Source organism: Pistacia vera, unplaced genomic scaffold (assembly GCF_008641045.1).
Source record: "Pistacia vera cultivar Batoury unplaced genomic scaffold, PisVer_v2 Contig509, whole genome shotgun sequence".
Taxonomy (NCBI): Eukaryota; Viridiplantae; Streptophyta; class Magnoliopsida; order Sapindales; family Anacardiaceae; genus Pistacia; species Pistacia vera.
In genome coordinates this window covers 400,483-472,571 of record NW_022196345.1, presented here as the reverse complement: position 1 = coordinate 472,571, position 72,089 = coordinate 400,483, and the positions used below count along the sequence as shown (strand labels likewise).

At 35.1% G+C, this 72,089-nt stretch overlaps 3 protein-coding genes, 1 long non-coding RNA gene and 1 pseudogene across 4 annotated transcripts; all 5 read left to right on the top strand.

The window, feature by feature from the left end:
* The first annotated feature begins 21,919 nt into the window (after positions 1 to 21,919).
* On the top strand, positions 21,920 to 42,962 carry LOC116106057 (probable apyrase 6). The gene is made up of 8 exons (XM_031392415.1): positions 21,920 to 22,511; positions 24,598 to 24,710; positions 30,964 to 31,071; positions 33,859 to 33,913; positions 37,612 to 37,767; positions 39,619 to 39,716; positions 40,585 to 40,826; positions 42,692 to 42,962. Exons 1-8 carry the CDS (start codon positions 21,971 to 21,973, stop codon positions 42,960 to 42,962), a joined length of 1,584 nt encoding a protein of 527 aa, XP_031248275.1. The 5' UTR covers positions 21,920 to 21,970.
* Positions 42,963 to 44,942: 1,980 nt separating this feature from the next.
* On the top strand, positions 44,943 to 45,832 carry LOC116106049. Its single transcript, XM_031392410.1, has 4 exons — positions 44,943 to 45,177; positions 45,253 to 45,317; positions 45,415 to 45,475; positions 45,618 to 45,832. The coding sequence occupies exons 1-4, from the start codon at positions 44,943 to 44,945 to the stop codon at positions 45,773 to 45,775; spliced, it is 519 nt and encodes a 172-aa protein (XP_031248270.1). The 3' UTR covers positions 45,776 to 45,832.
* Positions 45,833 to 51,263: 5,431 nt separating this feature from the next.
* LOC116106056 lies at positions 51,264 to 52,070 on the top strand (annotated as a pseudogene).
* Positions 52,071 to 53,371: 1,301 nt separating this feature from the next.
* LOC116106059 lies at positions 53,372 to 55,750 on the top strand. Its single transcript, XR_004124241.1, has 2 exons — positions 53,372 to 53,502; positions 55,368 to 55,750. It is a non-coding gene; the product is annotated as an uncharacterized LOC116106059 (long non-coding RNA).
* A 1,753-nt stretch (positions 55,751 to 57,503) lies between these two features.
* Positions 57,504 to 59,441, top strand: LOC116106058. Its single transcript, XM_031392416.1, has 5 exons — positions 57,504 to 57,811; positions 57,887 to 57,951; positions 58,049 to 58,109; positions 58,252 to 58,398; positions 59,145 to 59,441. The coding sequence occupies exons 1-5, from the start codon at positions 57,577 to 57,579 to the stop codon at positions 59,243 to 59,245; spliced, it is 609 nt and encodes a 202-aa protein (XP_031248276.1). The 5' UTR covers positions 57,504 to 57,576; the 3' UTR covers positions 59,246 to 59,441.
* The last annotated feature ends 12,648 nt before the right edge of the window (positions 59,442 to 72,089 follow it).

Here is a 72,089-nt window from a genome sequence, read left to right as displayed (position 1 = left end):
TATATAAAACTTTAATTTGTAACAAAATCTCCCCACCCACCCCAAGCCACTATCGATTGCCGGCCACCATTGCCAGCCATCGTCGAAATGGTGCACGACCGACCGAAAGTGGCCAAAATAGATCTAGCAGTTTCTGGTCATCAATATGGTCAGAAATGGCCATATCGACACACAGCGATGACTTCCTATGATGGTTGGCTAGCTGCCAGCAGTGGTGTCCTAAGTAGCATGCAATTTGTTTTGAATCATTTTTCAATTTTCAAATACCCAAGAATCCATATTTTCTTCAAATCATTGTTGACTAGTAGATGTTAAGTAGAAAAAAATTAAGGAATATTTTTTCTTACATCTAAGAAACAAAAATTAGATTAACAGGCAGAAGATAAGAAAAGGAATGGGAAGTCAGACTTTTCGTTACAAAGAACATGAGTAAATTTTTATTAGTGGAACACGTAGCAACCATTCAGGCGAAGCTACACGGACTGAGATTTCATTTTTTTAATTTTGATTTTTGCGGCTTCATGTAAAATTGATCTCCTGCCCTTCTTCATAATGGATATTTGACTATTCTACCATTCTTTATACAATAATACTATATTTACAAAGAAATCTTATAAAGATTTTCATACAAAGTGAGGTGGCAAAATATCAGCAACCAAAAATTACCTCTGTGGTCGCTTAAGCGATTTCTGATCGCTTAAGAGATCTTGATTCTACCTTGTGCAAGATCTCTTAAGTGATCTAAAATCGCTTAAGTGACCAAGAGTAAACTGAATGAATTACTTAAGTGATACGAAAGATCGCTTAAGCGATCTTAGATCTTGGTAGATGATTCTGCCTCACACAAGATCGCTTAAATAATCTGGAATCGCTTAAGCGACCAACAGTAAAGATGAATCGCTTAAGCGATTAAAAAGATCGCTTAAGCGATCTTAGATCTGGGCAGATAATCTGCCTCAGACAAGATCGCTTAAGCAACCAAGAGTAAAGATGAATTGCTTAAGCGATCTTAGATCTGGGCAGATGATTCTACCTCGGACAAGATCGGTTAAACGATCTGGAATCGCTTAAGCGACCATGAGTAAAAGAGATGAATTGCTTAAGCGATACAAATGATTGCTTAAGCGATCTTAGATCTAGGCAAATGTTGATTCTGCCTCAGACAAGATCGCTTAAGCGATCTGGAATCACTTAAGCGACCATGAGTAAAAGAGATGAATCGCTTAAGCGATACAAATGATCGCTTAAGCGACAGTATAGAGCAATACTCCCAAAAAAATATGTACCCTTTCTTCGCCGGCCTCCTCATCGCCTACATTCTCTCCGGCCTCCTCCTCCTCACCGAACTCCTCCTCCTCTCCTGAATTCTCACTGGCCTCCTCCTCTTCAGAACCATTTTGAGATTTTTCTCTCTATTGTTGTGCCGCCGTCGTCTCCTCTACCGGTAGATCACCTTCATTGATTGGATGATCCACCGAAGCAGCCATTGAACTGTTAGGAAACGATCCATTGAGGCAGCAAAAAACAAAAACAATAATAACAAGGATCGTTCCATAGAACCAAGATCAGGGTACAATTTTTATAGTTTATATCAAAATAAGAATCTGCAGTTTAAGAAATCATACGAATGTTTGGGCTCCTTCAAATTTGTCTCTGAATGTATTTTGCTACCGACCCAAGTATAGGGTCGAACCGATGAAGTCCACAAGAAGACAATCGCAAGGAACTAAGGAGGGATTTGCTAGATCCCCCTTTAGCCTTAAGAGCAAAGAAGAAATGGAGAGTAATGGATTTTAGGCAAAAACCCAAATCTGGCGTGAGAGTGTTTAGGGGCTGTAGCTTTTTCTCTTTTCTATGAATTGAGTTAAATGAAAAATCACACCCTTTTACAATTAAAACATTTCTTTTATAGTAATAATTTAATTGCCCTATTCCCATATGGAATAGGCTTGGGCTCCAACCCAAACACCCCTTATTTCCAAACACTCCCAATTAGGTATTTATTTTATTTCATCATTATCTCAATTAAAATCAATTAATATATATTTAATATATATATTAACATTTAACAATAATGATAATTTATTTAAATATATGCGAACACATATTTAAACGTAATTTCACTTATTTAATTTTTCTAATAAATTAAATAAAGGCTACGACCTCAGCAAATTTAATTGCATTGTAAAATTACCGAAATACCCTTTCGCCCTAAAAAGATGAAAACGCCCTTCTAACTTCTTGGCTCTTAAATTATCTTCTATGTGTGTGACCTATAGGCTACTCATCATACCGGTAGTGTATAGTATCGCGATTAACACCAATTAATCATCTCACTAATACACAAGCCAAGATTGGCCCCTAGCAAGGCATCATGGCCACTTGATAGATTCAGATTCAGATTCAGCAAAGTAGCTACCTGTCAATGATATGGTTACCGTACAATTCGATCCTTTCATCATTTGTTATCTCGACGAGACGAAGGCATAGAAATAGTGTCAACCTTCGGTTACTCTGGATATGATGTATTCAGTTACTAGACCAATGACCTGTATTATAATCTGGATAGAGCAACAACTCAATTCCATTGTGGCCACAGTTTTAGTGCCATTGCCATTTACTGAATTGTGCCATGAGATAACTTCTCCCATACCCAGGAGTGATGAATCCTCTGTTTATCCACCATAGTCTTGATACACTCCTTGATGTAGCCAATCACCACCATATTGACAGCTTTGAAAAGAACTGCGTTAGGCTAGTGTCAAACTACATCAATCGGTGCACAAGGTGCTTTGATGATCTCAAGTCTAAGGATCACATGCACCACCATTCGTTAGAGGATTTGTTCCATAGACACTACGGTTACCATCCATTTGGAATCCTCTGGTGAGTTGATAAGTTGCATAATTTGAGTGTTTTTAGGGTTGTTTTGATGTTAGTTTAGTTAACTTCTCATTTGTTTCCTTTGTTTTTATGTTTGTTTTTGTTAAGTTTGAGATATGAATGGTTACCAATTGATTTGGATAACTTTTATGTTTTTTTAGGCTTTGATTGAGTATATTGGAGTATTGGAATGAAATTGGGACTTAAAGCTTGAAGAAGTTGAGATTACCCTTCAGTCTTGAAGACCACGACCATGTCTTGGTAGCTCACCATGGCCATGGTGATGGAACAAAGAGAAAACAAAGAGACCAGGAAGCACCACGGCCTAGGTTGTGGTGACTTAAATTTGACCACGGCTAGGGTTGTGGCGGAAACTATTAGCGCGTTTTTATCAGTTTTTCTTTCCTTTTTCACTTAGGACTCTTTTGGGTATTTAAGTATAATTGAGATCAGTTGTTAGAGGACGAATTTTGCATATTTTTGAGAGGAGAAGACGCATTCTTGGGGCTTGAAGACTGAAGATCAGATTTAAGAGTTTGATTTTTATTTATTTTCAAGTCTGATTATGTTTTCTTTCTTCTCTATTTATTTCTTTGTTCTTAGGATGGAGTAAATCTCTTTTGCTAGGGGAGGATGAAACCCCAATTATGTTTTGAACAATTTTTATTCTTAATACCAGATTTATGTTTATGAATTTGTGCAAGAGTTTAGGTTTAATGCTTTATGAATGTTGGATTGATTCAATTACCTTGATGATGTTTCGAATAGAGAAGTTAGGGTTTATTGCTTAATTCATATTCATAATTGTTCTATGGGAATAACATTGCACAACATATTAAAACTAGAAGTAATCGAATAGAGATTCTAGGATTAATTTGTGGTCCATCTAATTCATAACCGAATAGGGCGAATTAGTCGTAAGGGATTGATGAATTTATGCTTCTTAATTTCAGAGTAACCGAATAGGGATCTGTATTAAGTTGAATATTATGCCTGAATAAGGATAATTGGCCTTAGAAGAATCCTACCAATTCATAGCACAAACAGGTATTAAGAGTGGTTGTCAAGCATAATTAGGGGGAAATATGTGCCCTAACTTCATTAATATTGCAAAGTTCATCATATTATTTATTTGTTTAATTTAGTTATTTTTAATCTGTTACTTTTACACTCTAAGATTTCGTTTTCTCAAATAACGTGTAAGTAGTTTTAGGTAATTACAAATATTCGCTTTGATCTTTGTGGGACGATACTCAAACTCATCACTTTATTACTTGAACACGACTAGTGCACTTGCTAAAGTTGATTTAGTCGCATCAAGTTTTTGGCTCCGTTGCCAGGGATCATCAGATTGTTTGTATAAGTGTTTCTGCTAGAGTATGACCAGAGCCTCTGGAAAGATTTTACTAGCATTTGATCCTGAGATAGAGCGCACTTTTCACGTAAGAAAGAGAGCAATCAAAAGGGAGATCATGGGTGATCACGATAACCAAAATGATGGAACACCACCAGCAACTTGTACATTGAATGAGTACTCTACCCCATCTCTAAATGGAGCAACATCGAGCATTCAACGACCAGTGATCAATGCCAACACCTTTGAGATAAAGCCAATAATCATCCAGATGATTCAGTAGTTAATGCAGTTTGGTGGTTTGGCAGATGAAGATCCCAACTTACATATTGCAAATTTCCTAGAGATTTGTGATACTTTTAAGCACAATGGAGTTTCTAACAAAGCTATAAGACTAAGATTGTTCCCATTTTCATTAAGAGACAAAGCTAAGAGTTGGTTGACCTCATTACCAGCAGGCTCAATTACAACCTGAGAGCAAATGACACAAAAATTCCCGAGTAGGTATTTTCCTCCTACAAAGACTGCACAATTGTGTAATGATAATACTATGTTTGTGCAGGTGGATACAGAGTCACTATACGAAGCATAGGAAAGGTTCAAGGACATGCTCTGGAGATGTCCCCACCATGAATTACCGGTTTGGCTGCAAGTCCATACGTTCTATAATTGTCTTAATAGTGAAGTTCGAAATATGATCAATGCTGCTGCGGGTGGTACTTTAGGTAAGAAGACACCAGAACAAGCTTATGAATTTCTGGAGGAAATGACTTCAAACTCTTATCTATGGCCGATAGAGAGGTTGCCTGTGAGAAGAATGTCAGGTGTTCATAACATAGATACTACCACAGCTTTGGCAGCACAAATGCAAGCATTAAATAAGAAGATTGATGGACTTCAAATGCAAAAACCTGCAATAGTTGCTTCTATGTGTGATTTTTGTGGCGAAGATCACCCTAACCATGAGTGTCAATCAGGTAACATGTTTGCTGTTAATTCTATGCCTGATCAAGCTAACTATGTTTCAAATTTTTGCAGGCCTAATAATAATCCATACAGTGAAAACATATAATCCGGGGTGGAGGAATCACCCAAATTTCGCTTGGAGTAACAACAATCAAGTGAAACCTCCACTGCCAGGTTTTCAATCTCAAAAGAAGAAATCAAATTTAGAGAAGATGATGGCGAAGTTCTTGAGTACTACAGAGACAAGAATTCAGAATCAAAAGGCTTCCATCAAGAATTTAGAAGCTCAAATTGGCCAGTTGGCCAATATCATTTCAGGTAGACAGCAAGGGCATTTACTGAGTGACACGGAAAGGAACCCAAAGGAGCAATGTAGGGCCATAACCTTGAGGAATGGAAAGGTGATTGGTGAAGAAGAATCACAAAAGAAGGCGGAAAGTGAAGTAGAGTTACCGATCTCTATTGAGGAAAAGAAAGCGAATTCAGAAAAAGAGATAGAGACTAAGGTAAAGGAAATTCCAAGAGGTAAAGGAAAAGGTACGTCAAATTATGATTTAATTGTTGTTGAAAAAGATGTATCTAAATTTCCTTATCCTGATAGAATTAGAAAGGATAAACTGGATCAACAATTTTCAAAGTTTTTAGAGGTCTTTAAGAAATTGCAAATAAATATTCCATTTGCTGAAGCTTTAGCACAGATGCCTAGTTATGCAAAGTTCTTAAAAGACATCCTTTCTAACAAGCGGAAGATCGAGGAGCATGGAACAGTTATGCTCATTGAAGAATGCAGTGCTATACTGCAAAATAAATTACCTCCTAAACTGAGAGATCTAGGGAGTTTTACTATACCTTGTGCATTAGGAGATTCATTCTTTGATAAGCATTGTGTGATTTAGGTGCTAGTATTAATTTAATGCCTTTATCAATTTTCAGGAAGCCAGGACTTGGAGAAGTGAAAGAGACAAACATGTCGCTCCAGCTTGCTGATAGATCAATCAAACGACCTAAAGGCATTGTTAAAGACATTTTGTTAAAGGTCGACAAATTTATATTTCTGGTGGACTTCGTAGTTCTTGATATGGAGGAGGACCGGGAGGTGCCTCTAATTTTGGGACGTCCATTTTTAGCGATAGCTCATGCTGTGATAGACGTGCAACAAAAAAAATTAATTCTAAGACTAAATGATGAAGAAATAGTGTTTGATGTCTATAAAGCGATGAAAAATCCTACTGTATTTTATATTGAATCTTGTTTTCACTCTGACAGTTTTGGTGGGATTGTAGGTGATCACAGAGAAGAAGTTTTGCAGAAGGACTCTTTGGAGAGATGTCTAATGGAGTCAAGCATAATAGAAGATGAAGACCCGTGCTTGAGAGAAGAAGATGAAGCGTTAGAGAAAGAATCTCTAACTGATAATAATATGGAGCTAAAGGAGGATTTGCATAAAACCCCTAATGAGGCTCCTAAAATATGCTTTTCTAGATAAAGATGCTTATCCTGTGATTATTTCTGCATGTTTGATAGATTTGGAGGAGAAGTCACTACTAGACATTTTGAGGAAGCACAAGAAGGCTATGGGATGGACAGTTGCTGATATCAAGGGAATAAGCCCTTCCATCTGCATGCATAAGATCCTCATGGAAGAGAATTTCAAGCCAACAATACAATCGCAAAGGAGATTAAATCTTGCCATGCAAGAAGTGGTACGAAAGGAAGTGGTAAAATTACTCGATGTAGGTATTATTTATCCTATCTCTGGTAGTAATTGGGTTAATCCTGTGCAAGTAGTGCCTAAGAAAGGGGGAATGACTATAGTGAAGAATGAAAATAATGAGCTTATCCCCAATAGGATGGTCACTAGATGGCATGTGTGTATAGACTATAGAAGATTAAATTCTACCACTCGAAAAGACCATTTCCCATTGCCATTTATTGATCAGATGTTAGAGAGATTAGCGGGTAATAAATTTTACTATTTTCTTGATGGCTATTCTTTTTATTATCAAATTCCTATTGCTCCAGAGGACCAAGAGAAAACAACATTTATTTGTCCTTATGGCACGTTCGCTTATCGACGTATGCCATTTGGTTTATGTAATGCGCCAGCTACTTTCCAACGTTGCATGATGGCAATTTTCTCTAACATGACTGAAAAATTTCTAGAAATTTTCATGGATGATTTTACGTTGTATGGACTAACCTTTGAATCATCTTTGCAAAATCTTGCGTTAGTTTTACAGCGTTGTGAGGATCAAATCTTGTGCTGAATTGGGAAAAGTGCCATTTTATGGTACGAGAAGGTATCATGCTTGGACACAATATCTCTGAGCGAGGGATTGAGGTTGATAAAGCAAAAGTGGAAGTGATTGAAAAATTACCTCCTCCGACGACGGTTCGAGCAGTCAGAAGTTTCCTTGGCCATGCAGGATTTTATAGAAGATTTATTAAAGATTTCTCAAAAATTGCAAAACCCCTTTCTAATCTTCTTGCCAAGGATATAAAATTTAACTTTGATTCTTAATGTTTGCAGGCCTTTAATTTGCTGAAGGAGAAGCTAGTGACAGCACCAATAGTGGTCGCACCAGATTGGAACAACCCCTTTGAAATCATGTGTGATGCGAGTGACTATGCCATCGGTGTTGCTCTCGGTCAAAGGAAAGACAAAATGTTTCAGGTCATATCCTATGCCAATCATACCTTAAATGGTCCGCAACTGAACTACACAACAACCGAGAAAGAATTACTAACAGTGGTCTTCGCATTTGAGAAGTTTAGATCCTACCTCATAGGCTGGAAATCCATAGTCTACATAGATCACGCAGCTCTACGACATCTCTTTGCTAAGAAGGATGCCAAACCACACCTTATCAGATGGGTCCTTCTACTTCAAGAGTTTGATTTGGAGATTAAAGATCGAAATGGGACAGACAATCAAGTTGCTGATCATTTGTCCCGACTAGATAATTCAATCCTTGAAGAGGGAGTTATTAGTGCAGAATTTCCTGATGAGCGAATTCTATCTCTTAACTCTTCTTTTTCTAAATCTCCATGGTTTGCTGATTTTGCTAATTTTCTTGCAGGAGGCTGGATTCCAAAGCATTTTACATTCCAACAAAGGAAGAAATTTTTGGCTGATGTCAAATATTATTTATGGGAAGACCCTTACTTGTACAAACTATGTACAAATCAAGTTGTTCGAAAACGTGTGTCGAAAGAAGAGATTGGAGCTATTTTGAGTCATTGCCATGATAGAGAAACCGGAGGGCATTTCGGGGCGAATCGCACAGTGGCAAAGGTGTTGCAATCAGGTTTTTATTAGCCCACTGTGTTTCGGGATGCTCAAAGGTATGTATCCTCTTGTGATCGTTGCCAAAGAACAGGTAATATTTCTAGGAAAGATGAGATGCGTTTAAATAATATATTGGTATGTGAAATTTTTGATATTTGGGGTATTGATTTCATGGGACCGTTTCCGTCATCGTATGGAAACACTTTTATACTTATGGCAGTAGATTACGTTTCTAAATGGGTGGAGGCAATTGCCACCAAAACTAATGATTCTAAAACAGTACTCAAATTCCTTAGGCGGAATATTTTCGCTAGATATGGAACTTCTAGGGTAATTATTAGTGATGGTGGGAAGCATTTTTGTAATCACCAATTTAATGCACTCTTAAAGAAATATGGAGTCACACACAAGGTAGCCACTCCCTACCATGCCCAAACTAGTGGTCAAGTAAAGGCCTCTAATAGAGAGCTAAAACGAATTTTAGAAAAGACCGTTAGTGCCTCTAGAAAAGATTGGGCGACAAAGTTAGATGATGCTTTATGGGCATATAGGACAGCCTTTAAAACGCCTATAGGTATGATCTTTATAGGTTAGTATTTGGAAAAGCATGTCACCTGCCGGTAGAATTAGAGCACAAAGCTTATTGGGCTATTAAATTGTTGAATTTTGATGTGCAAAGTGCAGGTGCTAAACGTCTTTTGCAGGTGAGTAAGCTAGATGAATTTCGTCATTGGGCATACGAGAGTGCTAGTTTGTACAAGGAGAAGACAAAGAGATGGCATGATAGGCACATTGTGAAAAAAGGAGTTCAAGCCGGGATAACAAGCTCTTCTTTACAATAGTCGTCTTCGTCTTTTCCCAGGAAAGCTGAAATCAAGATGGACGGGTCCATATGAGGTAATTCAGGTAACACCTTTTGGAGCAATTGAGATCTACCATGGAAAGACAGGTGAAACGTTTAAAGTTAATAGACACTGTTTGAAGCACTATGTTGGAGGACGTTTCGATCCAAACACCGCGTCCGTCCAGTTTCTTGAATGACGAAAGTGGAGAAAGTCAAGCTAACGACTCTAAATTAGAACTATAATTTTTTTCTTTCTTTTCTCTCTTCTACAATTATTTTATTTTTGTTTTGTTATCGTTGGAACAAAGAACAAGTTTGGGGGAAGCTTAAGTGATAGAAGAAGAAGACAATTTTGAGCAGAATAAAACATGGGCTACCCTGTGTTATTTTACAAGCCCATGGCCATGTTAAAAGATAAAAAGCTTGCAGATTCCAGCCTTCACCACGGGGTACCCTGTGTCATTTTACACAACCGTGGCCATGTGCAAAAAAAAAAAAAAAAAAAAAAAAAATTCTTTTTTTTAGGGAAGTTTCTATCTTTTATTTTCCATATTTTCTATTTGGTTTTTGTTTTCATGCATGAGGACATTGCATTCTTTAAGTTTGGGGGAGTGGCAGTTTGATTTGTGTTGCATTTGTTTGGTTTGTGTTGCATTGTTGATAGTCTGTTTTTTTTGTTTGGTGGTTTGTTTTTAGGAAGTGTTATTTTATTTGTGTGTTTTTGGTTGTATTTTTTATTTGTTGCATGGTGGTTATTATGCTTGTGCTTTTGATACAATCCCGAACAAAACTTTGTGATCCCCAAGAAAAAAAAAATTTGCTTTTTGTGAGAACTTTGTAATCATTTGGAGTAGTGGTTGTATCAAGTCATTGAAAGGATTCAAACATGCTCATATCTTTGGAATGCTGAAGAGTATGCAATTCTAGATGGTTGTGTAAATCTGGTTTATTACTTGACTTGTTGTGTACTAGCTGAGCCTTGTCTTCACTCCCTACACCAAAAAAAAAAAAAAAAAGTTGTATATATAGTCTTGAATAAATTAACTATGTTATTTGTTTGTTTTGAATGAACTACTCCGCTGTTTCGAGCTGCTTAGAACCAAGAGTATTCATGAGCCCCAAGTTTACTTTTGCATCAAACCGTGGCTTGAAGTATGAGTATGCAAAGCACTTTATGTGTTGTGACATGTGGAGTAACTGGGGCAGTCATCACAAATAGTGCATTCGCATAAAAAGGATGTGACAATATGAGGAAGCAATTGAAAAACAAAAAAACAAAAAAAACAAAAAAAAAAGGAAAAGAAAATTAGTTGGGGTTGAGTATAAAGTCTTGGTGAGGCATAATTAGGTTGAGGAAAGATTAGAGTTGCACGATTAGCTGGGTTGTGTGTTGGTAGCATGAATATTATTTAAAGCATGTTTGATTCTTTTCCTTGATTTTGGAATGCTGCGAATCCTTGATGATTGTTGGTTTATTTTTTCTGATTTTTTTTCCGGGGACGAGCAAAGGATTAAGTTTGGGGGAATTGATAAGTTGCATAATTTGAGTGTTTTTAGGGTTGTTTGATGTAGTTTAGTTAACTTCTCATTGTTTCCTTTGTTTTATGTTTGTTTTTGTTAAGTTTGAGATATGAATGGTACCTATTGATGGAAACTTTTATGTTTTTTAGGCTTTGATTAAGTAGATTGGAGTATTGGAATGAAATTGGGACTTAAAGCTTGAAGAAGTTGAGATTACCCTTTAGTCTTGAATACCACGGCCATGCCTTGGTAGCTCCCCATGGCCATGGTGATGGAACAAGAGAAACAAAGAGACCAGGAAGCCCCACGGCCTAGGGCGTGTGGGACTTAAATTTGACCACGGCTAGGGTTGTGGCGGAAAACTATTAGCGCGTTTTATCAGTTTTTCTTTCCTTTTTCACTTAGGACTCTTCGGGTATTTAAGTATAATTGAGATCAGTTGTCAGGGGATGAATTTTGCATATTTTTGAGAGGAGAAGACACATTCTTGGGGCTTGAAGACTAAAGATCAGATTAAGAGTTTGATTTTTATTTATTTTCAAGTCTGATTATGTTTTATTTTCTCTATTTATTTCTTTGGTCTTAGGATGGAGTAAATCCTTTTGCTGGGGAGGATGAAACCCAATTATGTTTTTGAACAATTTTTATTCTTAATACCATATTATGTTTATGAATTTGTGCAAGAGTTTAGGTTTAATGCTTTATGAATGTTGGATTGATTCAATTTCTTTATGATGTTTCGAATAGAGAAGTTAGGGTATTGCTTAATTCATATCATAATTGTTCTATGGGAATAACATTGCACAACATATTAAAACTAGAAGTAATCGAATAGAGATTCTAGGATTAATTGTGGTCCATCTAATTCATACAACGAATAGGGCGAATTAGTCGTAAGGGTGATGAATTTATGCTTCTTAATTTAGAGTAACCGAATAGGGATCTGTATTAAGTTGAATATTATGCCTGAATAGGATAATTGGCCTTAGAAGAATCCTACCAATTCATAGCACAAACAGGTATTAAGAGTGGTTGTCAAGCATAATTAGGGGGAAATCTGTGCCCAACTTCATAATATGCCAAGTTCATACATTTTTTATTTGTTTAATTTTGTTATTTTAATCCGTTACTTTTACACTCTAAGATTTCGTTTTCTAAATAACGTGTAAGTAGTTTTAGGTAATTACAAATATCGCTTTGATCTCTGTGGGACGATACTCAAACTCATCACTTATTACTTGAACATGACTAGTGCACTTGCTAAGGTTGATTTAGTGGCATCAAGTCCAGTGAACTGTTGTGGTGTATCGCCTACAACAAGAACCATGTGTTGCACCAGGTTGTCACCAAACAACCTTGACAAGTGAGATCAGTCACTGCTTTCGACAGGGTCGTTCAACACTAGATAGCCTACCGTATTATTTGTGCCCTTACTTCAGAATATAGTGGGGCTACGGACGTTCTAGAATGGCCACCATATGTGCTTATAGGGTTCTCACTATCAAGATTGAAACACTTGATACCCTCGTCACGGTTCTACCATTCTAAGGAAATATATCAATACATATTGCAATAATAATGATTACGCGATATAGAATAAAATGTCTTTTATTATCGATTAATGAACATTATTACAAAGAGTCAATTCTATAATAATTGATTGCCTCTAGGGCATCTACTTAACAATCTCCCACTTGCACTATAGCCAATCATTCATGTATTTAATACCAAATGATCTCAAGTACCTTTCATGCTTTTGCGTAACAGAGGCTTTGTTAGTGGATCTGCGATATTGTCGTCAGTATGCACTTTACTGATCTGCACATCTTTCCTCTCAACTATTCTCTAATGAGATGGAATCGTTTGAGTATGTGTTTGGATTTCTGATGAGACCGTGGTTCCCTGGCTTGAGCAATTGCTCCATGTTATCACAATAAAGGTCTATTGGATCAACAATCGTGGGAACCACACCAAGTTCGGTAACGAACTTCTTAATCCAGACTGCCTCCTTGGCCACATCTGACAATGCAAATACTCAGCCTCCATTGTAGAGTCCGCTACAGTGCTTTGCTTGGAGCTCTTCCAGCTACCCTAATTGCTACAATAATCATCTTGTCCGTTTGGAAACTAGCATCCATGTATCCTCTTACAGTGAGCTCATCTTCCCCTCTATAAACCAAGAACATATCCTTAGTTCTCTTCAGGTACTTAAGAATATTCTTGATAGCCATCCTGTGACGCTCACCTGGATTGATTGATATCTACTACAAGTGCTTAAAGCACATGAGACGTCAATCCGAGTACATAGCATGGCATACATGATAGATCCAATTGCTGATGCATATGGGATCCTCTTCATCCTATCTCTCATCTTGTGTTCTAGGACACAATTCCTTAGAAAGATAAACACCATGTGACATCAGAAGAAATCTCTTCTTGGATTCTTCCATACTGAATCTTTTCAATACTTTGTCAATATATGCACTCTGACTTAGGCCAAGCAACTTACGCGATCTATCACGTAGATCTTTATTCCAAGGATATCGGCTACTTCTCCTAAGTCCTTCATGAAGAAGAACTTGGATAACCAAGTCTTTACCGACTGCAAGTTTGGTATATCATTCCCGATCAGAGTGTCATCGACATACAACACTAGGAACTACTGTGCTCCCACTCACTTTCTTGTAAACACAAGGCTCATCTTCGTTCTTGAAAAAGAATTCTTTTACGGCTATCAAAACGAATGTTCCAGTCCTTAAAGCTGTTTGAGTCCATATATGGACCTCTGCAATTGCATACCCTATCAGCTTGCCCTCAGAACGAAACCATCAGGTTGTGTCATATACAATCCTCCTCAAGGTTTCCGTTCAGGAAAGTGTTTTGACATCCATTGTCAAATCTCATAGTCATGATATGCAGTAATCGCAAGCATAATCTAGATGGATTTAATCATGGCAACCGGCGAAAAGGTTTCTTCATAGTCAATGCCATGAATTTGTTTGAAACCTTGGCAACCAGCGTGCTTTATAAGTATGCACCTTGCCATCCATGTCAGTCTTTTCTTGAAGACCCATTTACACCCTATGGGTTTTACCCCTGACCACACTTGGTTCTGGTACATGGAGTCCATCTCAGATTTCATGGCTTCAAGCCATTTAAAGGAATCTGGATCTGATATAGTGTCTTTATAGGTTCTGGGTACATCGTCTTTGTAGACTAGTAGTCACCATGTTGAGTCACGAGATAACCGTATCTCTCGGGCTTATGGCGTACTCTCCCAGATCTACGTAGCTCTTGTGTACGAGGTGGTTCACTTTGATCCACAAGTTATGGAGTAACCTCCTCTGATGCTCAACCACTTCCTGTGGCACATCATCCCGTCCTTCGTCTAGTATATCTTTGGTTCTAGAACTTCATCGAGTTCTACTTTTCTCCCACTAGTACTTCTTAGAAAATATTCCTTTTCTAGGAAGACATTGATGGGTTGTAACTACAACATGCAAAAATGTAAAGTATACTAGTCGCTCAAGTAATAGAGTGATGAGTGAGTATCGTTTCCACGAGGATTGGTGGCTAAGCACTAAATTTTTCTACTGTTTTCAAGTTGGAGCAATCGAGTTGTTTGGATTTATGGGAGAATTAAATAACTAAATCAAATGTTCTAAAAATTCAAAACTAAGTTATGAAAGAAGATTTAAAACATGGATAAAATCAATTCAAACAAACGAGTAGGGTTTTGACTTCATTGGACTCTTTGGCTTAAACCTAAGTTATACTAATTCTATATTCACATGCATTGATTGTAAACGAACCTTCAAAGTATAAAATATACTTCTAGGCTATATTTCCTACTGTTCCGTATTAAGCTTCTGCACCCAACAAAATGAAGACTAAAAGTTCAAAATCATTAAGCACAAGAATCCTAGATGTTCATTGATTCTTAAATCTATCTCTAGCATTTAATACTACAATGGTAATTACCCAAGAAGCTTAACATGAATTATTTCTCAATCTCATCATGTTCATCACATAAAAACAATAATTCATAATAATCACACAATCAAAGCAAAATCATATGAAAATATTATCATCAATTACTTAACCCATTAGAATCCGAACTATCAAAACCCTAACCAAATAGGTTAGTTCATGGCTAAATCAACAATACAATAAAAGAAATGAAAAATCCAAAGTTCAACTAATGAAAATAAGAGAAAAGAAAAGAAATCTCCCCAAATGACGAATCCACTGGTTTAATCTCGAATCTTCACCCTTTGAAATCAAAGTTCACCCAACAAATCTAAGAAAATTAAAAAGCTGCTCTCTCTGAAAAACGAACTCCCTCACAAAGACTAAGTTTCCTTTTTATACTCAACCCAAAACCTAGAAAAATGCCTAAATGAAACTGTGCGTTTTTGGAATTCACAGACTTCGTCGTGGCGAGAAGGATTCTTGCCGCGGTGAAGAAGTGAATTATCCCTCGTGCGCAACTCTCTTCGTCGGGCAAACCTTCATGTGGAATTCTAAAAATACAGAATTGCCCTCCGTTTGCTCTTGCTTGAATCTTCGATCTTCGTCACTCTCCTCATGGAAACAAGCTTCATAGTGCATCCACTCTGCTTCAGAACTTTTCCAACTTCTGAGATCCGAGCACTTCTGAGTCCAAAAACTCCAATTCGCTCTTATTTGCATAAAATGTCCATTTTAGTGAAACACAAAATATAAAGAATTAAGTAGCAATTCAGGTCAAAATGAACTAAGAAGTATCTGAAATCCGACAAAAAGTAATAAAAAAGTATAATCCACGGATTATTAGACACCAGATCGAGCAACAAAAATTTTGCGCTCCTCTGGGTGTAGAAGTAGTATCCTTTGGTCTCCTTTGGATACCCCACAAATATACATTTACAAGATTTTGGGCCCAGCTTATCAAAGTAAATTTTACTTCAAATAAGCTTCGCAACCCCAAATCCTTAGATAAGACAAGTTAGGCTTTCGCCCACTTCATAGCTCATATGGAGTCTTATCTACAGACTTTGACGGCACACTGTTCAAACCGTGAGTCGTAGTCTCTAGGGCATAACCCCAGAATGATGTAGGTAAATCACTAAAACTCATCATGGACCTAACCATGTCAAGTAAGGTCCTATTCCTCCTTTCTGACACTCCATTGTGTTGGGGTGTATAAGGAGGGGTGAGTTGTGATACTATCCCACATTCCTTCAGGTACTATGAAAACCCTGAGCTTAAGTATTCACCTCCTCCATCCGACCGAAGAGCTTTAATACTTTTGCCCAACATATTCTGTACTTCATTCCTGAATTCCTTGAATTTATCAAAGGCTTCAGATTTATGTCTCATAACGTAGACATAACCATATCTACAGAAATCATCAGTAAATGTGATGAAGCATGAATATCAACCTTTGGCTTCAACTGTTAGTGGACCACATACATCACTATGGATGATGCCTAACAGCTCAGTAGCCCTTTCACCTTGTCCTGTGAAAGGAGACTCGGTCATCTTGCCTAACAAGCATGACTCGCATACCTCAAATGATTGAAGTCAAAAAGGTCCAAAACTTCATCCCTTTGAAGTTTTACAATGCGAGTCTTATTAACATGACACAATCTACAATGCCAGAGATATGTATGGTTTTGATCGCTATGATTAGCTTTCTTGGTTTCAATATTGAGAATATTTTTATTGTTTAAATCAAGAACATATAATCCATTATATAACCTTGCAATTCCAAATAGAATACCATTCAAACTAAAGGACAACAATCCATTAGATATCTCAAAATGATACCCCATATTATCCAAAGTGGATACTGAAATAATATTTCTAGAAATAAAGGTACGTGATAACATTTATTTAGTTCCAACAACAAGCTCGTAGGCAAAGATAAACAGCAAGTCCCTACAGCCAATGCAACCACATGTGCTCCATTTCCAACTCGTAGGTCCACCTCTCCTTTGGCGAGCACTATACTCTGCCTTAGTTCCTGCACATCAGTACAAATGTGAGTACCACATCCTATGTCAATGACCTAAGATGTTGAGGGAGAAAAATTAATCTCAATCATAAAAATACCTGAAGTCGTAGCATTTGACTTCTTCTTGCTTGCGAGGAAAGCCTTACAGTGTTTCCTCCATTGGCCAGGCTTGCCACAAAAGAAACAGACTACCTTGCCCTTCCCTATGCCACTCTCAGGCCCAAGAGCAACCTGTCATTTAGGCTTGGGCTTGGGTTTGGCCTTGGCCTTACCCTTGCCGTTACCCTTTGCTTTATCGGCAGCAACTAGTAAAATAGGCTTGGACTTTTTCAAGTCCTGCTCTGCAGTCCTTAGCATGTTCAAAAGTTATGACAGGGTTTTCTCCATCGTGTTCATTTTGTTTGAAATTCATTATGAATGGAACATAAAAGTTAGGAAAGGATTGCAGAATTAAATTCATTTGTAATTCTGCATCTGAGCCACATCCCAAAGTCTCAAGCCTCTCTATGTGCTCGATCATCTTGAGCACATGGGACCAACTTGGGCTCCCTCAGTCAGACGACCCCCAAACAATGCTTTCGACACCTTGTACCTCTCATGTCGAGCATTTGTTTCGAAAAGCTCCTTGAGGTGTAGAATAATGGAAGAAGTGTCCATATTCTCATGCTGCTTTTGCAGCATAGGTGTCATTGATGCTAAGATCAAGCATTGAATGCCATCAACATCATCAAGGAACTCTTGATAAGTATCCTTTACTTCCTGAGTGGCATCAGGATCAGGCTCAGCCATGTATGGCTTTTCAAGGATATACAATTTCTTTTCTGACTTAAGTATAATCCGAAGATTACGATACCAGTCTGAGAAATTGGATCCATCCAACCTGTTTTCTTTTTCGATTATCGGTCGCAGGTTCATAATGCTCATTTTCGGTGAATCTACAATTGCAGAAAAGATAAAGTTATTATAAAGTTCATTATTATTTAATATGGTCTTTTATTAAACGATGCTCCCACTATTTTACTCAAGTCAATAGCCCTCACTATTAACTCGGGAAAGCCCGTTGGCTTTCCTAGTGGACCGAGATCCCATCCTGCCCATTTCAAACCTTCGCTTTGGCGAACAAGCCAAAATGGGTTGATTAGGTAGGCCAACAAACTTAATCCACACCAATTGATAGCTCCCACTATCAACCTCAAATGTGAAAAAGCCAACAAGCCAATCACACAATTCAATGGCTCCAACCATTGTCCTCAAGTGTGATTCTCAGTATCAGTAGAGTGGACACTACATGTCACCACGTACACATAATATGTGTACTGCTCTACTATGCCTATGACGCGTTTATCAACCTTCGCTTTGGCGAACAAGCAAAACCGTCATTTTAAGTCGACCCATCACCATTAAGGAAAACTCCAATGAATTTTAACCTCCCACTGGTAGAAGTGTACCCTTCGCTTTGGCGAACAAGGTTTCGACGAACAGTGGTTTGATTAAAACCATGGTGATGGAAGGCATAGGTGACTTAATATACTTAGTTGAGGGGTTTGTTATTTAATGTCTCATCAGATTATTATCTTTGTTAGAATGACATTGTTTGGCATGTTATTCAACATTCAACCTTAGCATGCATTCTAAACAAAATATTAAACGTGCCGGTACATGGCCTAACTAAAACCGATCTCCTCGAGCCTAGAGGGATCGGTGGGTCACCTAGGGATCCTGTAACAAATATCTTGAGTCTTCAAGTATGGTTGCCTCGTCCTTCGCTCCGTCTCCAGGTACATTACAAAAACATCATTCTAAATTTACAATAAGAATAATTATACAATATTCTTTACATCAATAAATTTAGAAACCTCGATTTACATTCGAGGGGAATGAGATGAGAAGAGAATGTACATTGAGAAGAGGAGAAAGATAGGACACGCATACCCTATTTAATAAATTTACAACCATACATAACCAAAAAAAAATTTAAAACATTCACCATAGGTCTAAGGCTCATGTACCGGGCACCATACAATATACAAACAAGTACATAACATACATTTAAAAAACAATCAATTTTTGAAATTGGTGGGTTAATTATAGTACCCCCTGATAATTTACAGAGCTACATTTGGTCCAAAAGTTTTAAAACTTTACAATCTGGCCCCTATGCACTTGGAAGTGCGCTCGCTGCGGTGATGAGTTAGATCACCGCAGCGTGCATTGGTTAACTTGATGTTCACACTCTACGTGCGATCGCTGCGGCGATGGGTTATATCGACGCGACGAGTGCTGATTTTGTATAGCGCTCGTCCTAAGGACGATCATCGCGACGATGGTTTCTATCGCTGCGGCGAGCACTGATTTTCTAATCAGCGTGAATGCCAAATATGCACGCCGAGCGTGCACTGATCTGTAGCTCCGGATCAGTTCATACAGTAACCAAAAACACACCAAACGGATTTTGCAATCAATCACACACACTGATTTCAACAAAAATCCATCACCCAATATACCAAACTTGCAGATCATCAACCAATTAAAATTAATCGATTAATTGATTTCTTAAAACATGCTTTTAAGGCAAGATTTTACGCAGATTCTTTAAGGCAACATATTATCAATCAAATACATGTAATCAACCATCCACATAAAACTGTAAAATCGGGTACCCTAGGCTCTGATACCACTGTTAGGAAACGATCCATTAGGCAGCAGAAAACAAAAACAATAATAACAAGGATCGTTCCATAGAACCAAGATCAGGGTACAATTTTTACAGTTTATATCAAAATAAGAATCTACAAAAAATTAATCTAGAGTTTAAGAAATCATACGCACGTTTGGAGGCTCCTCCAAATTTGTCTCTGAATGTATTTTGCTACCGATCTAAGTGTAGGGTCGAACCGAGGTAGTCCACACGAAGACAATCACAAGAAATTAATGAGGGATTTGCTAGATCCCTCTTTAGCCTTAGGAACAAAGAAGAAATGAAGGGTAATTGATTTTAGGCAAAAACCCAAATATGGAGTGAGAGTGTTTAGGGGCTGTAGGTTTTTCTCTTTTCTATGAATTGAGTTAAATGAAAAATCACACCCTTTTACAATTAAAACATTTCTTTTATAGTAATATTTTACTTGCCCTATTCCCATATAGAATAGGCTTGGGCTTCAACCCAAACACCCATTGTTTCCAAACACTCCCAATTAGATATTTATTTTATTCATCATTATCTCAATTAAAATTAATTAATATATATTTAATATATATATTAACATTTAACAATAAAGATAATTTATTTAAATATATGGGAACACACATTTAAACGTAATTTCACTTATTTAATTTTTCTAATAAATTAAATAAAGGCTACGACCTCAGCAAATTTAATTGCACTATGAAATTACCGAAATACCCTTTCGCCCTAAAAAGATGAAAACGCCCTTCTAACTTTTTGGCTCTTAAATTATCTTCTATGTGTGTAACCCATAAACTCCTCATCATACCGGTAACGTATAGTATCGCGATTAACACAAATTAATCGTCTCACTAATACACAGACCAAGATTAGCCCCTAGCAAGACATCATGGCCATCCGATAGATTCAGATTTAGCAAAGTAGCTACCTGTCAACGATATGGTTACCGTACAATTTGATCCTTTCATCATTCGTTATCTCGACGAGACGAAGACATAAAAATAGTGTCAACCTTCGGTTACTCTCGATATGATGTATTCAGTTACTGGACCAATGACCTGTATTATAATCTGGATAGAGCAACAACTCAATCTCACTGTTGCCACAGTTTTAGTGTCATTGCCATTTACTGAATTACTCCGTGAGATAACTTCTCTCGTACCCGGGAGTGATGAATCCTCTGTCTATCCACCATAGTCTTGATACACTCCTCAATGTAGCCAATCACCACCGTATTGACAACTCTGAAAAGAACTATGTTAGGCTAGTGTCAAACTACACCAATCAGTGCACAAGGCCTTCCGGTGATCTCAAGTCTAAGGATCACATGCACCACCATTCGTTAGAGGATTTGTTCCATAGACACTAGGGTTACCATCCATATGGAATCCTCTGGTGAGTCAGTCCAGTAAACTTGCTGTGGTGTATTCACCTACAATAAGCACCCATGTGTTGCACCAGGTTGTCACCAAACAACCTTGACAAGCGAAATCAGTCACTGCCTTTCGGCAGGGTCGTTCAACACTATGATAGCCTTACCGTATTATCTGTGCCCTTACTTCAGTATAATACTGGGGCTACAGATGTTTCTAGAATGGCCACCATATGTGCTCATACGGTTCTCACTATTAAGATTTGAAACACTTGATACCCTCGTCACGGTTCTACCATTCTAAGGACATATATCAATACATATTGCAATAATAATGATTTACACGATATAGAATAAAATGCTTTTTATTATTGATTAATGAACATTATTACAAAGAGTCAATTCTACAATAATTGATTGGCTCTAGGGCATTTACTCTAACATGAACTGCTATTGCCACCGGACTCTAGGATTCCAAGTGGCGTTGGGTTTTCGTCCTCATTGTGAATGTCAGCCATGGTTTAGGATTGAATTTGGTGTGAAAATTTGCAATTTCGATCGGAAATATGGACTGTATCGCCAGAAATCGCAGAGATTCCGTTTAAGGTTCAAGAAATCGATTTTAGGATTGAATTTGGTGTGAAAATTTGCTGTTTTGATCGGAAATCGCATAGTCTCTGTTTAAGGTTCAAGAAATCGATTTTTGCCTTAATCAGTTTCGATTAAGCGATTTGAAGGGGTGGGGCGAACTTTTAAATTTCAAATTTTAAAAAAATTTCATTAATTATGATTTTTCCCATATATGTTTTAATCTTTTTATTTTAACCTATTTTACATGTTTAATGAATCCTAACTACATATATGTTTTAATCTTTTTATTTTAACCTATTTTACATGTTTAATGAATCCTAACTATGCCACGTCAACTTCTCTAAATTTAAAAAAAACGAAAAACATTTTCAAGGCTAGATTTTGTTAAATTGAAACTTGGGATGGCCGGGGAGTTAACTCTGAAATTGAAATCCAAATGTAACAAAAATCTCCGATTCATTCTTCAATGGACTTCTCAAAGCTCCAATCCAGAGTTAACACTCCCTACATTCCTCCTCACCGTACGCAGCTACACCCTCGCGTGCACCATCCAAATCCAAATCCCAATTCCAATTTCAAAGTCACCAGCAACAGAAACAAACTCCTCCTCCTATTAGCGTCTCTCTTCACAATCCCCTCCCTTTATTGCCTTTTCTCCACTGCCCGAAAACTCCACCAATCTGCTAAATTCGTGGAGCCCAATGTGCAATTTTACGGCATTGTCATCGATTCGGGCCTCGCCACCGCCCGCCTTCGTGTTTTTAAGTTCCTTGGCGACGGACAGATGCCGTTTGTTGATTCCACTGAGGCCAGAGGGGATTTAGACCGTTCGATTCAAGTATTGGTTGGCTTTGCCAAAAAGAGGGTGCCCAAGAAGGAGTGGGCTAGCACTAGGGTGCAGTTGATGCTGAATAATGCGGCGGAAGATCGGGTTCTGGAACAATGTCGCCGGGTTTTGAGAGCCTCTGGTTTTGCTTTTAAGGACGCTTGGTCCCGTGTTCTTGAAGGTTTTGCCATTCTTAATTTGGACATTCTTTTCTCTTATTGTTGTTAGTTAAATGAACGCATTGTTACTTCCAAATGTTTGACTTTTGATTAGAGAGCTAAATTTAGGAGGTTGGTAAAACCTATTTTTTGTTAGTAATGTAAATTTTGTTATGAAACCATTTAGATGTGAACCATTGTGATTCAAAGCAGTTCGTTTTAACTAAATAACAGGATTGGTATCCAAAACTAGCAGACTATGTAACTGGGGGAATGGTTTGTCTTTTCCAAAGACAGAATGGATTGCCTGTCATATTGTCAACAAGAAGGTGGCAATTCTTAGGTATTTCTAGTGATACTGTATAGTTTGGTCCTATACAGTCTATATTATTTGACACTCTTTTATGATGCTCTTATTTCTAAGATGAGTCGATTATAGACTATATGTTTAGCAAAATGTTCTCACTCCAATTCAACATGACATCAAGAAAAAAGAGGTTAGTCTAACATTTCTTGTTATTGTGTTTAAATGCTAAATAAGTGCGGTATTTAGTTGGCATTAGAAGACTACATGGAAGCCAACTCTCTTTGGCATTCAATAATCAAAAGCATGTATGGGATCCATTATATGGGATGAGACACTAAATATTATTAGGGGCTCTTGTAGATGTCCTTGGACTCATATTTCCCATGGAAGTAGCTTATTTCTTTCTAACATAAAATTGGTTGTTGGCAGTGGGCAGAACATCAAAATTTTGGGAAGATATATGGCTTGCTGAGGCAGCTTTTGTTGGTCTTTTCCCTCGGTTATACAGGATGTCAGCTAGGCATAGTTTCAATATTGCTAATGTGGTGGATTCTTCATCATCTCAGGGGGTTGGAATCTTCATTTCTTTAGAGATTTAAACGACAAAGAGTGTCGACAATGTGCTGATTTCTTCCATCTATTGGAGGGTGTCACTCTAATTTCCATAGCCTTAGTGATTCTCAATGTCTCTGTTTTTGAGGCTTCAAGTGTGATTTGGAGAGCTAAAGTTCAAAACAAGGTTAGATTCTTAGCTTGGATTGCAACACTTAGAAAAATCAACACAAATAACATGATTCAAAGAAGAAGACCTTTATGTATTTATCCCCAAATTGGTACAACTTATGCAAGAATGATTGTGAAATCGCTGACCATCATTTTCTACAGTGCCTCTTTGTTTAATGCTTGACAACTTGGTCAATGGATTTAATTTATCTTGGGCACCTTCGTCCTGCTACTTGGCACCGGTGGAAAGGCATATAGCTACAAAGGGCAATAGGAAAGTTGGTATTTTGTGGGATTGTATATTTTCTAGGTTTTATGGCTAGAAAGGAACAAAAGAGCTTTTGAAGATATGGAGAATGAATTTCTCTATGGGCAGCTATGTCCTCAAAATTCAAGGAAGTTTCTTTCTTCTTTATTGTCCAAAGTTGGGAAGCTTCAATAGTCTAATTGTAGAGGACTTTTCTAGACTTTTAGGCTGGGGTTTCATTTGTCTAGAGATTTGAGCTGACTTTTTTCTTGTATAGTTTTTGAAACATTTATAGGCTTAGTCATTCTATATCTGTTTATTTATTTATTTATTTTTAATACAATTTTTCTTGTTTCCTGGCCAAGAAATTTGGAAAACTATGTGGAGATAAGAAGAAGCCAGTGTTGGACTTATTATTTTTATATGCTTTTATTGCATTCGGATGGATTATAGTTACCTGCAAGTTTCACATTTTCTTCAAGTGTATGAGTTTTTGATTTTTGTCACTATGCCACGATGCTCCTAAAATGAAAAAAAAAAAAAAAAAAAAGTTAAATTGTTTCAACGTTTAGGTTTTTGCTTACATCTTTTTTATAAAGACTAACACTTTGTTTGCTTAGTTCCATAATCTTTTTCAAATCTCCTCAATAATGGTTATTCAAAGGTGTTTTGTGATTTTATTTTCTATATATACTCAACAATTATTGTTTTTGAATAGTTTTTTTTCTCTTTTTTTAGAAGTTTTCTGTTTAATCAAGAAGCTAAGTGTTTGTCTTGTAAGTAACAATTAACCACCAATGATGAATGATGTATAAATATTATTATGTTGCAGGGCAAGAAAAAGGTATGTATGCCTGGATTGCTACAAACTATGCTCTTGGAACCCTGGGAGGTGAGCCTCAAGAGACCATTGGGATAGTTGAACTTGGTGGGACTTCTTTGCAGGTTTTTCTGATCACCACTTCCCTTGGCCATGATTGACTATTGATATATCTATAAATCTATGACATGTGGTTGCCTCTTTATTGTTGCATACCTATTCACTTCCTTTTAAAAGTATAACTGATTGCTATCCAATAACTTACAATAAAAACTGTGGTGCTTGATTCATTGAAATTCTGTAGAAGTAAGTGAATAATCATTTTTGTTGAGGAACTAGTTTTGTAGTTATTGCTATTATCATTGTTTTAATTATTTATGTTGTTTTGCATGCATATGGTAATTGTGAAGAAATATTTTCTTGTATGTTCATAATGAGATGTACAATGAGTTTATAGCAAAAACAAAAAACTAATCTAGGAAGAAGATAATTACATTCCTAATATAATTGATCTGATTCCTAACCTAATATAGAGAATAATCTTATTTCCTATTTTACACTTCATCACCTATTTTACACTTCAACACTCCCCCTCAAGCTGGAGCATAAAAGTCATATGCACCAAGCTTGTTACAAATAAAATTAACACGAGAACCCTTAAGAGACTTAGTGAGGATGTCTGCTAATTGGTCGTTGGAACTGACATAACTAGTTGCAATATCCCCTAATAGAACTTTCTCTCGAACAAAGTGACAATCTATCTCTATGCGTTTAGTCCTCTCATGAAACACTGGATTTGAAGCAATATGAAGGGCAGCCTGGTTATCACAGAGTAACTTCATTTGTGATACTTTGAAAAATCTCAACTCTTGAATTAGTTGTTTTAACCAAACAAGCTTACAAGTGGCCATGGCCATTGCACGATACTCTGCTTCAGCACTTGACCTTGCAACAACCGCTTGTTTCTTACTTTTCCATGAAACTAGGTTTCCTCCAACAAGGACACAAAAACGTGAGGTAGAATGTCTATCAGATGGAGATCTTGCCCAATCAGCATCTGAATATCCGATAATATGTGAATGGCCCTTATTTTCATACAGTAAGCCCCTACCTGGTGCTCCCTTGATATACCTTAAAATCCAGACAACTGCATCCCAATGACTATCACATGGAGTTTGAAGGAACTGACTTACAACACTAACAGAAAAGGAAATATCAGGTTGGGTGATAGTAAAATAGTTAAGTTTTCCAACAAGTCTTCGATACCTTCTAGGCTCAGCAAGAGGCTCCCCCTGTCCAGGGGAGAGTTTCAAATTAGGATCCATAGGAGAATCTATTGGTCTGCAATCTGACATTCCTGTTTCCTCTAGAATATCCAGTGCATACTTCCTCTGAGATATAACAATACCAGATTTAGACTGAGCGACTTCTATGCCAAGAAAGTATTAAAGTAGCCCTAAGTCTTTCGTCTGAAAGTGTTTGAACAAGTGTTGCTTCAACTGTCCAATGCCATCTTGATCACTCCCTGTAATGATAATATCATCGACCTAGACAACCAGATAGATACATTGCCCTGGTGATGTATGTCTATGGAAAACAGAGTGATCAGACTCACATCGAATCATACCAAACTCTTGAATAACTGTACTAAATTGTCCAAACCAAGCACGAGGAGACTGTTTGAGGCCATATAGAGAACGACGAAGTTTACATACCAAACCAGACTCTCCCTGAGCAACAAAACCAAGAGGTTGCTCCATATAAATATCTTCCTGAAGTTCACCATGAAGAAAAACATTCTTAATATCCAATTGATGCATAGGCCAGTGTCGAATGGCAGCCATAGCAAAGAACAACCGGACGGAAGACATCTTAGCAACAGGGGAAAAAATGTCAAAATAATCTGTCCCATAGATCTGAGTGTATCCTTTGGCCACTAAATGAGCTTTCAGCCTATCAACCTTACCATCTAGACCTACCTTGACAGTATAAATCCACCGACAACCAACAGTCGAATGGCCAGGAGGTAAGGAAACTAACTCCCAAGTATGATTATGATGCAAAGCCGACATTTCATCAACCATTGCCTGGACGCCACCCAGGGTGAGAAAGTGCCTCATGAACAGTGCAAGGAACAGAACAGAAGATAAGGTAGATACAAAGGCATAATATGAAGGATATAAACGATGATACTCAAAAAATTGTAGAAGGGATGAGGGTTGCGTGTAGACCGCATACCTTTACGAATAGCAATGGGAAACTGATCAGCTGGAGATAGGACCGTGGCATTGGAGGAATCGGGCACAGGACCTACAGTGACAGGGATCTCAGGAACGGCAGCGGGAACACAGGATCACCTGTAAAAGGAACATGACTATTGTCGACAGGAAGAGTGGTATTAGTACTAGATTGAGGTATCGAAACAGACGAAGGTGGGAAAGTAACGTATGGATGGTAGAACATCTACTATCGGATCAGACTCCACTGGATGAGGAAAAATGGAGAAGACTCAAAGAACGTAACATCAGCAGAGATGAATGCGATGTGTGGTGGGAGAATAGCACTTGTAGCTCTTCTGAAGACGTGAATACCCTAAGAAAATACATTTCGTAGACTGGCTGACAATTTATCCTGACAGGAGAGAAAAGTGAACAAAACAGGTGCTCCCAAAGACACGCGGGGGAAGAGAAAATAATGGAGTATCAGGGAATAATATAGAGTGTGGACCTGGTCTTGTAAGACAGAAGAAAGCATGCGATTTATTAAGTAACAGGCGGTTAGAACCGCGTCAGCCCAAAACCGGAAAAGGACGTGGTTATGTAAAAGAAGAGTGCGGCAGTTTCGATGAGGTGTCTATTTTTACGCTCAGCATGCATTCTGTTGGGGACTATAAGCACAAGAAGACTGATGAAGAATTCCCTGAGATGTCATGATTTAGTAAAGGAATCAGAAAAATATTCATGAGCATTATCACTTGTAATATACGAATGGTAGTATTATGTTGAGTCTTAATTTCAGCACAAAATGATGAAAATATGGAAAATAATTCAGAACGAGAGCACATAAGAAATAACCAAGTGCAACGGGAATAGTCATCAATAATTGTAACAAAATATTAAATCCCAAAGTAGAGTTAACACGACAAGGACCCCACACATTTGAATGCACTAACTCAAAGGGGGACGCAGCCCGTTTATGACACGCTTTGGAAAGAACTACGAGTATGTTTTCCAAGCTGACACGACTCACAACTCAGGACGACAATTTAGATAGACCTAGGATCTATTTTGAAGTTTGGAAGAATAGGATGACCAAATGATTATGAAGGAGATCCGGAGACTAGAGACAATGCATGTGTAGATGGGATATAGAGATGATAGAGACCTGTTACGTCTTGTGCCAATCATCTATCCTGTGTCGCGATCCTGTATAACAACAGAGTCGTATCAAAAGGAATAGAGCAATTTAAGGAGTGGGTAAGTTTACTGATAGACACGAGATTAAATGGACATTTGGGAATATAAAGCACAGAGTTAATGCTAAGGAGGGGAGGGGTTTTACACATCCAATAGCTTGAACATCGGCTTTAGACCCATTGGGAAAGTAATAGGAGCTAAAGATACAGTATTTGTAATTGAGTAAGTAAACGAGGGTTACCAGAAATATGATCCGAGGCAGCTGAATCTAGGACCCAAGGTCCTAAAGCGGAAGACTGAGAAAGGCAAGCAATTGAATTACCCGTTTGAGCGACGAGGCAATGGATGAAGAAGACTGCTTACTGGCCTGATACTGTAAGTATTCATCATAATCAGGACCTGTGAGAGTTAAGGAGGGCTGAGCTGGCACTGTAGAGGACTGAGAATGAAGATCAGAGTGATCAGCCTGAGCAATATTAGCAGCTCGGGTAGGTCGACATGTAACTTAAAACAATTCTCTCTGGTATGCCCCCACCAATGACAATAACTACACTTGGCCGATTTCCTCTGCCACTTCGATTGCCCTGTTCTCGAAAAGTGTGGGACTGAGAAACAAGGACCGAAGAGTCACTTGGGGAATGCACAATAGTAGGGAGAAAACCCGAAGTAATCGGCAAACACTCATCAAGGGAGGTACGGTGGATCCAGAAAGAATTGATCTCGAACAGGTGTAAATCTGGACCTAGAGCTGCAAGTGTCAAGACCATAAAGAACTTGTCCCGTTGAGCCAAATCTTCTGCCGCAGATTTAATCAGCTGGTAACAGCAGATTGAATTTGTCTTAAGGGAAGCTATCTTACCAGGAAGTCCGACATATTCATATCCTGTTTTTTGAGATGAACTAGGTTGGACACAACAGAATATAAAAGTTAAATGTCATTTGTATAAAGAAGTTTAGCCTGACTCCAAATATCAACACAGAGCGGTAAGATTTGTAAATAGGGTGAAGGGGGGGATCAATAGTTTGCTAAACATACTACACAGCATAGCATCAATTTTAGTCAGGAAGACTTATCTGACGTAATATCGGCAGCTTTGGTGGTCAAGTGATCCTCCAGACCTCGACCTATACACCATAATTCGACAGAGGCAGCCTATGATGAATAATTAGCAGTCCCAATTAATCGCTTAGTGGTGATGGGAGGGAGAGATACAAAGAAAAACCACTTGGATGCGAAGGAGAGGCTGTTTTTGAAGAATCCATGAAGTCTTGAAACTGACAGAAACACAGAAACTTACGCTTGCCGGAAAAACTGAACACTCGTCGGAAAAACAGTACACTTGCCGGAAAACAGATCGGAGCAGAAGCTAAGGGAAACACCTTGAAGGGTTTTGCCGGCAAGGTGGAGAGGAACAAGATGCCGGTGGTGGTGAGAACTCACGCTTGCCGGAAAAACAGATCGAAGGAGGGGATGCCGGAAAAACGATCGGCGCGTGAGGGCGCGTGCAGTGGCGGCCGACGACGAAACCACTCGGGTTAGGACGACGAGGAGAAGACGATCAGTCCGGTGTGATTGGACCAGATTCTGATCGTTGCCAGAGAACAGTAGCCGGAAAAAAAAATCCGAGAAAGAGAGAAATTTTTTTGAAATTTCAAACACCAAGCTCGGATACCATGTGAAGAAATATTTTCTTGTATGTTTATAATCTAGGAAGAAGATAATAACATTCCTAATATAATTGATCTGATTCCTAACCTAATATAGAGAATAATCTTATTTCCTATTTTACACTTCATCACCTATTTTACACTTCAACAGTAATATAGATGGATTATTAATTACATGCTTCATCATTTTATACATTTACATGTTTATAGTGTTTTTATTATTTTATTTTTTTTTTTTGTTCATGTTACCATACTTGATAACTAATATCTATAGTAGATCACGACACTGGTATTTTGTTCCATAGATTATTTCTAAATGTTTGCACCCATGTGTGAATATATTTGTCAATGGTTGTGCTCAATGAGTTCTTTATGTGGTTGAAACCATTTCTCCTGGTCGATGGCATTAATCAAATCTAACTATGTTCTTTTATAAATAAAGAATAAAATTTTTGGACTAGCCATACTTAGATAGGAAATGCTTGGATTTTCAAGTAATGCCTTTGCCATTGGTACTACTTTCTTACTTTGTAAGGTTCTTTTTAGAAGTTATTTTTGCTTTTCAGAAATGGTACTAGCCTTTTGTGGTTTTAAGCCAAACTTGAGTGGCTTTTTGTGATAATTTTCCTTGTATGCACCCTGATGAATATGTTACATTATTGTTCAAGTACCTTCTCTGACATGTTAGTTTATATTTGATTATAGAAGAATGATGCAAAATGAGAGAATGTTGATCAAGGTGTGAAATCTAATTTAGGAAACGCAGTTTGATTTACACATGATGTGTGCTATATACATATAATGGAACCTTGAAGATATGATTTCTGGATTTAATTTTTCTAAGATGAAAATTAATTGAATGAAGAAAAAAGAAAGGCATTGTAGAGAGAAGAAAGCATTAAAGAAATGGTTTGCAAGAAAACCTAGGATTTGTGTTTTTAATTTAATAAACTCATATAAAATTACCTTTTGTAGATGTTTGATAACCCGATAGGAAATTTCTTACTTTTTATTGATCTGCAGACGTCAATATTTGTGTATTTTTTTTTTTTTTCAAATGGTTCATAATGTCAATGTTATCTCTGTTAATTTTGAAACCTCAAGGTTATCTGGGATAGTTGCAAGGGGTTTATTATGTATGCCTTGAATAAATGAAAGACTAGATGTTTGTTAAACATTATGCCAAATGGTGGTTACTATAGTATGGTGTCTTGCATTACTTTTTTTTCAGATTAATTTTATTCGTTTGTTTAGTTACTAACTAAATTTTGAACCATTTAACTAAAATTTGCAGGTTACATTTGCTATGAGAGAATCTTCACTAGCACAATCTGCACAAATGATCAGATTTGCTGGAGTTACTTATGATCTTCACACACAAAGTTTGCCGCAATTTGGTCAGGTGTTTCTCTCTCTCTCTCTCTCTCTATATATACATACATACACATATTGTTCTTTTAACTTGTATACTCTAAAATTTTTAGCTGTTCTAATAGTCTTATAAATTGAATTTCGACATCCTGCTGCTGGTATGGTTAATTTATTTCATGCCCTTATTCAAGAAGTAAAAGTCTATATTAAAGCTTTTTGGAAGAGTTATTTGGCTCATCAGCTAACAGTTTACTTTAAAATCATAAGCTTTTGAGTTGACATGGTACTGTAGCAGGGTGGACTATGTTTCATTCTTGGCTCATTGTAATGCTTGATTGTATCTATTTTCGAGCCTCCTTGTTCAAATCATTATCCTTTTTACAATATATTTAGTATCGAGCTATGTGGGGTATGCACATGAGAGGTGAGTGTTAGGTAGGTATTTATACTGTTCTAGCAGTCTCTAATCTACTAACATGTTTGCAGGCATGAAAGAGTAGTTTTGGGCAAACTTTGTTCATTAACTTGGTTCACAGTATGAAGGCCCCATCTTAGGCCCTGTAGTGTGCACTTGCTGCTATTTTCAATCACAAGTGGGTGGGAGTGTTAAAGTAAATATGTATTCCATTCTTAAATCTACAAAAATATTTTATCACATGCATCAGGAGATTGACTGTGGATTTAGTAGTTTGTTATGAACTGTGGTATCTTAGCAATAGGGAGGAACAGTATTTATAAATGGGTGGTGATTGTGGTGATAGGGTTAACAATATGTGATGGTGGGTTCTCTTTGTTATTATATCTCTATTTTTTTGTTTTTTGTTTTTTTTTTTTTTTTTGGGAGGGAAGGATTGTTGCTGTGTAGTTGGAATAGTGTTGTCCAGGTGTCTACAGAATGTTGATTAATGTGTTATTGAAGTTATTGTAAGAATGCTTCGTAAAATTCGGTGGGTTATTTGTATCAGACTCTTTGTACTGTGTAATGTGTTGTGATGCAGAGCATAATATACTATATATCTAAATCCTTAGTATTGGACACATCTAAATCCATGTTAGAGAACATTGGAAAACTTTAATTAGTATCATAAGCTTAGTTAATACCAGTGTCCTGTTAGTAAAAATTCACTGCTTTAGTGGTTACTCTTGCAGCTGCTCTTGGAGCTGGAGCAAGTGTTAGTCTCAAGTGTTGTGGTCCACAATTGTTCTCACTGTTGTATAAGTGAATTGGAAAGGCAGTTTCAAACCTTTCTAATTGCTTCTCATGCATTCGAGTTATGATTAGGACTGTGATGATGCTACAACCAAGATCTGTTATTCTTGGAGTATTCAATCTACTATAGGCTGCAATATTCTATTGTAGAGTCGATGAATATTCCTTCGATTGAGAACTTCCGTCTTCGAAGATAAATGTTTGAAAACAATGTTACTTATATCAATCCTTTTATTTGCTTTGATTTTTTTTCTTCTGTCTCTCTCCTCTGTCATTCATTGTTATAGTTTTACTTGTTTATAGTATTGCTCAGATTCACTTTTTCTTTGTTGGAAAATAAAATACAACATAGATGTTCAAACGGCTCTGTAAAACCATAATTACATTCTCAAATGCTATTTCATCAACCCTTACCTTTCATTAGTCTTTTGCAGCCATCAACCTACTTCCCTTATTACTGAACATGGAGTTCAAGACAAATTTTAGAGTTTGAGTTGACTTCTATTTGGTAAAACAGCATAGTACTCATTGATTTATTATCTTTTACAATAGAGCTACAATGTATCTTCATCTCACTTGACTGTAATCATTTTTTGCATTTTGAGCTTTTGGTTACATTGTTGTAATTCACTTATCGATGTAGGACACGTTAGGGGTTTCTTTCATAGTTTGCTTTATTTACTTATTTGTTGGATAGGAGTGGACTTCCTTATTTAGGTTGATCTCCTTTTCTATTTAGTTGCTCTGGGCTCCTATAAATAGAGGCCTAGATTATTATTGTTGCTATTCTTGAAATATGAGTTGATAAATAATGATGGCTTTCCCTCCAACTTCTATGTTTCTCCCTTGAATCTTCTTGTTTTTCTCCCATTTCTATTTCTTCTAATCCTTTTTCTTGTCTTCTCTATCTTATTCTATGCTTTCTGATCACTATCATATGGCATTAGAGCCCAAGTTCAATTATGCTTCTGCACAAAAATCTTAAATTCAATCTCCATTTCTTTTTACTGAATTAGAGTCCAATAATTTTCTATTTCTTCAGATTTCTCCCTTTTCTTGCTTTTTCTATCTTATTCAATCCTTTTTTATCTCCGTCATTTGGCATTAGAGTCCAATCTTGATCCATTTCTGGAAAAAAAAAATACATGCCTGATTAATCCTGTTCTTTAGCACACTCACTAGGACTCGAAGTTAGTTTTAGTTAGGGCAATTGGTGTATGACAAGATAGAGATTTTTGGGATATAATGTAATTTCTTTAGGATTTAATTTAATTTAATTGTTTGTTTTATTTTCTTTTCAAGTTGGATAGGAGTGGATTTACCTTAAATTAATTTGTTTTCCTATTTGGTGTTGACGTAATTTCCTATTTAGTTGCTTTGCCTCCTATAAATAGAGGCCCGGATATTGTCAATAGACTTGAAGTATAAATTGATCAATAATAATGACTTTCTTCTCAATTTCTATGTTTCTCCTTTAGTTCTTGTTTTTCTCCTGTTCTATTTTCTTTTCCTCTTTCTTGCTTTCTCTATCTTATTCTCCTTTCTGATCTCTATCACTTATATTGAAAGGTCCTTGACTGAGAAATTTCAGTTTTTCTTTTCGGATAGGAGGCAGCTTGGAAATTGTTGTACGAGCTGCAGAATTCCACAGAGTTGAAATCTTGTAAGTCTCAGGTGTACTCACTTCTTGTACAATGTTATGGTCCAAAGTTAATTATAGTGAGCTGCATTATTTTATGGCCTATAAACTCTAGCTGGTATAACTTGCCTCAAATGGCTGGCGTGTAATATAGATCCATCATGGATTTGGGACCGGTGTGGGTTATGCGTTTTTTTTTCATGCATCGAAGACTGGGTCTAGGGTAGGGGTGGAAAAACCGTTCAGTTTGGCTTTTAGGCCAATACAAACTGAAACATACTCTTATTCTATTTAAAATTGAACTGAAACTTACCGTTTAAATAAAAACTGAACCGAAAAATTATCGGNGATCTTTATCACTTATATTGAAAGGTCCTTGACTGAGAAATTTCAGTTTTTCTTTTTGGATAGGAGGCAGCGTGGAAATTGTTGTATGAGCTGCAGAATTCCACAGTCAAATCTTGTAAGTCTCAGGTGTACTCACTTCTTGTACAATGTTATGGTCCAAAGTTAATTATAGTGAGCTGCATTATTTTATGGCCTATAAACTCTAGCTGGTATAACTTGCCTCAAATGGCTGGCGTGTAATATAGATCCATCATGGATTTGGGACGGGTGTGGGTTATGCGTTTTTTTTTCATGCATCGAAGACTGGGTCTAGGGTAGGGGTGGAAAAACCGTTCAGTTTGGCTTTTAGGCCAATACAAACTGAAACATACTCTTATTCTATTTAAAATTGAACTGAAACTTACCGTTTAAATAAAAACTGAACCGAAAAATTATCGGTTTTGTTTTATCAGTATTTTTGGGGCTTTCTTTTTTTTGTTAAATTTGTTTAATTACAATAATCGTCAATTAAAATTTTATTACCTATTAGCGGTATAAAGTAAACAAGTTATGTCTATTAACATGACATTAAAAAACTAAAAAACAAACAAACAAACAAAAACTGCTACGTATATATATTAACATTAGTTTAGGGAAAATTTGATTTATGTATCTTTATTGCCATGTGGTAGAATATTTATTAAGAATAATAAAAAAAAATTGTCTATGCAGAAAAACAGAATCAAATATTTGGTTTTCAAGTTCAGTTTGGTTGGTCAATATTTTTGTCCACTCCTAGTCTAGGTGTCCCATTTCAAACCTATGCCTAGACCTGGACAAAAAGAGCAGAATTTTTTTTTTTTTTTTTTAAATAAGTAAATGAAATTTATTTGACCTTTGGAACTCTGGACGCATGAGTGCTAGACCCTAATGGCATGGGTTTGTGATAAAAAAGATTGACCCATGATGGGTCTAGGATGGGTCTGATTCTTGCTTCTTCTTCTGTTTTATTTTATTTTTTTCTAGTTCTGAATTTGGGACTTGGCAGACCTGTCCCAGACTAAGTCCATTGAAATCCCTCCCTATATTTGACCACTCTTTTGATTCTATTACCATTTTGCCCTTTTCTACCACTAGTCTAGTCAATTTGATTTTGTAAGTCATCTCTATATTCCAAATCAATTTTCTTTTACCAAAATTTATTATTTTAGTTGCCTTAAACAAAATGGAAGCTTAAACAACACTGTTCTATGTCTTAAACCCTGCCAAACGCTGAAATCTAAGTAATGAATAATACATTGTTATTATGTCAATTCCTAAGAGATGTCATGCTAATTTATTGGCTGAGATTCAACAAATTATGGGTTTCTGCTGTGTCAGAGTTGAAAGAAGTGTGAAAATGGTAAAGTTGAGGTTTTAAAGGAGAAGTGATGTAGGAAAGGAATGAAAATAGGAGAGAGAGAACAAAAAGAAGGAAAAGAAAAATAACTAGAGAAGAAATGAGAGACTTCTAAAGAGAAAGTTAGGTAGGTAACAATAATCTTTATCAAGCATAAAAAAATCTGCCATTCCGTAACTCTAAGGCCTATTCATATGCTTAGAATGATAATCCTAATTGAATTTGAAATCCTTAAAATTTAAATAAAAACAAACAATAAACCTAAAACCTATGTATGTGTCAAACATTTACACCTAGTCTTTAGTAGGGAGATCTCCATCAATTTGCCTAGTTGAAAAAAACTTTGCTCCGATGAGTGACGCTACAAATAATCATCCAACAAGGCTAAGGTAATGAGAATGAATCTCGCCTTTAGAAAGCCAAATATCAGCATTGAGAAAATTATACTTCCAATGGACACAAAAATGTCAATTTCCACCATGGGATGAGGTGACAAACTAATTTTCCAAAATATGCAAAATCTTATCTGTAGCCATGGGTGGAACAAATGGTTCATTAGGTGTAGCTAGACGGAATAGAAACAATAGAAAAAACCATAGGAGGCTTAAAAGTGCTTCCATAAGGAAACAAGTGTGCCATATTAGACATTGGACTAATGGCTAAATCATTAGGCAAGTCAACGAAATATTCATTTGATCCAAGCCTATGAAGAATGGTGTGGTCTTGTGGCATGATATACAATTTCTTTTTGACATTTCTGGGAAATCTCTCAAAAGAAATTGCAACCCGTTGCTTTATCTCCCATTTGAAACTCTTGGGTTCTATGATGTAGTTAGCATTCAGATAATTATCATTGTCAAGAGATTTGATGCCTAAGTTCAACATATATGTCACTAATGTATTTGGCAAACACAACATTTATGTTTAGAAAACTATAATCAAGGGTAATGGTATAAGGTCAATAGGTTGGCGGGGTGAAGAACCATGAATAACCATAAAAGGACTCTTTTTAGTTGACTTGTATTAAAATTGGGATATGGGAAGAAAAAGGTCCCATTTATCAGTTTTTTGACCTACCAAACATCCAAGTATATTCCAATTATGGTTAACCACTTTAGTCTGACCATTTGTCTGTGAGTTGGGATATGGTCAATAGGCTGATGAGGTGACCAGCTAAGATGTCTTAAGAAATGGCATGTATGAAAATCCTAGTCACATCCTTTGACCAGTAAAACCTAGCCTCAACCAATGCTATAATTTTATTTCTTTTAAAACAGCCTACTAAATCGCCAACATGCTTCCCCCAAACTAGAAATTCCCAAAGAGAGATACGAGGAATACACAAGTGAGTTCCTTGAAAGAAATAACTATTACTAATGATAAAGTAAAAATGATATCTATGTTGACCGTCTAAGATGTCTTAGTAAATAATCCTGAAGTCCGAACATGTGTAGTATTCAAATTTAAGTCTCTTATGATTTAAGTCTTGATAATAGCTTGCATGACCTGCAGCGTGTTACTTTAATCTATTTGAGGGAATTGTTTAAATACCAAAAATTTAGAAATGAGATGGTTTAATTTTTTTTCAACATAATTTCCTTAGTTCAGAATATGTAATGTTGTGCTCATCATAAATTTAAATTGAGTTCTTTAGGATTATCTAGAAACCATGCATTTGGCTGTTTGCTGGGAATCGTCATGCTTTACATGTTTGCCAATACATAATTGGAGCATAATGTTGGTAGTAGTTGGTTGGTTAGGTGAAGTGGCATGTACTGAGTCTATTCTTTGACTATATTCATTTTGATACAAGCGAAGAACTTGTAAGTGAAATTTTTATTGTAAAAGCAAAATGAATAAAACTTTCGGCAATCTTGATGGTTTGATGTGATGAATGCACAAAGTCTTGCATCGATGGATAACATTTTGATTCCATGTGTACCTAATCGTGCTCTATAGTTGACTATGTGATTGATCCATCGTTGATTTTATGCAGTTTCAAGTTCCAGAGTACGTTCTAACAACCCTTGCATCCCTAGAGGCTATGAGCTGACATCGAGTTCCAGTGATAGGAAACTTCTTAAATCTCATGCTGCTGGAAACTTTTCTGCTTGTAGATTTGAAGCTCTGGCTTTGTTGACGAGAGGACAAGGTACCTTCTCTCTTTCATCTTCTTTTATCTGACTTTGTTATGTTGTTATATAATTTACCTTTGTCCTCAGCTGATTGGGGAGACAAGGTACCAGCCTCTTTGATCTCATTTTACCTGAGCTGAGATCTTATGGTTTCTGCTTCTTAAATTTTTTCAATTTTTCTGGTCTTGGATCTACAAGAGAATGTAAATATAGTGCATGTGGGAAGCCCTTATAATTGGAGAAATCTATCCCTAGTAAAACTGTTGTTATACGCAAGTGCTTAGTACATGTTAGAAAGCTTATAAAATGATTGAAATTTTTTGATGGTATGCTTATAAATCTTTTGGCATTAACTGTGGGGTATCTTATATGTATCCTCTATCAATTTATTAGTGTCACGATTGGCATTGATGCTTAAAAGTTTTGGCATGAAAGCCCTGTGAATTTTTCTAGTTTTTCTTTTATGCCATGTTTGCTTTGGGGAAAGGATTGAAATGGAATGACAATGATTATGGGAATGGGAATGTAGGATGGAATGATGAGAATTCCATTGTGGACAATATATTGGAACTTCATTAATATTAGATATGTGGACAAAACTGTCCTCAAGTTTAAAACATTAAACATCATTAATAATATCACCTTTTTTTTTTTTTTTTTTTTTTTTAATATTATGTATAATTTATTGATACATGTAACTTTACACATAAAAATATAAAATATTATAACGTTCCATATCACTCATATTATGAATTGTTTTCTCATTACAATAAATTTTTTATTAAATATAAAATATCATGTATTAGATTAATATAATAGTGAAATTTTTGTTGTTGTATAAAAGATATTATTTTATGAAATTATATATAAATTAGTTACTAAATAGACATTATTTAATAAAAGGTATGTTATTCAATATAAAATCTTAGTTATTTATTTAAATTATGAATAATATTAATTAAAAAAATTTAAAATAAAAAATTCTGGTGAAACAGCCGATTGACGGCTGGCCACCTCGTGTTTAACAACATCGTAGGTGTGTGAGTGATCGCTAGTTGCAGATTCATCAATCTAGGTTAGCGGTGGTACTTGTTGATTCGTTGTTTTGGTTGCACGTGCATGGCATGCTTTAGGCGACCACCAAAAAATGTTGATTTTCAACCACCCTCACCAACCTAGATCTATAGATCGACGGTTGGAGATCATTCACTCGTCAACAGTGTTGTAGATGTGGTGGCTGAATACTAGTCGACTAGTTTGTTGGAATTTTTACTTATTTATTTTTATTAATAAGATTATCTATGATTCAAATAAATAATAAATATTTATTATAAGCATTTTTAGATATTTTAATTATTAGTATTTTAATTATACAATAAATTAGTTTTTAATTTAATAATTGTTAGACAATTATATAAGAATTTTTTTTAAATATTTTAATAAAGGTGAAAAATGAAATTTTGTATTTAATTGAGGAACAAAATGACAATTCCTTCCTCATTCCTTCCCTTGAAGGAACGAGTTCTTGTTCCATGATTTTTACGTTGAATGCTCTTTCTTTTAAACCAAACAATGAGACGGGGAGAGAATGAGGGTTCCCATTCCCATTGCCTTACCCATTGCATCCAAGCAAACATGCCCTCATAGTTTGTCTCTGGCCTTCATCCGTATCTCTTTCTCACCAGTGTTGTTTTATGTGAATGCATGTCTTGTGTAAATTTAATCTTACAGTTCTTGTTTTTATATGAAATTATGATGTTCTAGTTTTTATCTTCCTTCTTTATGTGATTCTCAGAGTCGGAAGCACTTTCTTAAGTTCTGTAAAATGTAATATTCTCTCTGTGATATTTTTTTCATTACCTGTTCAGATAAATGCTTGCATCCGCCTTGTCAAATTCTCTCATCCTTCTTCTCCAGCTTACAAGACCAGACCACTTCACCAGAAAATTTCTTCTATAGTTCTGAGGTTTGTAAATATGATATTAAACGTAATTTAATGGTAAAAAAAATTCACTTTATATAATTTCATTATTTGCTGCATGTGGGCTATGTTTGATAGTAATTACACATAGTGTTTGTTCCTTGAGGCAGTGACTCTTATCTGAATGTTTTACAGTTGAGCAAAGTAAAGATTGTAACATAATGGAGCGCTTTAAGATAATAGATTTTATATATGTGGCAATTGTAAACCTCTCCTTACAGTAGCTGTTTTATCTGAAACCAAATTTCACAGATTTTAAAATCACACAAAATGAAAAAGTGTTTCCCCATAGTTCCATAGATCCACAATATCAATTTCAAGGACATAACAAAGCAAAAAATCTATGCATTTTGTGTATTTGGATTATGTCTGATGGAAGACCTTGAACCAATTCAAATTTAAATGAACTGACTAAGACATCCAAAATGTTATTTATCTATTAGTTCAAGGCATAAATCTAGACAAGACGCTATCCCAAAAGCTGTAACTTATTTAAGTTGTATCCTGTCAAAGGAACACTTATCTGCCTAGGTATGGTCTTTAATTTACTGTTTCATCCTTCATATATGAACAAAAGCAAGCTTAAAGCAACCCTCTAAAGTGACTTCTTAGTAAATGGAAGGCTTTTTGCACAAGTGAGTTGTCTTTCTAGAATTATTTTATTGCAGTGTAAGTCAGTGACATCTAAATGCTAAAAAGTGATGAAATCATTTACAAGAGTGATTCTAGAAGGAAACATAATCTTTTGCAGTTAACCAAATATAATATGTTATTCATCCTGTAAAAATTCAACACTGTCTTCTGGTAAATATATTATTACTAGCTTGAAATTTGTTTCTCTTTGGTTGTTAAGGTAGTTGCTATTTTTGGAATTTTTAACACATTTGAGCTTCGTCAGCTTTTTGGGCTGGTTCCTAGGACTTCTTTGTTTGAACTGGAGGCATTTGGAAAACATTATTGCGAAAATGATTGGGGTATACTGAAAAATCAACATCGTGGCATTGATGATTTGGATTTGTTAAGATACTGTTTCTTTTCTGCATTTACGGTGGCACTGTTGCATGACAGTCTTGGAATCCCTTTGCATGATAAAAGGTATTTTTTTTTCTCATTATGGCTGAATAAGCATGATAGCATTCTTTGTGTTTGTTAATTCAGATAATATCTCAATGAAGCTCCTGTTTTATTTTGTTGGTATCTCTTCATGATATTTTTTACTTTGTTAGCATAATATTCTGTTTCACCGGTCATTTATCTTTGGTCATACAGTGATTCATTTATCTTTGGTAAATTGCTGTAGGAGATCTGAGTAATATTATTATCACGTTACCTTTTCTTTTAAAAATGCTATAGTAGTATGTTAGATTAAATGATAATAGCCGATACAACCATAGGAATCTCATCAACCAAATAGTTTCTTTACAAGGTTGTTAGATACTCTTCTAACTTATGGCTTTACCACCAATGGTAAACACACTTCTAAAATCTCTATTCGATTTGAGAATTTGAAATCTGTATACCTTACAGGTATTAGATCGGTTCCTTTGGTAGATAAGTATATACTCACTCATTCTTTTAAGATACTTGAGTGTATCTTCTACTTCTACTCAGTGCTTGGTTCTTTTCTTTGATAGGTACTTATTAATCATACCTACTACATAACAAATGTCTGGTCTAACACATAAATAATACATGAGACTGCCAATGGTTGAAGCATAAGAAATCTTCTTTATGTGCTCTGCCTTTTCAAGTATCTTGGAACATTGATCCTTAGAGAGAGCAATTCTATTCCTGAAAGGAAGTAATCCTTTCTTGGAATTATGCATTGAAAACTTTCTCAAGATCTTCTCAATATATGTTGCATTGATAAGTAGGAGATACTAAAACTATAACATCCATCTCATTTTATTTTCTCTATTTTTCATGCGTGCTTATTGCACATTTGTAGCATTTTCATGGTGGGTTTTTGTGAGACATCTTCACCTAGTACCGATTTATGGGCATCTTCATCTAAAGGTCAAGAAAAGATGGTATATAGGTTGCACAAGTCTATATATGCACTTAAGTGAGCGTCTAGATCCTGGAATATTGGATTTGATAGTGAAATCTGCAGTCTTGATCAAAATCTTGGTGAATATGGTATGGTAAAGAAAGATGATAATATTGTATTCTTGGTCTTGCATGTTGTTGATATTCACTTATTATGAATGATATAGGCTTATTATCATTTGTTTAGGTTTCGTCGTCTGACCAATTTAATATGGAAGACCAAGGGGAAGCCAACGTAATTTAGGAATTAAGCTTTTGTGTGGTTGTAAAGTTAGAATGTTTAGCTTACCCAAGCAACATATATAGATCAGATCTTGCTCAAGTTTTCAATGCATAATTCGAACAAATGATATACCTAAGTTTTCAATGCATAACGATAGACCTTCAAGGTATACAGATTTCAGAAAATCAAACTTTTGCTGCTTTGCATATGTGCTTACTTTAACCGGTGGAGCTATAAGTTAGATGAGTATCAAACAATCTTATATTACTAATTACACTAAGGAGGCCAAATATATAGCTGCTTTAGAAACTGGTAAGGACTATGGTTATATCGCCTATTGTCCTTTATTCTAACAATAATGAGACTGTAGCACTATCAATGAACCAAAAAAGGTAAACACATAAACTGTGAGTACCGTCTTCTTACAGAAATTATATTGTATGCTATCACTTGGTTTTAAAAATTTGCTGAAGCAAGAAATTTGATCACTAAAAATTTTGGTTTATTACTTGTTATTATCTTGGGTCATCATGTTATTTAAAAGTTTATTGATCATATTGATGTCCTCAATCCCTTGAAGTCCTTTGTTGTTTGTGAATTCAGTAGGAATAATGGATCTTGGCTGTAAGAAACAATTCTTTTGCCTATTTCACGTTATGAATTTTGATGAGAAATGATGAAATTGCAGAATTGGATTTGTAAACCATACCGAGAAGAATCCCCTTGATTGGACTCTTGGAGCATTCATCTTCCAGTCAAAGCTGCAGTCCCTTGAACTGGAACGTGAGAAGCTGGACCAGGTTGTAGGAAATGAGTCACTAACATACTTCTCATTGTTTGCTTTTCTGTTAATAGTATTACTTAGTGCTATTTTTGTACTGCAATGGCGAAAACCACAGATAAAAACAATATACGATCTTGAGAAAGGGCACTATATTGTTACCCGAGTGCCCAGATAATTGTTTTCTTATTTGATAAGAATTATGTATATCTCTGCTGTATAATTGATGATGCTTGAATCCGGGGAAATTTTTGTTTTTTTTTTTTTTATGGTGACTGTAGCCGCATTTTGCAGTATTATAGTGTGTTAAGTAGCAAGATATATAATTTATATCTAGTATTATTGTTAATACCTGAGATAAAAAGACCTCATGTTTTTGTAGGTAACTGATGTATGGAATAAATTTATATTGGGATATGAATTATATTTCAATGAATTATATTATTAGTTGATTTTTAACTAGAGAAGAGAATGAAGTTGCTATGACATTTCCAGCTAAACTAAATGTTGATGCCTGTTTTTACTTGGAAATATATGGTATTGAAGCTTAGGTCTTTTGTTGACATGAAAGAGGAGTCAAGGAAGTTTGAGTTTTGAATGATAAGTAACAGTGTGTATAGTGATGATAAAAACGGAGTGAACTGTGAACCTAGTGAATAGTGAATACGAAAGAGTTATTGATAGAACGGAGGTAAATAACTAATTATGTCACTTGGGTTACACCCCTGAGGCCAAGTTTAGTTCGTAAATTGGATGGAGATGGGTATATCGCAAGAAATGATATATGATTATTAGGGTAAAGGGCCGGACCCATTTATTTCAATTTTCAGTGCTAGAGTATTGATCTGGGTTGTCCATATACAGTATAACATTTCTACATTGATATTCTATATTTGAATAAATTTTACATAGTCATAAAAATTTTTATTTCTACTTTGCGATAGTTATAAATATGAATAAACTCCATATTGTAATAAGTTATAATTTTTCTATTTTCCTTCTTAAGGAAAGTTGTCTCCACATAGTAATAACTATCTATATATTGTAAAAAAAAAAAATATGCTATGTTACATTAAAGGTTTAAGATGAAATAAAATATTTATCTAAAGTTGTTTGGGACAATGATTTATGTTTTAGAGTTAATACTACATCTTTTAACTTATTGGTACATTACTCATTAATATGAGCATTTTCTTGTTGAAGCCAAAATATTTTTAGTGTCTCAAGTATGTTTAGAGCTTCTTGGCATGAAATTTTTTGTATTTCCATGCTATCATACTCATAATTATTTCCTTTCTATTCTTGTCTAATTATAGCAATGATTTCTTCTTCAAATAAAGCATATATGATTTGCTATTCATTTGGATGATTGAGAAAGATATTAATATCCATTCGATTAGTGTAGTAAAGTTGTCGAATATAATCACTCAATTCTAATAGGACTCTTTGATTCTCCTCTTCCTATTAATTTGTAACTTGCAATTTATCGACATCGAGAGTCTTAATCTTGTAATGTTTAAAACAATTGACAATTGTCTGTGGTTTCACATCAATTGACTATGCAACAATTGTATTTACAATTCCATCAAGGACACTTATATTTACTAGTTCCAAGACGTAATCTTCTATCCGTTTAAAAAATAGGCAATTGAAACGCTGAATTTGAAATTCTAATACTATTAAAACATGAATTTAAATCTTAATACTATACTACTAAAACATGAATTATAAAATAAATTTTTTTTATAACTACACTTCTATTAAGTAATAATCTTCTTATAATAATAAAATTAGTTAGTCCTACAATTATGATTATAGAGAGATTTTACTTTAATTTCAATTTTTATTTCTATAAATATAATCTTTTATTAAATGAACCTAATTATAAGCCCAATGAATTCTATGTAGTGTTATTATGATTGCCGCATAACGTCCCAATTAGCTAATGTATTAACTGATACTGCATTGTCCCATTTTCTACTCTAATTAAAAAGAATGGTAATATGGTAACTTTATGCACAAAAATCCATATATATTACAGTTTTAAGATATTGTTATCCACATCCTTATCAGAACATTAAATTGTTGCCACATACATGTGCACAAAAGGAAAAAGCTGTTTATCCTTTGGTTCAAACATTAACAGATTTCAGAAAAAATGGAAATGACTTTGGAGTCTCTTTGCCAGGCTAAGGTTCTAATTAGCTCAATAAAATTTCATTCTAAAGCATATCTTCTTCTTTCTAATTCAGTCCCTTTTCAGTCCTGCAAGACCAACACCTTTCTTAGAATCAAACCATTAAAGAAACACTCAAGTCTTGGAGTTGTACATGCTTCTGAATCTGAGAGCACCTCAACTGATGTTGCCGAAAGGTGGCTTCTTGAACCTGTTGGTAAGTTACTACTTTCAAAATATTAATTAGTTAGAAATTCGCAACATGATTTATGGTTGAATGAATAAATCGTAGGTGATGGAGATACAAGGCACATTGGTTATAAAGTTCCAATGCCAGATGCATTCGAAATTACTTCTGTACGTAATTCTTTTCTTGTGCCTTGTAACGTATGGTTGTTTTATCTCCATTTGTACCAAGCTAAGCTAAGTGATTTTCTTTTTGGAAATTTTATAGAGTGAGGTAACCGTTGGCCGTCTTCCCGAGAAGGCAGACATGGTGATTCCAGTTGCAACAGGTCATTTTCTTTCTATAACTCAAATCCCATTTTCCACTTGCTTTTATTTCAATAAAAACCCGGCCATATGATTAATGGATTAAGAAAATTATTTCACTCTATATAATTCTTATTAATTAATACGTTCATGTAAATTACATAGTATCTGGGTTGCACGCCCGTATTCAGAAGAAAGAAGGGAGTCTGTTGGTTACAGATCTGGACAGTACAAATGGGACATTTATTGATGAGAAGCGACTCAGACCTGGAGTTGCTGCCGCTGCATCATCCGGGAATTGTATTACATTTGGTATGATATGATTTCTCTAACTTAATCCCAATTTGCTGCATTCTTAAGTTGCATTTTTGGTTACTCAACATCCTTCTTCTCCATGTTTTTGCCAAGAAACTTTCCAAACAATTCTTCTACTAGGAAATAGTTGTTACAAGTTGTGGAACATATTAAAGCGCATAGGGAAACCACTGAGAAACTTGATATCTTTTACTATTGTTGTTGGTTAATACAATACACTGGTCATGCCAAACCATCATGTATTCTACCAAGAACAAAAGGTGGAGATATACAAGAATGCAAGTATTGAATCTTAAATACTTTTAGAATTTTGAATCCCTTGCTCTTTAACCTGAAAATCGACGTAGTCAAATTTTACTAGTTTAATCAATATATTGATCTGTTCTATAATTTTCCATACAGTTACTGAATAGGTTTGGTTTCACTTCTCTTGTCCAGTGGCGTTATGCATATCAACTGAATTACATGTAATGTTCATGAATCAACACAAAGGCTAGGGTAAAGAAAAAATAATGTCTACACTTTCTTATCTTGGACGAGTTTAAAGAAACCTAAATGGGATCTTCTGTATAATTTCTGATTTTCTATCAAATATATTGTTATGTAACGGAAACATAAACTCTAATGCTAGCTATTGAATATATAATAACAAGTAGTAAAGCAAAAATAAATGGCCAAAAATAAATGCAAAAATAAAGAATACCAGGAATTAGCGAGGTTCGGTATTGTAACCTACGTCCTCGGGCACTGCAAAAGAAAACTCCACTATCTCCAAACAATATTACAAACTTTTGAGCAATACAACAAATACCCAAAACAAAGGGGAGATACAACAAAACTTTTAAACTAAATGGTCCTTAATGAAAGAACCCTGTACAAGAGAAGTGTAAAGGAAATACAACTTGGGATACAAATAACAATGATTTGGGTCCTTATATATAGGCCCCAAAAGTTTCCCACTTTTCATTCCTAAGCAATGTGGGACAAACTAACTTTTTGGCCTATTACATATAAGTCTCTACACCTTTCTCTATTATCACTTCTACCCCATGTGATTTTGCTAAATGAGCCATTTTTCCAACAAATCTCCACCTTGATGAATTAGCAAACCTTCAAAGTTTTGTATTCTTCTATCAAATTTTGCAACACCTTCAAATGTGCCAAAAGGCATAGTCAAGCTCGCAAGATGTTGATCAACCTGAAACAATGATTGAACTTGATCATTGTCACTACTTTCATTAAAATATCTATAGGATTCTCAGCAGTCCCAATCTTCTCTAATGAGATTCTTCCTTCAGTAATGATTTCCCGCACAAAGTGATAACGAACATCTATATGCTTGGTGCAAAAGTGGAATACTGAATTCTTTGCTAAGTGAATAGCACTCTGACTGTTAGAATAGATAGTGATCTTCTTCTGACTAATTTTCAATTCATCCAATAGCCTTTGTAACCAAATAGCTTCCTTTACAGCCTCTGTAACTGGCATATATTCTCCCTCTGTAGTAGACAAAGCAACTGTAGACTGCAAAGAAGATTTTCAACTTACTGGAGCTTTAGCAAGTGTAAATACATATCTAGTAGTTGACCGACGATGGTCCAAATCACCATAATTAGAATCAACATAGCCAACAACAAATTGACTAAGATTTTCATCTCGTTCAAAAACCAAACCAATGTTTACAATACCTATAATATACCGTAAAATCCACTTCACAGCTTGCCAATGTCCTTTACCAGGATCATGCATATACCTGCTCACAATTCCAACTGCATGTGAAATGTCGGGCCTAGTACACACCATTGAATACATCAAGCTACCAACCGCATTTGAATACAAAACTTTTGACATATACTCTCGTTCTTCATGCGTACTTGGAGATAATGATGCACTAAGCTTTATATGAGGAGCAAGTGGAGTACTTACAGGTTTTGTACTTTCAGTTATGCCAAAACGTTGTAAGACCTTCTTTAGATACTGCTTTTGTGTCAAACAAACCTTGCCATTTCCCCTGTCTCTTAATTATCTCCATACTGAGAATCTTCTTGGCTTCTCCTAAATCCTTTTGGCTGAGTCATATAGATTTCCTCTTCCAAATCACCGTGTAGAAACGTGATTTGCACATCAAGTTGAACTAGTTCAAGATTCATTTGAGCAACCAAGGCCAACAAAATTCTAATGGAAGAATGTTTTACAATTGGAGAAAATACCTCATGGAAATCTATTCCTTCCTTCTGAGCATAGCCTTTCGCCACCTACCTTGTCTTGTATCGGATGTCTTTCAAATTCGGAAATCCTTCTTTCTTTGCATATACCAATTTGCACCCAATTGCCTTCTTATTCTTTGGTAATTGAACTACCTCCTGAGTTTCATTCTTATGGAGAGACTACATCTCATCTTTCATGGCTTTCTTCCACTTACAATTTTCGAAACTGCTAGCTACTTTATTATAAGTGGAAGGAACTTCACCATCTTCAATTGGGAGTGCATAGGCCACCGTATCAGCAAAATGAGCAGGCTTGTGAATTTTTCGTCTTGGCCTATTAACGGTAATAGATTCTTGTTGAGGTTCTTAGGAAGAATCTTCTTCTTCATCTCCAATAAACTCCTCTATCATAGGAGTCTCATTTCTAGCTGGGCTAACTGATGTTGTTTTAAACTCCACTTGCTGCTGAGTATGCTCCACCTGCTGTGGAGTACTGAATAGATCGATCTTGCCAAGTTTTCAATGCATAATTCGAACAAATGATATACCTAAGTTTTCAATGCATAATGTATACCTTCAAGGTATACAGATTTCAGAAAATCAAACTTTTGCTGCTTTGCATTGTGCTTACTTTAACCGGTGGAGCTATAAGTTAGATGAGTATCAAACAATCTTATATTACTAATTACACTAAGGAGGCCGATATATAGCTGCTTTAGAACTGGTAAGGACTATGGTTATATCGCCTATTGTCCTTTATTCTAACAATTGAGACTGTAGCACTATCAATGAACCAAAAAGGTAAACACATAAACTGTGAGTACCGTCTTCTTACGAAATTATATTGTAGCTATCACTTGGTTTTAAAAATTTGCTGAAGCAAGAAATTTGATCACTAAAAATTTTGGTTCATTACTTGTTATTATCTTGGGTCATCATGTTATTAAAGTTTATTGATCATATCGATGTCCTCAATCCCTTGAATCCTTTGTTGTTTGTGAATTCAGTAGGAATAATGGATCTTGGCTGTAAGAAACAATTCTTTTGCCTATTTCACGTTATGATTTGGATGAGAAATGATGAAATTGCAGAATTGGATTTGTAAACCATACCGAGAAGAATCCCCTTGATTGGACTCTTGGAGCTTCATCTTCCATCAAAGCTGCAGTCCCTTGAACTGGAACGTGAGAAGCTGGACCAGTTGTAGGAAATGAGTCACTAACATACTTCTCATTGTTTGCTTTTCTGTTAATAGTTATACTTAGTGCTATTTTTGTACTGCAATGGCGAAAACCACAGATAAAAACATATACGATCTTGAGAAAGGGCACTATATTGTTACCCAGTGCCCAGATATTGTTTCTTATTTGATAAGAATATGTTATATCTCTGCTGTATAATTGATGTGCTTGAATCCGGGGAAATTTTTGTTTTTTTTTTTTTATGTGACTGTAGCCGCATTTTGCAGTATATAGTGTGTTAAGTAGCAGATTATAATTTATATCTAGATTATTGTTAATACCTGAGATAAAAAACCTCATGTTTTTGTAGGTAACTGATGTATGGAATAAATTATATTGGGATATAATTAATTTCAATGAATTATATTATTAGTTGATTTTTAACTAGAGAAGAGAATGAAGTTGCTATGACATTTCCAGCTAAACTAAATGTTGATGCCTGTTTTTACTTGGAAATATAGGTATTGAAGCTTAGGTCTTTTGTTACATGAAAGAGGAGTCAAGGAAGTTTGAGTTTTGAATGATAAGTAACAGTGTGTATAGTGATGATAAAAACGGAGTGAACTGTGAACCTAGTGAATAGTGAATACGAAGAGTTATTGATAGAACGGAGGTAAATAACTAATTATGTCACTTGGGTTACACCCCTGAGGCCAAGTTTAGTTCGTAAATTGGATGGAGAGGGTATATCGCAAGAAATGATATATGATTATTAGGGTAAAGGGCCGGACCCATTTATTTCAATTTTCAGTGCTAGAGTATTGATCTGGGTTGTCCATATACAGTATAACATTCTACATTGATATTCTATATTTGAATAAATTTACATAGTCTAAAAATTTTTATTTCTACTTTGCGATAGTTATAAATATGAATAAACTCCATATTGTAATAAGTTATAATTTTTCTATTTTCCTTCTAAGGAAGTTGTCTCCACATAGTAATAACTATCTATATATTGTAAAAAAAAAAAAATATGCTATGTTACATTAAAGGTTTAGATAAATAAATATTTATCTAAATTTGTTTGGGACAATGATTTATGTTTTAGAGTTAATACTCATCTTTTAACTTATTGGTACATTACTCATTAATAAGCTTTTCTTCTGTTGAAGCCAAATATTTTTAGTGTCTCAAGTATGTTTAGAGCTTCTGGGCATGAAATTTTTTGTATTTCCATGCTATCATACTCATAATTATTTCCTTTCTATTCTTGTCTAATTATAGCAATGATTCTTTCTTCAATAAGCAATATGATTTGCTATTCTTTTGATGATTGGAAAGATATTAATATCCATTCGATTATGTGTATAGTTGTCGAATATAATCACTCAATTCTAATAGGACTCTTTATTCTCCTCTTCCTATTAATTTGTAACTTGCAATTTATCGACATCGAGGCTTAATCTTGTAATGTTTAAAACATTGACAATTGTCTGTGGTTTCACATCAATTGACTATCAAAATTGTATTTACAATTCCATCAAGGACACTTATATTTACTAGTTCCAAGCGTAATCTTCTATCCGTTTAAAAAATAGGCAATTGAAACGCTGAATTTGAAATTCTAATACTATTAAAACATGAATTTAAATCTTAATACTATACTACTAAAACATGAATTATAAAATAATTTTTTTTATAACTACACTTCTATTAGTAATAATCTTCTTATAATAATAAAATTAGTTAGTCCTACAATTATGTTATAGAAGATTTTACTTTAATTTCAATTTTTATTTCTATAAATATAATCTTTTATTAAATAACCTAATTATAAGCCCAATGAATTCTATGTAGTGTTATTTGATTGCCGCATAACGTCCCAATTAGCTAATGTATTAACTGATACTGCATTGTCCCTTTTCTACTCTATTAAAAAGAATGGTAATATGGTAACTTTATGCAACAAAACCATATATATTACAGTTTTAAGTATTGTTATCCACATCCTTATCAGAACATTAAATTGTTGCCACATACGTGGCACAAAAGGAAAAGCTGTTTATCCTTTGGTTCAAACATTAACAGATTTCAGAAAAAATGGAATGACTTTGGAGTCTCTTTGCCAGGCTAAGCTTCTAATTAGCTCAATAAAATTTCATTCTAAAGCATCTATTCTTCTTTCTATTTCGGTCCCTTTTCAGTCCTGCAAGCCAACACCTTTCTTAAATCAAACCATTAAAGAACACTCAAGTCTTGGAGTTGTACATGCTTCTGAATCTGAGAGCACCTCAACTGATGTTGCCGAAAGGTGGCTTCTTGAACCTTTGTTGTAGTTACTACTTTCAATATTAATTAGTTAGAAATTCGCAACATGATTTATGGTTGAATGAATATCGTAGGTGATGGAGATACAAGGCACATTGGTTATAAAGTTCCAATGCCAGATGCATTCGAAATTACTTCTGTCGTAATTCTTTCTTGTGCCTTGTAACGTATGGTTGTTTAATCTCCATTTGTACCAAGCTAAGCTAAGTGATTTTCTTTTTGGAAATTTCATAGAGTGGTAACCGTTGGCCGTCTTCCCGAGAAGGCAGACATGGTGATTCCAGTTGCAACAGGTCATTTTCTTTCTATAACTCAAATCCCATTTTCCACTTGCTTTTATTTCATAAAACCCGGCCATATGATTAATGGATTAAGAAAATTATTTCACTCTATATAATTCTTATTAATTAATACGTTCATGTAAATTACATAGTATCTGTTTGCACGCCCGTATTCAGAAGAAAGAAGGGAGTCTGTTGGTTACAGATCTGGACAGTACAAATGGGACATTTATTGATGAGAAGCGACTCAGACCTGGAGTTGCTGCCGCTGCATCATCCGGGAATTGTATACATTTGGTATAGTATGATTTCTCTAACTTAGTCCCAATTTACTGCATTCTTAAGTTGCATTTTTGGTTACCAACTCCTTCTTCTCCATGTTTTTGCCAAGAAACTTCCAACAATTCTTCTACTAGGAAATAGTTGTTACAAGTTGTGGAACATATTAAAGCGCATAGGGAAACCACTGAGAAACTTGATATCTTTTACTATTGTTGTTGGTTAATTTTTTTTCATTACCTGTTCAGATAAATGCTTGCATCCGCCTTGTCAAATTCTCTCATCCTTCTTCTCCAGCTTACAAGACCAGACCACTTCACCAGAAAATTTCTTCTATAGTTCTGAGGTTTGTAAATATGATATTAAACGTAATTTAATGGTAAAAAAAATTCACTTTATATAATTTCATTATTTGCTGCATGTGGGCTATGTTTGATAGTAATTACACATAGTGTTTGTTCCTTGAGGCAGTGACTCTTATCTGAATGTTTTACAGTTGAGCAAAGTAAAGATTGTAACATAATGGAGCGCTTTAAGATAATAGATTTTATATATGTGGCAATTGTAAACCTCTCCTTACAGTAGCTGTTTTATCTGAAACCAAATTTCACAGATTTTAAACTCACACAAAATGAAAAAGTGTTCCCCCATAGTTCCATAGATCCACAATATCAATTTCAAGGACATAACAAAGCAAAAAATCTATGCATTTTGTGTATTTGGATTATGTCTGATGGAAGACCTTGAACCAATTCAAATTTATATGAACTGACTAAGACATCCAAAATGTTATTTATCTATTAGTTCAAGGCATAAATCTAGACAAGACGCTATCCCAAAAACTGTAACTTATTTAAGTTGTATCCTGTCAAAGGAACACTTATCTGCCTAGGTACGGTCTTTAATTTACTGTTTCATCCTTCATATATAAACAAAAGCAAGCTTAAAGCAACCCTCTAAAGTGAATTCTTAGTAAATGGAAGGCTTTTTGCACAAGTGAGTTGTCTTTCTAGAATTATTTTATTGCAGTGTAAGTCAGTGACATCTGTATGCTAAAAAGTGATGAAATCATTTACAAGAGTGATTCTAGAAGGAAACATAATCTTTTACAGTTAACCAAATATAATATATTATTCATCCTGTAAAAATTCAACACTGTCTTCTGGTAAATATATTATTACTAGCTTGAAATTTGTTTCTCTTTGGTTGTTAAGGTAGTTGCTATTTTTGGAATTTTTAACACATTTGAACTTCGTCAGCTTTTTGGGCTGGTTCCTAGGACTTCGTTGTTTGAACTGGAGGCATTTGGAAAACATTACTGCGAAAATGATTGGGGTATACTGAAAAATCAACATCGTGGCATTGATGATTTGGATTTGTTAAGATACTGTTTCTTTTCTGCATTTACGGTGGCACTGTTGCATGACAGTCTTGGAATCCCTTTGCATGATAAAAGGTATTTTTTTTTCTCATTATGGCTGAATAAGCATGATAGCATTCTTTGTGTTTGTTAATTCAGATAATATCTCAATGAAGCTCCTGTTTTATTTTGTTGGTATCTCTTCATGATATTTTTTACTTTGTTAGCATAATATTCTGTTTCACCGGTCATTTATCTTTGGTCATACAGTGATTCATTTATCTTTGGTAAATTGCTGTAGGAGATCTGAGTAATATTATTATCACGTTACCTTTTCTTTTAAAAATGCTATAGTAGTATGTTAGATTAAATGATAATAGCCGATACAACCATAGGAATCTCATCAACCAAATAGTTTCTTTACAAGGTTGTTAGATACTCTTCTAACTTATGGCTTTACCACCAATGGTAAACACACTTCTAAAATCTCTATTCGATTTGAGAATTTGAAATCTGTATACCTTACAGGTATTAGATCGGTTCCTTTGGTAGATAAGTATATACTCACTCATTCTTTTAAGATACTTGAGTGTATCTTCTACTTCTACTCAGTGCTTGGTTCTTTTCTTTGATAGGTACTTATTAATCATACCTACTACATAACAAATGTCTGGTCTAACACATAAATAATACATGAGACTGCCAATGGTTGAAGCATAAGAAATCTTCTTTATGTGCTCTGCCTTTTCAAGTATCTTGGAACATTGATCCTTAGAGAGAGCAATTCTATTCCTGAAAGGAAGTAATCCTTTCTTGGAATTATGCATTGAAAACTTTCTCAAGATCTTCTCAATATATGTTGCATTGATAAGTAGGAGATACTAAAACTATAACATCCATCTCATTTTATTTTCTCTATTTTTCATGCGTGCTTATTGCACATTTGTAGCATTTTCATGGTGGGTTTTTGTGAGACATCTTCACCTAGTACCGATTTATGGGCATCTTCATCTAAAGGTCAAGAAAAGATGGTATATAGGTTGCACAAGTCTATATATGCACTTAAGTGAGCGTCTAGATCCTGGAATATTGGATTTGATAGTGAAATCTGCAGTCTTGATCAAAATCTTGGTGAATATGGTATGGTAAAGAAAGATGATAATATTGTATTCTTGGTCTTGCATGTTGTTGATATTCACTTATTATGAATGATATAGGCTTATTATCATTTGTTTAGGTTTCGTCGTCTGACCAATTTAATATGGAAGACCAAGGGGAAGCCAACGTAATTTAGGAATTAAGCTTTTGTGTGGTTGTAAAGTTAGAATGTTTAGCTTACCCAAGCAACATATATAGATCAGATCTTGCTCAAGTTTTCAATGCATAATTCGAACAAATGATATACCTAAGTTTTCAATGCATAACGATAGACCTTCAAGGTATACAGATTTCAGAAAATCAAACTTTTGCTGCTTTGCATATGTGCTTACTTTAACCGGTGGAGCTATAAGTTAGATGAGTATCAAACAATCTTATATTACTAATTACACTAAGGAGGCCAAATATATAGCTGCTTTAGAAACTGGTAAGGACTATGGTTATATCGCCTATTGTCCTTTATTCTAACAATAATGAGACTGTAGCACTATCAATGAACCAAAAAAGGTAAACACATAAACTGTGAGTACCGTCTTCTTACAGAAATTATATTGTATGCTATCACTTGGTTTTAAAAATTTGCTGAAGCAAGAAATTTGATCACTAAAAATTTTGGTTTATTACTTGTTATTATCTTGGGTCATCATGTTATTTAAAAGTTTATTGATCATATTGATGTCCTCAATCCCTTGAAGTCCTTTGTTGTTTGTGAATTCAGTAGGAATAATGGATCTTGGCTGTAAGAAACAATTCTTTTGCCTATTTCACGTTATGAATTTTGATGAGAAATGATGAAATTGCAGAATTGGATTTGTAAACCATACCGAGAAGAATCCCCTTGATTGGACTCTTGGAGCATTCATCTTCCAGTCAAAGCTGCAGTCCCTTGAACTGGAACGTGAGAAGCTGGACCAGGTTGTAGGAAATGAGTCACTAACATACTTCTCATTGTTTGCTTTTCTGTTAATAGTATTACTTAGTGCTATTTTTGTACTGCAATGGCGAAAACCACAGATAAAAACAATATACGATCTTGAGAAAGGGCATTATATTGTTACCCAAGTGCCCAGATAATTGTTTTCTTATTTGATAAGAAATATGTATATCTCTGCTGTATAATTGATGATGCTTGAATCCGGGGGAATTTTTGTTTTTTTTATGGTGACTGTAGCCGCATTTTGCAGTATAATAGTGTGTTAAGTAGCAAGATATATAATTTATATCTACTATTATTGTTAATACCTGAGATAGAAAGACCTCATGTTTTTGTAGGTAACTGATGTATGGAATACATTTATATTGGGATATGAATTATATTTCAATGAATTATATTCTCAGTTGATTTTCAACTAGAGAAGAGAATGAAGTTGCTATGACATTTCCAACTAAACTAAATGTTGATGCCTGTTTTTACTTGGAAATATATGGTATTGAAGCTTAGGTCTTTTGTTGATATGAAAGAGGAGTCAAGGAAGTTTGAGTTTTGAATGATAAGTAACAGTGTGTATAGTGATGATAAAAACGGAGTGAACCTAGTGAATAGTGAATACGACAGAGTTATTGATAGAACGGAGGTAAATAACCAATTATGTCACTTGGCTTACACCCCTGAGGCTAAGTTTAGTTTGTAGATTGGATGAAAATGGGTATATCGCAAGAAATGATATATGATTATTAGGGTAAAGGGCCGGACCCATTTATTTCAATTTTGAGTGCTAGAGTATTGATCTGGGTTGTTCATATACAGTCTAATATTTCTATATTGATATTCTATATAGTCATAAAAAATTCTATTCCTATTTTGGGATAGTTATAAATAAGAAAAAAACTCTACATTGTAATAAGTTATAATTTTTCTAATTTTCGTCTTAAGGAAAGTTGTCTTCACATAGTAATAACTATTTATATATTGTAAAAAAAAAAAAAAACATGTTATGTTACATTAAAAGTTTAAGATAAAATAAAATATTTATCTAAAGTTGTTTGAGACAATGATTTATATTTTAGAGTTAATACCACATCTTTTAACTTATTGGTACATTACTCGTTAGCATGAACATCTTCTTGTTGAAGTCAAAATATTTCTAGTGTCTTAAGTATGTTTAGAGCTTCTTGGCATGAAATTTTTGTACTTATAATTATTTTCTTTATATTCTTGTTTAATTGTAGCAATGATTTCTTTTTCAAATAAAGCATATATGACTTGCTGTTCATTTGGATGATTGAAAAAGATATTAATATTCATTCGATTAGTGTAGTGAAGTTGTCGAATATAATCACTCAATTCTAATAGGACTCTTTGATTCTCCTCCTATTAATTTGTAACGTGCAATTTATCGACAACGAGATTCCTAATCTTGTGATGTTTAAAACAATTGACAATTGTCTGTGGTTTCACATCAATTAACTATGCAGTAACTACATTTACAATTCTATCAAGGACACTTATATTTGCTAGTTTTAAAATGTGATCTTCTATCCGTTTCAAAAATAGGTAATTGAAGCGCTGAATTTGAAATTCTAATACTATTAAAACATGAATTTAAATCCTAATATTATACTACTAAAACATGAATTATAAAATATTTTTTTTTTTATAACTACACCTCTATTAAGTAATAACCTCTTTATAGTAATAAAATTAGATAGGCCCACGATTATGACTATTGAGAGATTTTACTATAATTTCAATTTTTATTTCTATAAATATAATCTTTTATTAAATGAACCTAATTATAAGCCCAATGAATTCTATACAGTGTTATTATGATTGCCGCATAACGTCCCAATTAGCTAATGTATTAACTGATATTGCATTGTCCAATTTTGTACTCTATTTTAATTAAAGAATGGTAATATGGTAACTTTATGCACAAAAATCCATATATATTACAGTTTTAAGATAGTGTTATCCACATCCTTATCGGAGCATTAAATTGTTGCCACATACATGTGCACAAAAAGAAAAAGCTGTTTATCCTTTGGTTCAAACATTAACAGATTTTAGAAAAAATGGAAATGACTTTGCAGTCTCTTTGCCAGGCTAAGGTTCTAATTAGCTCAATAAAATTTCATTCTAAAGCATATCTTCTTCTTTCTAATTCAGTCCCTTTTCAGTCCTGCAAGACCAACACCTTTCTTAGAATCAAACCATTAAAGAAACACTCAAGTCTTGGAGTTGTACATGCTTCTGAATCTGAGAGCACCTCAACTGATGTTGCCGAAAGGTGGCTTCTTGAACCTGTTGGTAAGTTACTACTTTCAAAATATTAATTAGTTAGAAATTCGCAACATGATTTATGGTTGAATGAATAAATCGTAGGTGATGGAGATACAAGGCACATTGGTTATAAAGTTCCAATGCCAGATGCATTCGAAATTACTTCTGTACGTAATTCTTTTCTTGTGCCTTGTAACGTATGGTTGTTTTATCTCCATTTGTACCAAGCTAAGCTAAGTGATTTTCTTTTTGGAAATTTTATAGAGTGAGGTAACCGTTGGCCGTCTTCCCGAGAAGGCAGACATGGTGATTCCAGTTGCAACAGGTCATTTTCTTTCTATAACTCAAATCCCATTTTCCACTTGCTTTTATTTCAATAAAAACCCGGCCATATGATTAATGGATTAAGAAAATTATTTCACTCTATATAATTCTTATTAATTAATACGTTCATGTAAATTACATAGTATCTGGGTTGCACGCCCGTATTCAGAAGAAAGAAGGGAGTCTGTTGGTTACAGATCTGGACAGTACAAATGGGACATTTATTGATGAGAAGCGACTCAGACCTGGAGTTGCTGCCGCTGCATCATCCGGGAATTGTATTACATTTGGTATGATATGATTTCTCTAACTTAATCCCAATTTGCTGCATTCTTAAGTTGCATTTTTGGTTACTCAACATCCTTCTTCTCCATGTTTTTGCCAAGAAACTTTCCAAACAATTCTTCTACTATGAAATAGTTGTTACAAGTTGTGGAACATATTAAAGCGCATAGGGAAACCACTGAGAAACTTGATATCTTTTACTATTGTTGTTGGTTAATACAATACACTGGTCATGCAAAATCATCATGTATTCTACCAAGAACAAAAGGTGGAGATATACAAGAATGCAAGTATTGAATCTTAAATACTTTTAGAATTTTGAATCCCTTGCTCTTTAACCTGAAGATCGATGTAGTCAAATTTTACTAGTTTAGTCAATATATTGATCTCTTCTATAATTTTCGATACAGTTACTGAATAGGTTTGGTTTCACATCTCTTGTCCAGTGGCGTTATGCATATCAACTGAATTACATGTAATGTTCATGAATCAACACAAAGGCTAGGGTAAAGAAAAAATAATGTCTAAACTTTCTTATCTTGGAGAAGTTTAAAGAAACCTAAATGGGATCTTCTGTATAATTTCTGATTTTCTATCAAATATATATCTATACATCATATCCTGGAAAAAAATAAATAATTCTTCTTAAGGTGAAAAAACATAATTATTGTTGACTTATTTTGGACGAGTTATTGTTATCTGACTTTGTAATGTACAATCCTTAATGCTTAATTGAGTTATTTTGGTCTAGGTGATACCCATTTGGCAATGTTTTGTGTATCAAAGCTTGAGAATTTGGAAGAGACTGAAGATGCGAGTGAAAGCCCTGCTGTGAGTACTGAAACAAGTTAAAAATCTAGGATATATTCATATGATTCATAGAGGGAACTCTTCTTTTTAGTGTTTGTGTAGTAATCAACTTATTAATTAATTCTCTGAAATTTCATAAACAAATCAACTATTCGGCTCCAAGAATATTTTAGAATTTTTGACATTATTGTTATATTATGAAATGTGTTGTAAAAATAATTGTAGAAATATAAATAATAGGGACTAAACTTAAATAATGAAAGAATACAAGGGTTTGGATATTTTTTTCCATAGAATTCTTTGCAATTTGTAAATCAACATTGCAAAAGGTTGTGAGTTTATATAGCCTACTTACCACCCATCTTAATAAATGAAATGTTGCCAAGATTTAGGCAACCTAGCAAGTGATTATCGCTTGGTATTCCACCTAGTGACATCAGCCACATGCATTGAAATTTTCCTCTTGGACTTTTACCATTTACAGATAATTATATTGGACCTTGGTTAGGAAAACTAATGAGAAAAAAATCTAAGCAAAGAAACACAATTATTTGATGACCTATATAATAGTGTTTGACATGCTTAAAACAATCTCATTAAAAACCTTACTAAGAAAACCCAGTTGGACAAAACCTAACCAAGGGACAAAAGAGTACAATGAACATATGTCTAGTACAATAGCCCTATTCAAATTTGCTCCCTTTCTTAAATGCTCCCACTCATGACAAAATTAACTTAGTTGCTTATTGGATGTCACATACTAATCCTTATACCAACTTCTCAAAAGTTGAGATTGTTAAGATCATAGTGAATAGATCTACAAGATTATAACTGGAGCATATTTACTTAAAATCAATCCTTGACTCTGTTGGTAAGGTCTTAGTGAATAGATCTGTGGGATTATAATTGGAGCGTATTTGCTTAACATCAATCATTGACTCTATTAAAGTTCATGAGTGTAGAAGAATTGTAGTGAACTATGTTTAGTTTTGTCTCCTTTGATATATATTCCCTCAATTTGAGCAATACAAGTAGCATTATCTTTATATGTAATACTAGGAGTATTTGAGATAAGAGATAGCTTGCATGTGTTTTGAATATAATGGATAATAGATCTTAATCATACGTATTCTCGGTTGGTTTCATAAAACGCAAAAATCTTAGAATGAATAAAAGAAGTAGCAACCAATGTCTATTTTGTTGAGTGTCATGATATTGCTATTCCATTATAAGCAAGAACATATTTTGTCTCTAAGCGGGCTTTGTGGGGATCTAAAAGGTACCCATCATCTACATAGCCAACTAATCCAAGATCATGAACATACTTTGAATAGAATAGACCTAAGTTTGTTGTTTCCTTGAAGTAACAAAACATAGGTTTGATTTCACTCTAATGTCACGGGTTGGTCCAAAGCTAATCTTGCCAATAAATTTGCAACAAATTCTATATTTAGTCTAGTATATTGTTCTAAGTACAACAACACACCTATTGCATTGGAATATGACACATCAAGACCACATATTTTTTCATTATCTTTTTTAGGGCGAAATGGATCATTTTTAGGATCAAAAGACTGAACCACCATTGGGGTACTTAAGGGATAAACTTTATCCATATTAAAACATTTCAAAATCTTTTCAATATAGGTTACTTGATAGATCAATACTCCATTGCTCTAACTTTGTTTGTACTATGCTTAACTTGTTGGCCAAGCCAATATCTTGTTATACCTAGATCCTTAACTTCAATTTATCTTTCTAAGAACCCAACTACCACAATGAGCTATTCAAGAGTTCCGATTAAGTTCATGTTATCAACATACACTATCACAATGGCAAAACTAGATTCTAATTTCTTTATGAACACATATGGGCATATAAGATCATTAATGTATCCCTTTTTCATCAAATATTTGCTAAGATATTGTACCAAATTTTTCTAAACCAACGGTGCTGATTTGTCCTCCTCCTCCTTGTCATCTGATTAAAACTACTGTTGGCCGCAAATCTAAAATTTCGCTCCACCGCCTCCCTGCCTCCACCTCTACAAACCCCCATCCACCTCACTCGATTTCATCCACCATTCATTGACTACAACATCGTCATCGTCACTGCACACTTCTTGCAATTTTTGGTCGTTGCCGGCATCAGAAATCAACCGTTCTACCACCAATTGACTCACCGGATGTTATAAATTAATCAAAGAAATAGGCAGTAGAAAACAAAAATTTACCGATTAAAACCTAAAGGCCCAAAATTCAAATATGAGATATACATTGTTTTCATGCTAAAGATCATTAAAAACCCATTCAAGGTTTTAGATTCTTACCCACATTGATGGCTTGATTGTTGAAAAACGCTCACACTTCAAGGATAGAAGTAAACTCATGGAAATCCACACAAAGGCAAGAATCAACACACAACCAATTTGCTAGTTTGATTTGTGATGTTTAAAGAAGAAAAGAGTAAGAAAATTTCAAGAGAAATTTCTCTCAACCTTTTGGCTTGGGCAGCAATGAATGAGCTTATAGGGAAATTTGGGGAAAAGTACCCTTTTATAGGCCAACCCACCCTGAGTTCCCTAATTAGAGTATTTTACCAATATACCCTTATCTAATTAAATAATTAGATTTATCAATTTATGAAGAAATTAATGAACCGAGTATTAAGCCATTATTATTTTATTCATCCAATAATAATTTTTCGGTATTTAAAACACATATACACCAACATATATATATATATTTAATATATATAGTAATCGTATAGTATATAGTAATATATATATATCATGCATATAATGACATTTTATTTATTACAATATACATACGACAATATATATTTAAATAAATAATCAATCTTACATATTAAATCCAATACAGGATTGGATCCAAGAAACAACCTTTCCAGCAAATTTAATTGCTCTGTAAGATTTATCAAAATACCCCTTTGTTAGTAAATGATGAAAATGTCCCTCACTCATTATCTTCTTTAAATTGCCTTTTAAGTGTGTGACCCATAGGCTCCTCTGCTAGAGTAGGTGCCCCATAGCCAATCATATTTGACTCTTCATAACATCATGGTTATCAAATAAAGGCATTCTTCTATATCAGGTAAATCATATCCTTATATGATTTGATATATGTCCTTAGAGTGGTAGAACCAAGACGAAGGAATCAAGTGTTTTAAATCTTGATTGTCATGACCCTATGATCATATATGGTGACAATTTTGGAAATGTCTGTAGCCCCAGTATTTGTAACACCTTCTTTTACTTACCAATATACTCAAACACACACATACATAGTATATGAAATATGGTTGGGCCCAAAATTTTTCTTTTATTTATAAACACAATATTTCTTTACATATACAAAAGTCGTCTACACAAGACTTATACACAAGGGACAGTGGTGCCTTTTCTCTCCGCTTCGTGACGTCCATCCGACCGCCGCTTACCTATTTCCTACAAAACATGGAAAAAACAACGGGGCAAGCACAAAAAGGCTCAGTAAGTAAATCCTCTACTACTTATCCCTGCAACTTATTCTTGGTTCTTTCCTTACTCTAATCTTACTCTTCTTCATTCTTTCTGTTCTTTTTCTTTTCTTTCTAATTCTTCCTATTCTTTCTACTCATTCTTTCTTTTCTTTCTGTTCTTTCAATTCTTACTCACCATGATGAACATCATGGTAATATGCATGAATGCAATGCACTCACAATAATGCATAGAAATGTTTTTTCTTTTTTTCTTTTCTTACTCAAGCTATTCTTTTCTTTTCTTTTCTTTTCTTGTATGCTTGAGTTTTCTCATTCTCATTCTTAGTCTAGCTTATTATTTCTCATTCTTATTCTTATGCCAATCGGACTTGGTTGATGCATGGATTCAGAACTCTAGCCATGTGAGTGAGTATAGTCCTCATCTACATACACTCTTACGGACTGTACAAATTCTTTCTTATTCTTAAGCCACTCAATTAAGGTGGCGTGACTGTAAGACTTTCTTCTTGGTGCAACCCTCATCCACATACACTCTTACGGGTCGTATGATTTTGTTCTTCTTCTTATGCCACTCAATTAAGGTGACGTGTATGTGGGACTTTCTTCTTATCACTCACGAGTTCTCCCATCACAACAACCTATTCTTTCCTTTTCTCTAGCACTTTCTTTCTTAAATTCTTTAGTGCTATTTCTTTCTTTCTCTTTATTCTTAGCATTCTTTATTCTTTCTTACTCATGCATATGCAAAGATATACATGTGGATGATATATGCTTATGTTTCTTTCTTTAGTGCAATCATATAATGCAAATATGCAATGTTGCACAAAAATAAGTTCTCTACTCATGCATATGCTTCTCTCAAGCATTTTATCAAACAATAAGCATGCATAATTAGACTCTACTTTAACTATAGTTCTATTTCTTTCTTGGACCATCCATATATGGAGTAAAACTCCTCCATAATAATTCTAAACCTGTCAAGGGAAGGCACTTCAAAAATCTCTACTCAATTTCTTCTCAAATTTAGCCAAACTTCCATTGGCCATCCCAACCTTGACTCTACTTCTCATGGCTCGAAACAACCATTAATTCATCAACCCAACAACTCATCCACAATTACAAACTTAGCAATCAATCTCACAATTATAAGTATATAAATACAAATCAAGTCATATAAATGCACATCAAGTCATTTGATTGCTTAAATCTTAACTTGGGTTGGATTTACTTACCTTTTTCTTGAATTCTTCCACAAAAGCTCTCTAACTTGTTGTACTTGCTTCTTCTCTTGATTCCTAAACATAAACTTAATAAGAACTCAACACTTGCTCAACTTAAATTTATACTAGAGCATGGATCCTTACCTCTTGATGCTTAGGAACAACTCTCAATCAAGATCCAACTAAAAGCCCTCAAAAATACTTGGAAGATTGAGTGAAGAGTTGGGAGGAAATGGAAAATGAAGAGGCGGTGGAACTGAGGAAAATGAGGAGATATAGAAGACTAACCCTTAATATCTTATAAACTAAGCCTTTTTTCCCATTTTACCCTTCCACTTTCTTGAAAGTTCCATCTTTATCCTTTAATTCTTTACACTTGCACTCCCATTCTAAAATATTCTCCATGAAATTTTCTTGCAATTCACTCCCCACTTTACTTTCTAATTAGGGGTAGAATGGTCACTTTAACTTTATGGAAAATTTTCTTGAAACTTCACTAGAAAAATCTGCCAGTTCTTCGCCCCGGTGAAGAAATGCAGGGCGTACGTCGGCACGTCGACATTTTTTCTTCGCCACGACGAAGTCTGCACTCCCAAAATTCCGCAAGACTTCACCAAAATTAGGGCATCCAGACCATTCTAACAACTTATTTAACATGTCCATTTAACTTAGGCCAATAAATAAAATTTAAAAGCAAATGAACATGAGTCAAAGATGTATCTTAAAGTGGATGTTACAATTAGCTAGCCTGATGGTACTCACCATGCTTCCCAATTGACTATAGCCCCTTGGTCTTGGGTTCGAGTGGTGGGGGAGGCGAAAGAAATCTCTTAAAGGGGGGCGAGGGGAGATATTCCTTAGAGTCATGAAGAGGGCCATGCCTCTGGTAAGAATAGGCCGTGAGAATATTATTCTTGTTAGAATAGGTGCCATAGAGCCAATCCATTATTGTAACATTAACTCTTTGTAATAATGTTTATAATCAATAAAGGCTTTCTCTACATTATGTAATTCATATTTATTGTATGTCGTAATGTATGTGCTTATAACAGTAGAACCGTGCCGAGGGTATCGAGTGTTTCAAATCTTGATAATGAGGGCCTTATGATCACATATGGTGGCCATTCTAGAAATGTTCGTAGTCCCAGTGTTAATCTGACTAAGGACAAAGATAATACGGCAAGACTATCATAGTGTTCTATCAAAAGGCATTGACTGATCTCACTTGTCAAGGTTGTTTGCCGACAATCTCGTGTAACACATAGGTGCTTGCCACAGGCGAGTTCACCAGACAAACCCACTAGAGGATTCCACATAGATGGTAACCCTAGTGTTTGTAGAATAAATCCTCTAACGGATGGTGGTGCATGTGATCCTTAGACTCGAGATCTCTCGAGCGCCTTGTGCACCAATCGGTGTGGTTTGACAGTAGCCCAATGTAGTTCTATTCAGAGCTATCAGAATAGTAGTGATTAGCTACATCAAAAAGTGTATCATGACTATGGTGGATTGACAAAGGATTCATCACTCCACACTACGAGAAAAATTATCTCACTGAGCAATTCGGTAAATGGCAGCAACACTAAATCTATGGTCACAATAGGATTGAGTTGTTGCTCAATCCAATCTATTCTAGTCATTGGCCCAATAATCGAATACAAAGAGATCAAGGATATCTGAGGTTGACACTACTTCTATACCTTAGCCTTGATGAGATAATGTATGGTGAAAAGATTAGATTGCACGATAACCATATTGTTGATAGGTAAGCTGTTTCATTGAATCCAAATATATCGGGTGGCCATGATGCCTTGCTAGAGGTCAATCTTGGTTTTTTTTTTTGATAAGTAAGTAATCAAATAAAAGAAAACAGAACAATGTACAAAGGCCTAATAAAAGGCGACCAGCCTATTTTGGTACATGCCCCGAAAATAGGAAACAAAAGAAACAAGCCTACAAACAACCATCCGCTCTAGGGGTTTATCAAAAACCACAAAGGGAGATAAACACCAAGAAGAAAGCAAAGAGAACACCAAAAATCCCACCTACCATAGGACACCTCCCTAGGTTAGGATCATTAAAAGAAAAACACAAAATCAAACGCTTTACCAATGAGACAAAACAACCAAGCAAAAACCCTTCTGCTTAACCCTCTGTAATCCAATCTTCAAACGGTGTTGAGAACTTGAGGAACGTCTTTGAAAATAGATCTAGGGAGGCCCCAATCATTCGCCAACTTCCGATTGCTGTAGGATGCTGTGACATTCCTAAGGTCCAAACTTTATCTCTCACAACACTTTTGATAGCATCAATTATGGTGAAAGAATCCTTATGGTCACCCCTAAAACTTCGCGAATTTCGTTCCCTCCAAATCCAATAAACCGTAGCCCCTAAACAAAGCCTACCCAAAGTGAATTTAAGACTCTTACCTTTCCATATCCTTACCAAATGGGGGATGTGATCATGTCAATCTTGGTTTGTGTTTAGTGAAACAATTGATTGAGTGTCAATCGTGATACTATCCACTGCTGAAATGATGAGTAGCCTTCCGGTCGCACACATAGAAGACAAATTAAGGATAAATAAGTGAGAAGGGTATTTTTGTCTTTTTAGATGAAAGGGTATTTTGGTAATCTCACAGTGTCATTAAATTTTTTGTATATATATTATAAATTAATATTGATATTAAAAAAGATGATATAAAAATCAAATAAAAATACCATGTGTGCAATTACCTTTATTTTGGTAATGGAAATGTCTAATCTAAATATGGAATTAGTTGACTACAATTCCACATTAGATTAGGGTTTTTGATTGTGCACTATTTAAAGTGCAACTAAAATCAAAACAAAAATATAATTCAATTAAAAGAAAAACCCTAGCCGCACTCTCTCTCTCTCTCTCACTCCCCAAACCGTGGACACCATAGTTGAAGGAGAAGAATTTTTCGAAGAAAAATTCTGCACTTACATCTTTGATCCAATCGAGTTTGGCTAGCACATCGGGCCCCTTGGAGATCGACGCCCTGTCTTCATGTGAATACCAGGAGTTCATTCCTATTTTGGAGTGGAAGCAATTTAAATCAATTTGAAGGAGCCTCTAAACGCTGGCATGAAATCTGAAATGAATTATTTAATTTTTATTTCAGATGTGAACAACATAAAATGGGTACAAGGATCTTAGGGTTCTTGGTTGTGGATCGAGAAATTTTTGTATTCCACTGCGATCACTCGATCCTTAAACCTACAATGGTATCAGAGCCTCTTATACTTGATTACATTGTTTAAAATATCATTTGGTTGATATGGTTTTGATGTTTGTTGATTAGGGTTTTAATATGTTTATTAAAAATCTAAAAATCCCTAAAGTATGTTTGGTTGATGCGCTTCGTTTTATAGACTGCATTTGATCTGTTTGTGTTTGATTGAAATAAAATAAAACTTGATTTCGATCTGTAAAGTGCACTGCCCTTCTGGGAAAAACTTGCACAACAACACTGCTATTGTGAGCTGTCATGCGTGCGGAGTGTTTGTTGCATGCTTAGGCATGCGGCCTTGGGCTGTCCTGCCACAAACGGCATAGTAATAGCGCATGCGAGTGTGCTGCTGCTATCCTCCTCGACACTTTCTGTGTAAGGCTGCCCCATGGTGGCCAAGTGCTCCCCGCACTTGGTTTTTCAGCCAAGGGCTTGATCTGGTGCACGTTAAAATGCACACCAAATTTGGAATTTTTGGACAACCCATGTATTGATGCAATGGGTTGAATTTGGGGCCATGATCGCATCATTGCGCGATAGTTTTAATCCATGATTTTCTATTTTATGTTATTACATGTTAGAAACATTCTGGAGGCCCAATAATAAGGGACTAAAATGAAAATTTTAAAACTTGTTGGACTTAAGGACACTACTGAATATCAAGGGGTAACTTGTAATTTACCAACTTAATCAAAATTTAATTTTGATTGTTTATGCATCTTCTTGTTGTGAATATGCATGGTGTTTGGTGCATAAGCCTATGAACTTAGTTTAAGAATTATTTGGATTATGTAATTTTAAAATAAGGCCTGTCTGCCCTACCTTTCTCTATATTTTCCAATGTAACTTCTCTCTCTCTCATCTCACCCCCCTCAAATGTAACTCGAGGTTTCTTTTCAATTATGTAAAATGTAATTTTATTTTGAAAGTTGTGTAATGTTCAAGAAGAATAAGCGATGGAAAGAAGAAGGCGAATTAATTGAAGAATCCATTTATTCATTTATACCTAGGTTGACCTGCCGATTCCTCTAGGCTTGAGGAAATCAGTTTTAGTTAAGGATATGCACCAACATGTTTCCTTAATGCTTAGTATGCATGCTAAGAGTGTATGTTATGACTATAACATGCTAATAAGATAAAATTGGTGAGACATAAAATAAAAATCCCTTAATAAAAGTATATTAAGTTACTTAATTAAAAGGCCTTCCATCACCATGAGTTTGATCAAGCCATTGTTCGTTGGAACCTTGTTCGCCAAAGCGAAGGGTACACTTCTACCAGTGGGAGGTCAAACTTCGTTAGAGTTTTCCTTAATGGTCATGGGTCAACTTAAATGATGTGTTTTGCTTGTTTGCCAAAGCGAAGGTTGATAAACACTCCATAAGCATAGTAGAGAAGTACACTTGTTATGTGTACGTGGTGACATATAGTGTCAACTCTACTGATACTAAGAATTACACTTGAAGATAATGGTTTGGGCCATTGAATTGTGTAATTGCTTTGTTGGCTTCTTTTGCATCAAAGGCTGTGTTAGTTAGAGCTATTGACTGGTGTGAATTAAGTTTGTTGACCTACCTAATCAACCCATTTTTGCTTGTTCGCCAAAGCAAAGGTTTGAAATAGGCTAGATGGGATCTCGGTCCGCTAGGAAAGCCAACGGGCTTTCTCGGGTTAATAGTGAGGGCTATTAACTTTAGGAAAATAGTGGGAGAAATTTTTTAATAAAAGACCTTATTAAATAATAATAAAAATTATAGTAAAATTTGTTTTTCTACACTTGTAGGTTCATAAAATAAGCAAAAATAACCTTTCAATGCATTTAATAATCAACACAGGTTGGATGGTAGTAATTTTTCAAACTGGTATGGAGATCTTCCGATTGTACTTGAGTTTGAAAGTAAATTATACACCATTGATCAAGCTCTGCCTCAAGAGCCTGGTGATGACATCATCCAAGAACAACGAGATGTTTACTAAAATGTTTGGCCGATACTAACATAGAACTTATTAAGTACATTATGTTAGCATCAATAACACCTAAACTGCAATAGCAATATGAAAACATGGACCCTTCTACCATGAATTTATACCTTCAACATAATGAAAGGTATGAGGTGTCGAAACAACTGTTGAAGTGCAAAATGGATGAGCGTGCTGAAGTTGGCCCTCATGCACTCAAGATGATTGGGCACATTGAAAGGCTTGAGACTTTGGGTTGTGGTTTGGACAATGACTTGGCAATCGACTTAGTCTTGCAGTCCTTACCTGATTTTTATTCTCAATTCATGCATAATATGAGAACGAATGAGAAGACACTTTATAAGCTCCTAACCCTTTTAAAGACTGTAGAGCAAGATATTAAAAGTCTAAACTAATGAAGTTAGTTGATGCTAACATTAGTAGAGGGGCGGTCAAAGGTAAAGGTAAGGCTAAGGCCAAACCCAAACCTAAGTCCAAACCTCATGATGCTTTTAAGTTTGGGGGTAACATCAACAAATGTAGGAAGATAGTTTGCTTCTACTGTGGCAAGCCTGGCCATTGAAGGAAACATTGCAAGGCCTTCCTGGAGAATAAGAAGAAGAACACCTTTTTCTCTAAAGGTGTGTATTGAGATTTATTTATCCCTTATTACATCTTGGGTCATTGACACTGGATGTGGTTCTCACATTTGTAAAAGGAACTACGACAAAGTAGATCGCTCGGTCGAGGAGATGTGGACCTACTAGTTGGAAATGGAGTACGAAATATGCAATGACTTCTTTCTACTAGTATACTTTAGAACATATATAATAAAAACATACATAATTGGCATACGAAAAATAGTTAGGCCCAATTTTCTTTACTTATAAAATATAATTCTTTATATATATACAAAAATAACAAGTACAAAAACTTAGCAACATTAGACAGTAATGCCAATTCTCTCTGCTTGTCGACTTCCTTCTGACCACTGCTCACCTATTTCCTGCAAAACATGGAAAAACAACTGGGTGAGCACAAAAATGCTCAGTAAGTAAATCCCTTATCTCTTCTCTTTCTTTGGTTCTTTCCTTACTTAATTCCCTTTTTCTTTCTTTCTCTATTTCTAATTCTTGTTGTTCTTTCTTTCTTACTAATTCTCGCTGTTCTTTCCTTCTCTCTGTTCTTTCTTTCTTTCTATTCTTTCTAACCATGATGGAATACATGGTAAGGTGCATGAATGAAATGCATGTGCAATACTACATAAAAATGCATTTTCTTTCTTCTTTCTATTTATTATTCTATTTCTTTTCTTTCTATTCTTTTCTTTCTTGTCTTGCTTGCTCAAGCTTCTCTTTTCTTTCTTGTTTTTCTTTTCTTTTGTTTTCTTTGCTTGTTCAAGCTTTCTCATTCTTGTTCCTTCTTATTCTTTCTTTTCTTGTTCTTATTCTTACTTATTCTTTCTTTTCTTATTCTTTGCCGATCGGACTCGGTTGATACATGGATTCGGAACCTTGGCCGTGTGAGTGAATATAGTCCTCATCTACATGCACTCTTGCGGACCGTACAAATTCTTTCTTTTCTTATTCTTTGTCGATAAGAATCGGTTGATGCATGGATTTGGAACCTCGGCTGTGTGAGTGAGTACAGTCCTCATCTACATGCACTCTTGCGGACAGTACAAATTCTTTCTTTCTTCTTAGGCCACTTAATTAAGGTGGCGTGCATGTGGGAATTCTTCTTGGTACAACCCTCATCCACATACACTCTTACGGGTCGTACAATTCTTCTTCTTCTTATGCAACTCAATTAAGGTGGCGTGTATGTGGGAATTTCTTCTTAGCACTCATGGCTCCCCATCGCACAACCTATTCTTTTCTATTCTTTAATACTTTTCTTTCTTTAATTCTTTAATGCTTATTCTTTCTTTCTCTTTATTTTTTTTTTTTAAATAAGTAAGTAATCATATACAAATATATGCATATGGATGGCTCATGCTTAGAATTCTTACTTAAATGCACTTATGAAATGCAAATATACAATGTTGCATAAAATTAAGGTTTCTACTCATACTCATGCTTCTCTTAGGCATTTTATCAAACAATAAATGTGCATATACAAACTTTACTTTAACAATAATTCAATTTGTTTCTTAAACCATCCAAAATGAGAGAAAACTCCCATGTATCATCACAATCCCTACACGGCAAAACACTCCCAAAAATTTTCTTAAACTTTTCCAATTTCAGCCCATCATCATAAAATCAAAAACACTTCTCATACTCAAATATATCTGATGAGAATCAAAATATCATATTTACCCCCTTAGTGTCTAGTCTTTTATACTTATCTTCTGCCTAAATATACTCATTATTATTCTATTTTGATTTAGGATGCAAATGGTGTTAATTGCAAAACAGAACTAATTAAGTGAATTCGGACAGTTTAGAAATTGCTTCGTAATCTGGGCATAACTCTCTCATCCGAGCTCAGATTGAGATGATTCAAAATGCTGTGGAACGCGAAGAAAGAGATATACAACTTTCATGTTTTGAGTTTGGAGATATACTCGCTGCATCAAGGTTGTAATCGAGCTTGAAGTTGACGCACCTGCACTACCGACATTCTAGAACATTCCGCCTTGTCATGCAATTCAAATAGGTTGATTATTACAAGAAGTTTTGAAGACCTGTTGCACGCAAATTACAGCTGGAAACACCATTTTCCTATTTTGTATTAAGACTTTATTTTATTTTCAATTACTCAGATTAGGATTAAGGTTATTTTGGGATTTTATAATTTTTAGGAGATTTAGATTCAGTAGAATTCGAATTCGAATTAGATATTTTTAAAGGGAGATCAGATTAGGGATTAAGGAGACCACACACATGTCTCTCTCCTCTCTCTGATGCATTTTCGTTTTTCCTTGAAATTTTTGTGATGGCCATGA

Coding starts and splice junctions, on each gene's coding strand:
- LOC116106058 (XM_031392416.1), top strand. CDS start 57,577: ATGGAAATGACTTTGCAGTCTCTTTGCCAGGCTAAGGTTCTAATTAGC. Junction 57,812..57,886: donor GTGGCTTCTTGAACCTGTTG/GTAAGTTACTAC, acceptor AATAAATCGTAG/GTGATGGAGATACAAGGCAC. Junction 58,110..58,251: donor GGTGATTCCAGTTGCAACAG/GTCATTTTCTTT, acceptor TAAATTACATAG/TATCTGGGTTGCACGCCCGT.
- LOC116106049 (XM_031392410.1), top strand. CDS start 44,943: ATGGAAATGACTTTGGAGTCTCTTTGCCAGGCTAAGGTTCTAATTAGC. Junction 45,178..45,252: donor GTGGCTTCTTGAACCTGTTG/GTAAGTTACTAC, acceptor AATAAATCGTAG/GTGATGGAGATACAAGGCAC. Junction 45,318..45,414: donor ATGCATTCGAAATTACTTCT/GTACGTAATTCT, acceptor GAAATTTTATAG/AGTGAGGTAACCGTTGGCCG.
- LOC116106057 (XM_031392415.1), top strand. CDS start 21,971: ATGGACTTCTCAAAGCTCCAATCCAGAGTTAACACTCCCTACATTCCT. Junction 24,711..30,963: donor TTGGTGGGACTTCTTTGCAG/GTTTTTCTGATC, acceptor TAAAATTTGCAG/GTTACATTTGCTATGAGAGA. Junction 39,717..40,584: donor ATTTCTTCTATAGTTCTGAG/GTTTGTAAATAT, acceptor TTGGTTGTTAAG/GTAGTTGCTATTTTTGGAAT.